This window comes from Hemibagrus wyckioides, linkage group LG18, assembly GCF_019097595.1.
Source record: "Hemibagrus wyckioides isolate EC202008001 linkage group LG18, SWU_Hwy_1.0, whole genome shotgun sequence".
Taxonomy (NCBI): domain Eukaryota; kingdom Metazoa; phylum Chordata; class Actinopteri; order Siluriformes; family Bagridae; genus Hemibagrus; species Hemibagrus wyckioides.
In genome coordinates, this window is record NC_080727.1 from 13,339,760 (window position 1) to 13,411,848 (window position 72,089).

At 40.2% G+C, this 72,089-nt stretch overlaps 1 protein-coding gene across 1 annotated transcript; it reads left to right on the top strand.

Annotated features, from left to right (window-relative positions):
• Window positions 1-13,852: 13,852 nt before the first annotated feature.
• Window positions 13,853-50,276, top strand: nnt (nicotinamide nucleotide transhydrogenase). The gene is made up of 22 exons (XM_058415669.1): window positions 13,853-13,993; window positions 15,285-15,466; window positions 19,859-20,088; window positions 21,051-21,268; window positions 22,650-22,737; window positions 22,817-22,905; window positions 23,992-24,179; window positions 26,641-26,774; window positions 26,974-27,165; window positions 27,532-27,685; window positions 28,890-29,051; window positions 31,215-31,325; window positions 34,065-34,210; window positions 34,880-35,075; window positions 35,514-35,747; window positions 36,801-36,961; window positions 38,266-38,445; window positions 40,254-40,413; window positions 43,327-43,408; window positions 46,647-46,765; window positions 46,875-46,990; window positions 49,814-50,276. Exons 2-22 carry the CDS (start codon window positions 15,328-15,330, stop codon window positions 49,952-49,954), a joined length of 3,240 nt encoding a protein of 1,079 aa, XP_058271652.1. The 5' UTR covers window positions 13,853-13,993; window positions 15,285-15,327; the 3' UTR covers window positions 49,955-50,276.
• The last annotated feature ends 21,813 nt before the right edge of the window (window positions 50,277-72,089 follow it).

Sequence of the window (72,089 nt, forward strand, 5' to 3'; positions counted from 1 at the left end):
GGTGCAGTGTGTTACAGTGTGATAATGTATAATGGTGCAGTGTGTTACAGTGTGATAATGTATAACAGTGCAGTGTGTGTTAGTGTGATAATGTATAACAGTGCAGTGTGTGTTACAGTGTGATAATGTATAACAGTGCAGTGTGTTACAGTGTGATCATGTATAACAGTGCAGTGTGTTACAGTGTGATAATGTATAACGGTGCAGTGTGTGTTACAGTGTGATAATGTATAATGGTGCAGTGTGTTACAGTGTGATAATGTATAACAGTGCAGTGTGTGTTAGTGTGATAATGTATAACAGTGCAGTGTGTGTTACAGTGTGATAATGTATAACAGTGCAGTGTGTGTTACAGTGTGATAATGTATAACAGTGCAGTGTGTGTTACAGTGTGATAATGTATAACAGTGCAGTGTGTGTTACAGTGTGATAATGTATAACAGTGCAGTGTGTTACAGTGTGATCATGTATAACAGTGCAGTGTGTTACAGTGTGATAATGTATAACGGTGCAGTGTGTTACAGTGTGATAATGTATAACAGTGCAGTGTGTGTTACAGTGTGATAATGTATAACAGTGCAGTGTGTGTTACAGTGTGATAATGTATAACAGTGCAGTGTGTGTTAGTGTGATAATGTATAACAGTGCAGTGTGTGTTACAGTGTGATAATGTATAATGGTGCAGTGTGTGTTAGTGTGATAATGTATAACAGTGCAGTGTGTTACAGTGTGATAATGTATAACAGTGCAGTGTGTGTGTTACAGTGTGATAATGTATAACAGTGCAGTGTGTGTTACAGTGTGATAATGTATAACAGTGCAGTGTGTGTTACAGTGTGATAATGTATAACAGTGCAGTGTGTGTTAGTGTGATAATGTATAACAGTGCAGTGTGTGTTACAGTGTGATAATGTATAACAGTGCAGTGTGTGTTACAGTGTGATAATGTATAACAGTGCAGTGTGTGTTACAGTGTGATAATGTATAACAATGCAGTGTGTGTTACAGTGTGATAATGTATAACAGTGCAGTGTGTGTTACAGTGTGATAATGTATAACAGTGCAGTGTGTGTTAGTGTGATAATGTATAACAGTGCAGTGTGTGTTACAGTGTGATAATGTATAACAGTGCAGTGTGTGTTACAGTGTGATAATGTATAACAGTGCAGTGTGTGTTACAGTGTGATAATGTATAACAATGCAGTGTGTGTTAGTGTGATAATGTATAACAGTGCAGTGTGTGTTAGTGTGATAATGTATAACAGTGCAGTGTGTGTGTTACAGTGTGATAATGTATAACAGTGCAGTGTGTGTTAGTGTGATAATGTATAACAGTGCAGTGTGTGTTAGTGTGATAATGTATAACAGTGCAGTGTGTGTTAGTGTGATAATGTATAACAGTGCAGTGTGTGTTAGTGTGATAATGTATAACAGTGCAGTGTGTGTTAGTGTGATAATGTATAACAGTGCAGTGTGTGTTACAGTGTGATAATGTATAACAGTGCAGTGTGTGTTAGTGTGATAATGTATAACAGTGCAGTGTGTGTGTTACAGTGTGATAATGTATAACAGTGCAGTGTGTGTTAGTGTGATAATGTATAACAGTGCAGTGTGTGTTAGTGTGATAATGTATAACAGTGCAGTGTGTGTTACAGTGTGATAATGTATAACAGTGCAGTGTGTGTTAGTGTGATAATGTATAACAGTGCAGTGTGTGTTACAGTGTGATAATGTATAACAGTGCAGTGTGTGTTACAGTGTGATAATGTATAACAGTGCAGTGTGTGTTACAGTGTGATAATGTATAACAGTGCAGTGTGTGTTACAGTGTGATAATGTATAACAGTGCAGTGTGTGTTACAGTGTGATAATGTATAACAGTGCAGTGTGTGTTACAGTGTGATAATGTATAACAGTGCAGTGTGTGTTAGTGTGATAATGTATAACAGTGCAGTGTGTGTGTTACAGTGTGATAATGTATAACAGTGCAGTGTGTGTTAGTGTGATAATGTATAACAGTGCAGTGTGTTACAGTGTGATCATGTATAACAGTGCAGTGTGTGTGTTACAGTGTGATAATGTATAACAGTGCAGTGTGTGTTACAGTGTGATAATGTATAACAGTGCAGTGTGTTACAGTGTGATAATGTATAATGGTGCAGTGTGTTACAGTGTGATAATGTATAACAGTGCAGTGTGTGTGTTACAGTGTGATCATGTATAACAGTGCAGTGTGTGTTAGTGTGATAATGGATAACAGTGCAGTGTGTGTTACAGTGTGATAATGTATAACAGTGCAGTGTGTTACAGTGTGATAATGTATAACAGTGCAGTGTGTGTTACAGTGTGATCATGTATAACAGTGCAGTGTGTGTTACAGTGTGATAATGTATAACAGTGCAGTGTGTGTTACAGTGTGATAATGTATAACAGTGCAGTGTGTGTGTTACAGTGTGATAATGTATAACAGTGCAGTGTGTGTTACAGTGTGATAATGTATAACAGTGCAGTGTGTGTTACAGTGTGATAATGTATAACAGTGCAGTGTGTGTGTTACAGTGTGATAATGTATAACAGTGCAGTGTGTGTTACAGTGTGATAATGTATAACAGTGCAGTGTGTGTTACAGTGTGATAATGTATAACAGTGCAGTGTGTGTTACAGTGTGATAATGTATAACAGTGCAGTGTGTGTTACAGTGTGATAATGTATAACAGTGCAGTGTGTGTTACAGTGTGATAATGTATAACAGTGCAGTGTGTGTTACAGTGTGATAATGTATAACAGTGCAGTGTGTGTTACAGTGTGATAATGTATAACAGTGCAGTGTGTGTTACAGTGTGATAATGTATATCAGTGCAGTGTGTGTTACAGTGTGATAATGTATAACAGTGCAGTGTGTGAGTTACAGTGTGATAATGTATAACAGTGCAGTGTGTGTGTTACAGTGTGATAATGTATAACAGTGCAGTGTGTGTTACAGTGTGATAATGTATAACAGTGCAGTGTGTGTTACAGTGTGATAATGTATAACAGTGCAGTGTGTGTTACAGTGTGATAATGTATAACAGTGCAGTGTGTGTTACAGTGTGATAATGTATAACAGTGCAGTGTGTGTTACAGTGTGATCATGTATAACAGTGCAGTGTGTGTGTTACAGTGTGATAATGTATAACAGTGCAGTGTGTGTGTTACAGTGTGATAATGTATAACAGTGCAGTGTGTGTTAGTGTGATAATGTATAACAGTGCAGTGTGTGTTACAGTGTGATAATGTATAACAGTGCAGTGTGTGTTACAGTGTGATAATGTATAACAGTGCAGTGTGTGTTACAGTGTGATAATGTATAACAGTGCAGTGTGTTACAGTGTGATAATGTATAACAGTGCAGTGTGTTACAGTGTGATAATGTATAACAGTGCAGTGTGTGTTACAGTGTGATAATGTATAACAGTGCAGTGTGTGTTACAGTGTGATAATGTATAACAGTGCAGTGTGTGTTAGTGTGATAATGTATAACAGTGCAGTGTGTGTTACAGTGTGATAATGTATAACAGTGCAGTGTGTTAGTGTGATAATGTATAACAGTGCAGTGTGTGTTACAGTGTGATAATGTATAACAGTGCAGTGTGTTACAGTGTGATAATGTATAACAGTGCAGTGTGTGTTACAGTGTGATAATGTATAACAGTGCAGTGTGTGTTACAGTGTGATAATGTATAACAGTGCAGTGTGTGAGTTACAGTGTGATAATGTATAACAGTGCAGTGTGTGTTACAGTGTGATAATGTATAACAGTGCAGTGTGTGTGTTACAGTGTGATAATGTATAACAGTGCAGTGTGTGTTACAGTGTGATAATGTATAACAGTGCAGTGTGTGTTACAGTGTGATAATGTATAACAGTGCAGTGTGTGTTACAGTGTGATAATGTATAACAGTGCAGTGTGTGTTACAGTGTGATAATGTATAACAGTGCAGTGTGTGTTACAGTGTGATCATGTATAACAGTGCAGTGTGTGTTACAGTGTGATAATGTATAACAGTGCAGTGTGTGTTACAGTGTGATAATGTATAACAGTGCAGTGTGTGTTACAGTGTGATATTGTATAACAGTGCAGTGTGTGTTACAGTGTGATAATGTATAACAGTGCAGTGTGTGTTACAGTGTGATAATGTATAACAGTGCAGTGTGTTACAGTGTGATCATGTATAATGGTGCAGTGTGTTACAGTGTGATAATGTATAATGGTGCAGTGTGTTACAGTGTGATAATGTATAACAGTGCAGTGTGTGTTACAGTGTGATAATGTATAACAGTGCAGTGTGTGTTACAGTGTGATAATGTATAACAGTGCAGTGTGTGTTACAGTGTGATAATGTATAACAGTGCAGTGTGTTACAGTGTGATAATGTATAATGGTGCAGTGTGTTACAGTGTGATAATGTATAATGGTGCAGTGTGTTACAGTGTGATAATGTATAACAGTGCAGTGTGTGTTAGTGTGATAATGTATAACAGTGCAGTGTGTGTTAGTGTGATAATGTATAACAGTGCAGTGTGTGTTACAGTGTGATCATGTATAACAGTGCAGTGTGTGAGTTACAGTGTGATCATGTATAACAGTGCAGTGTGTGAGTTACAGTGTGATCATGTATAACAGTGCAGTGTGTGAGATACAGTGTGATCATGTATAACAGTGCAGTGTGTGAGTTACAGTGTGATCATGTATAACAGTGCAGTGTGTGTGTTACAGTGTGATAATGTATAACAGTGCAGTGTGTGTTACAGTGTGATAATGTATAACAGTGCAGTGTGTGAGTTACAGTGTGATAATGTATAACAGTGCAGTGTGTGTTACAGTGTGATAATGTATAGCAGTGCAGTGTGTGTTACAGTGTGATAATGTATAACAGTGCAGTGTGTTACAGTGTGATCATGTATAACAGTGCAGTGTGTGTTACAGTGTGATAATGTATAACAGTGCAGTGTGTGTTACAGTGTGATAATGTATAACAGTGCAGTGTGTGTTACAGTGTGATATTGTATAACAGTGCAGTGTGTGTTACAGTGTGATAATGTATAACAGTGCAGTGTGTGTTACAGTGTGATAATGTATAACAGTGCAGTGTGTTACAGTGTGATCATGTATAATGGTGCAGTGTGTTACAGTGTGATAATGTATAATGGTGCAGTGTGTTACAGTGTGATAATGTATAACAGTGCAGTGTGTGTTACAGTGTGATAATGTATAACAGTGCAGTGTGTGTTACAGTGTGATAATGTATAACAGTGCAGTGTGTGTTACAGTGTGATAATGTATAACAGTGCAGTGTGTTACAGTGTGATAATGTATAACAGTGCAGTGTGTGTTACAGTGTGATAATGTATAACAGTGCAGTGTGTGTTACAGTGTGATAATGTATAACAGTGCAGTGTGTGTTACAGTGTGATAATGTATAACAGTGCAGTGTGTGTTACAGTGTGATAATGTATAACAGTGCAGTGTGTGTTACAGTGTGATAATGTATAACAGTGCAGTGTGTGTTACAGTGTGATAATGTATAACAGTGCAGTGTGTGTTACAGTGTGATAATGTATAACAGTGCAGTGTGTGAGTTACAGTGTGATCATGTATAACAGTGCAGTGTGTGTTACAGTGTGATAATGTATAACAGTGCAGTGTGTGTGTTACAGTGTGATAATGTATAACAGTGCAGTGTGTGTTACAGTGTGATAATGTATATCAGTGCAGTGTGTGTTACAGTGTGATAATGTATAACAGTGCAGTGTGTGTTACAGTGTGATAATGTATAACAGTGCAGTGTGTGTTACAGTGTGATAATGTATAATGGTGCAGTGTGTTACAGTGTGATAATGTATAACAGTGCAGTGTGTGTTACAGTGTGATAATGTATAACAGTGCAGTGTGTGTTACAGTGTGATAATGTATAACAGTGCAGTGTGTGTGTTACAGTGTGATAATGTATAACAGTGCAGTGTGTGTTACAGTGTGATAATGTATAACAGTGCAGTGTGTGTTACAGTGTGATCATGTATAACAGTGCAGTGTGTGAGTTACAGTGTGATAATGTATAACAGTGCAGTGTGTGTTACAGTGTGATAATGTATAACAGTGCAGTGTGTGTTACAGTGTGATAATGTATAACAGTGCAGTGTGTGAGTTACAGTGTGATCATGTATAACAGTGCAGTGTGTGTTACAGTGTGATAATGTATAACAGTGCAGTGTGTGAGTTACAGTGTGATCATGTATAACAGTGCAGTGTGTGTTACAGTGTGATAATGTATAACAGTGCAGTGTGTGTTACAGTGTGATAATGTATAACAGTGCAGTGTGTGTTACAGTGTGATAATGTATAACAGTGCAGTGTGTGTTACAGTGTGATAATGTATAACAGTGCAGTGTGTGTTACAGTGTGATAATGTATAACAGTGCAGTGTGTGTTACAGTGTGATAATGTATAACAGTGCAGTGTGTGTTACAGTGTGATAATGTATATCAGTGCAGTGTGTGTTACAGTGTGATAATGTATAACAGTGCAGTGTGTGTTACAGTGTGATAATGTATAACAGTGCAGTGTGTGTTACAGTGTGATAATGTATAACAGTGCAGTGTGTGTTACAGTGTGATAATGTATAACAGTGCAGTGTGTGTTACAGTGTGATAATGTATAACAGTGCAGTGTGTGTTACAGTGTGATAATGTATAACAGTGCAGTGTGTGTTACAGTGTGATAATGTATAACAGTGCAGTGTGTGTTACAGTGTGATAATGTATAACAGTGCAGTGTGTGTTACAGTGTGATAATGTATAACAGTGCAGTGTGTGTTACAGTGTGATAATGTATAACAGTGCAGTGTGTGTTACAGTGTGATAATGTATAACAGTGCAGTGTGTGTTACAGTGTGATAATGTATAACAGTGCAGTGTGTGTTACAGTGTGATAATGTATAACAGTGCAGTGTGTGTTACAGTGTGATCATGTATAACAGTGCAGTGTGTGTTACAGTGTGATAATGTATAACAGTGCAGTGTGTGAGTTACAGTGTGATCATGTATAACAGTGCAGTGTGTGTTACAGTGTGATAATGTATAACAGTGCAGTGTGTGTTACAGTGTGATAATGTATAACAGTGCAGTGTGTGTTACAGTGTGATAATGTATAACAGTGCAGTGTGTGTTACAGTGTGATAATGTATAACAGTGCAGTGTGTGTTACAGTGTGATAATGTATAACAGTGCAGTGTGTGTTACAGTGTGATAATGTATAACAGTGCAGTGTGTGTTACAGTGTGATAATGTATAACAGTGCAGTGTGTGTTACAGTGTGATAATGTATAACAGTGCAGTGTGTGTTACAGTGTGATAATGTATAACAGTGCAGTGTGTGTTACAGTGTGATAATGTATAACAGTGCAGTGTGTGTTACAGTGTGATAATGTATAACAGTGCAGTGTGTGTTACAGTGTGATAATGTATAACAGTGCAGTGTGTGAGTTACAGTGTGATAATGTATAACAGTGCAGTGCAGTGTGTTACAGTGTGATAATGTATAACAGTGCAGTGTGTGTTACAGTGTGATAATGTATAACAGTGCAGTGTGTGTTACAGTGTGATAATGTATAACAGTGCAGTGTGTGTTACAGTGTGATAATGTATAACAGTGCAGTGTGTGTGTTACAGTGTGATAATGTATAACAGTGCAGTGCAGTGTGTTACAGTGTGATAATGTATAACGGTGCAGTGTGTGTTACAGTGTGATAATGTATAACAGTGCAGTGTGTGTTACAGTGTGATAATGTACATCAGTGCAGCTTGTGTGTTACAGTGTGATAATGTATATCAGTGCAGTGTGTGTTAAAGTGTGATAATGTATAACAGTGCAGTGTGTGTTACAGTGTGATAATGTATAACAGTGCAGTGTGTGAGTTACAGTGTGATAATGTATAACAGTGCAGTGTGTGTTAATGTGTGATAATGTATAACAGTGCAGTGTGTGTTAAAGTGTGATAATGTATAACAGTGCAGTGTGTGTTAAAGTGTGATAATGTATAACAGTGCAGTGTGTGAGTTACAGTGTGATCATGTGTAACAGTGCAGTGTGTGTTACAGTGTGATAATGTATAACAGTGCAGTGTGTGTTACAGTGTGATAATGTATATCAGTACAGTGTGTGTTACAGTGTGATAGTGTATAACGGTGCAGTGTGTGTTACAGTGTGATAATGTATATCAGTACAGTGTGTGTTACAGTGTGATAATGTATAACAGTGCAGTGTGTGTTACAGTGTGATAATGTATAACGGTGCAGTGTGTGTTACAGTGTGATAATGTATAACAGTGCAGTGTGTGTTAAAGTGTGATAATGTATAACAGTGCAGTGTGTGTTAAAGTGTGATAATGTATAACAGTGCAGTGTGTGTTAAAGTGTGATAATGTATAACAGTGCAGTGTGTGTTACAGTGTGATAATGTATAACAGTGCAGTGTGTGTTAAAGTGTGATAATGTATAACGGTGCAGTGTGTGTTACAGTGTGATAATGTATATCAGTACAGTGTGTGTTAAAGTGTGATAATGTTTAACAGTGCAGTGTGTGTGTTACAGTGTGATAATGTATAACAGTGTAGTGTGTGTTAGAGTGTGATAATGTATAACAGTGCAGTGTGTGTTACAGTGTGATCATGTATAACAGTGCAGTGTGTGTTACAGTGTGATAATGTATAACAGTGCAGTGTGTGTTACAGTGTGATCATGTATAACAGTGCAGTGTGTGTTACAGTGTGATAATGTATAACAGTGCAGTGTGTGTTACAGTGTGATAATGTATAACAGTGCAGTGTGTTACAGTGTGATAATGTATAACAGTGTGTGTGTGTTACAGTGTGATAATGTATAACAGTGCAGTGTGTGTTACAGTGTGATAATGTATAACAGTGCAGTGTGTGTTAAAGTGTGATAATGTATAACAGTGTGTGTGTGTTACAGTGTGATAATGTATAACAGTGCAGTGTGTGTTACAGTGTGATCATGTATAACAGTGCAGTGTGTGTTACAGTGTGATAATGTATAACAGTGCAGTGTGTGTTACAGTGTGATAATGTATAACAGTGCAGTGTGTGTTACAGTGTGATAATGTATAACAGTGCAGTGTGTTACAGTGTGATAATGTATAACAGTGCAGTGTGTGTTACAGTGTGATAATGTATAACAGTGCAGTGTGTGTTACAGTGTGATAATGTATAACGGTGCAGTGTGTGCTACAGTGTGATAATCTATATCAGTGCAGTGTGTGTTACAGTGTGATAATGTATAACAGTGCAGTGTGTGTTAAAGTGTGATAATGTATAACAGTGCAGTGTGTGTTACAGTGTGATAATGTATATCAGTGCAGTGCAGTGTGTTACAGTGTGATAATGTATAACAGTGCAGTGTGTGTTACAGTGTGATAATGTATAACAGTGCAGTGTGTGTGTTACAGTGTGATAATGTATAACAGTGCAGTGTGTGTTACATTGTGATAATATATAACAGTGTAGTGTGTGTTACAGTGTGATAATGTATAACAGTGCAGTGTGTGTTACAGTGTGATAATATATAACAGTGTAGTGTGTGTTACAGTGTGATAATGTATAACAGTGCAGTGTGTGTGTTACAGTGTGATCATGTATAACAGTGCAGTGTGTGTTACAGTGTGATAATGTATAACAGTGCAGTGTGTGTGTTACAGTGTGATAATGTATAACAGTGCAGTGTGTGTTACATTGTGATAATATATAACAGTGTAGTGTGTGTTACAGTGTGATAATGTATAACAGTGCAGTGTGTGTTACAGTGTGATAATATATAACAGTGTAGTGTGTGTTACAGTGTGATAATGTATAACAGTGCAGTGTGTGTTACAGTGTGATCATGTATAACAGTGCAGTGTGTGTTACAGTGTGATAATGTATAACAGTGCAGTGTGTGTGTTACAGTGTGATAATGTATAACAGTGCAGTGTGTGTTACATTGTGATAATATATAACAGTGTAGTGTGTGTTACAGTGTGATAATGTATAACAGTGCAGTGTGTGTTACAGTGTGATAATATATAACAGTGTAGTGTGTGTTACAGTGTGATAATGTATAACAGTGCAGTGTGTGTGTTACAGTGTGATCATGTATAACAGTGCAGTGTGTTACAGTGTGATCATGTATAACAGTGCAGTGTGTGTGTTACAGTGTGATCATGTATAACAGTGCAGTGTGTGTTACAGTGTGATAATGTATAACAGTGCAGTGTGTGTTACAGTGTGATAATGTATAACAGTGCAGTGTGTGTTACAGTGTGATAATGTATAACAGTGTAGTGTGTGTTACAGTGTGATAATGTATAACAGTGCAGTGTGTGTTACAGTGTGATAATGTATAACAGTGTAGTGTGTGTTACAGTGTGATAATGTATAACAGTGCAGTGTGTGTTACAGTGTGATAATGTATAACAGTGCAGTGTGTGTTACAGTGTGATCATGTATAACAGTGCAGTGTGTGTTACAGTGTGATAATGTATAACAGTGTAGTGTGTGTTACAGTGTGATAATGTATAACGGTTGAACTGTTTGGGTGGCATTTATTTCCTTTTAAAATGTAATTTTTCGGTTGGAAAAATCCCAGATAAACTGGCAAACTTTCATAAGCAGGCTCTGCTGGCTTGGCAATACATCTATAAACATAACTTTTCACTGCAGCAATATTTTATATGGAATAATAAAGATATCTTGTACAAAAAAAAGTCAGTCTTTAATCAGACATGGTACGACAATGGAATTCTTACTGTTAGTCAGCTGCTTAATGAACAGGGTCTACTTTTAACATATTTTGAATTTCTCAATAAATTTATTGATTCCTGTGAGACCAAAAGAATACTCTATTATTTTTGATGCAGTTCCTGGTAAAGTTTTATCATTATTACGAAATCCTGGATTTTCTCCTGTAAACGTTGATCTTCAAATCAGTTTTTGTAGTGATACAATATTTAATGGGGAAATTAATATAGTAATAGATAAATGTAATAACAAATATCCATCCATCCATCCATTGTCTATACCCGCTTTATTCCTAATTAGGGTCACGGGGGTCTGCTGGAGTCTATCCCAGCGCACATAGGGCGTAAGGCAGGGGTACACCCTGGACAGGTCACCAGTCCATCGCAGGGCCACTTATAGACAAATAACCACACACACTCACACTCACTCCTATGGGCAATTTAGAATAACCAATCATACCTAATGTACATGTTTTTGGACTGTGGGAGGAAACTGGAGTACCCGGAGTAAACCCATGCAGACACGGGGAGAACATGCAAACTCCACACAGAATAATAACTAATATATTAAAAATATTTTAAAAACAAACTATTTGCCTTGCTCTACAATGTTCTTGTCTTCACACATTTTCTCACTTTATATTCTTTGAATGTTTATTTGTTTATTTTGTACTTGTTGCGAGTTGTTTATGCTTGTACAAATATGTATGTAATTTTTGCATAATAAAATAAAAAATAAAAAAAAGTTGGAGCTGAGTTTAAGGAAGTAAATGTTTGAATATAGAAACCCCTGGTCAATCAGCTCCCCCTACTGGTCATTTGTGTCTTATCTCTCAACCGGCAATTTTTTTTAATATATAAATGTTGAATATTGAAGGGACAGTTTTTGGGGATGACCCCTTCCTGTTCCAATATGACTGCACACCAGTGCACAAAGCAAGGTCCATAAAGACATGGATGAGCGAGTTTGGTGTGGTGGAACTTGACTGGCCTGCACAGAGTCCAGAACACCTTTGGGATGAATTAGAGCAGAGACTGCGAGCCAGGCCAAAACTGGGACATCTGGCTTTACATGCACATGAATTTAATATGGAGTTGGCCCACACTTTGCAGCTATAACAGCTTCAATTATTCTGTAAAGGCTTTCCACAAGGTTTAGGTGTTTATGGGAATTTTTGACCATTCCTCTAGAAGTGCACTTGTGCGGTCAGACACTTATGTTGAACGAGAAGGCCTGGCTTGCATTCTCTGCTCTAATTCATCCTAAAGGTGTTCTGTCGGGTTGAGGTGAAGACTGTAAAGATTAAATTGTCGACCCATATAAGATAAAAACCTATGTTACCCAGTAAGCCACAGCAATGACTGTAAGTAGGTAGTCCAGATACAATGAAGTTCTCTGCAAACATTAGGGTGAAAGATGCACAAATGAGGTTATTAAAAAGAAAATGTCCAGTAGCAGTAAGCAGCAAGAGAAATATGTGCAAGGGTCCTGAAAGGATTCCTAGTTATAATCACAGCGTCAGCGAGAAAATTCTGAAGCCGGTCACACAAATTAAAGGCATAAGCTTTACACTTATTTATGGAAGATTTAAATATTAGCTAGTTCTCAGCCTTTAGAAAGGTAAGGTGTGTGCATGTGCCACTCACTACATTTAGAGAAACCCACCATGTAAAAACTGGGTGTGAGGTGATAATAAGCACCATGTACACAAATCCCCACTCGTTCACACATAGGGTCAATTTAGCAGAGCTAATCCACTGGCTCCACTGTTTTAGGAGGTGGAAGGAGATGGACATGAGATGGACATGAAAAACTTTCTCAGGATTGAACCTGGAGCTCTCATTTTCATTAAGTGCTTTGTCCTGGGTAGGGTTGCAGTGGATCCAGAGTTTATCCTGAAAAAAATACTGAGGGATTTGTGAGAATACATGCTGGATGGGATGCCAGTTTATCTTAAGGTTCCATCAACACACAGATTTACACCTTGGGGCAATTTTCAGCCATTAACCCTCCTTGCCAATGTGTTATGGGAGGAACCAGGGCCACTGGAGCTGTGTGGTGGGAATGATACCAGTAAAGGTTCTGATTGTGTGTGTGTTTTTATTTTAAGAAAACATGTTTGACTGGGGTTCAAATCCTGCCCTGTGTGTGTATTTTTAATGTTCTCCCTATGCTTCAAGAGTTTCCTGTGGGTACTCGTTTCCATCCCAAGTCCAAAGACATGAATTGTAGGTTGACTGACACCTCTAAATTGCCTGTATCATATTGAAGTAGTGTGTGTTTGTGATTGTGCACTGTGGTGAGCTGGCATGTTGACCAAGATGTCCCCTTCCTTGTGCACCGAGTCCATGGGGACACATGGAAAAGTGTATTGGAACATGTTTGCTTGGGGTTTCGATTTCTGACTGGGGTTCAAATCCCGCCCTGTATGTGGATTTTTAATGTTCTCCCTATGCTTCAGGGGAAAAATGTATTGGAACATGTTCGCCTTGCGTGCTGGGGGTTCGATTCCTGCCCTGTGTGTGGATTTTTTTAATGTTCTCCCTATGCTTCACGTGTTTCCTGTAGGTACTCCGTCCCAAATCCATGACATGAATTGAATTGGTTTACTGACACCTCGAGATTGCCTGTAACATTTAGAAGTAGTGTGTCCTGTGATGGGTTGGCACTCTGTCCCCTTCTTTGTGCAGATGGGATCATCAATGTGTAAGATCAAATTTATGGATGTATTATAATCATTTAAAGGTTTATAGAGTATGTGTGTGGGGGTTGCCCACTTTAGCAACCTCAATTCATTGTCATATCGCGGTATGAACGATTATCGGTACATGCCTAGGGTTTATTTTTCCTTGACTGCAACCAAACTTATTAGAAGACAAGGCAGCTGCGGCTCACATGACAGAACCCATAAACCCTTAGCTTCAGTCTAAACGAAGCTCATTTTGTAAAACAAAACACCACATAGACAGCCACGACCACGAATGAATGAAAATAAGCGAGTGAATCCCGCTCTTTTTAAAACTTATCACCGTGTAAAGGTGGTGTTTATCTCTGATAAGGCTAACGACTAGCCAATAAAAAGCGAGAAGGGAAGCTGGGGCTTATTTTGCCTCCAACTTCCGCCTAGCATCTTTGGCTTCACCTCTCTGTGTGCAGCAGTAAAGGTTAGTCCCTTCATACCGGCGTCCTTTAACCAAACACTGCTGCTTTTCTTTTCCAGCTGGCCTTTAATAGCAATCAGGATTTTTAATCGATCTGAATGGAAGTACTTTTATGATCGATTTGTAGTCGAGCAAAGCAAATTGATCTTTGAATCGAGTTAGCAGGTTAGCAAGCTAGTGTGCAGCTCAGTTGGCGCTTGTTATGTATGAGTGTGTGTCCGTGTGTATTTATGGCGCCCGCCTCTGTACTGCACTGCACAATCAAAACACACCTAAACATTATATTAAAGTAATCAGGACATACAGATTAACAGGATTTCTAAAAGAATGGCTACAGATCCCAGCAAGATTTATTTTCAGGCGATTCCAATGTGTTATGTGATTTGGTCAAGGTCAAAAAAAAAAAAAAAGCTGTCATCTGTCCTGATGATATAAACAGAGAGAATAACTTCTACTTTCATTTCTCTAAGTTTTTTTAATAATTGCATGTGATCTAAAGTCATATTTGTAAGCTTCTTGGTCCATATCGAGCACTTATTCATTTTAGATTCATTTGGTCAACCATCAAGTTGACCTGTGTTCATTATTATTATTATTAATTTATTAATTAATTAATTAATTAATTTTTTTGATCTTGTCCTTCACGTGCAAAGTTACAAAATCACGTTTTTATATTGCAATTTATATTGTTATATCTTGAGTGTGTAACGTTTTAACACTTTCCAGATGGATTTGTAAACCGATCCCCGGCTAAATGTATTTGTCTTTTTATTTTTTATTTTATTAGGGTCGTTTAAATAAGCCTGTGATCCTTTCAACACCATGGGAATCTTAAGGAAGATGAAGACATTTTTTTGTTTTCACATTCTGTGTCCTTTTGCTTAAAAAAAAAATAATAATAATAATAATATTTAAAAAAAAAAGGCTCCTGGAATTTTTTTCCCCCTGAGAATTCAGATCCGAGAACCTTGAACCTGAGTGCTGAGTCTATAAACCTGTCTCTTATCTCTGTACACTATTACTATCCGCTGATATCATGAGATATCAGAGTGTACATGTGTGCCCTTGTTCACTTTTGTGAGCTATTTTTTTTTTTTTTTTGGGCTGTTGCTTTATCCAGCCCTTTAACTTCCTCTATGGCTTGTGCAAGGGGATACGGGTATGCAGACACGTGTTCGAGTACATTTTATGAATGTGTGACCTCGTGGTAGATCTGCTGAGCTGGGGTTGGTGGGAGTGTGCAAGGCATGCTGGGATAGGTCAGTGTGGCTGAGTTCACTCTGTGTGTGTGCAGGAGGAGGGTCGAACCGGCTGCCCAGCTCCTCCTTGTGTCTCCGATGGCGAGTGTTCTGCGTGTGGTTGCCAGCAGCTGCTCCAGCCCTCTCTTCACTGGACTGGCCTCGGTCCGAACTGCAAAAGTGCCATGTGTGCGCTTCTTCAGGACCCACCAGGCTCTGGCGCGCTCTGCTAGCCTAGGTAAAAAAAAAACAAAAACAAAACTATGCTCTTCACCAAGTAGTACAGCTTCTCTAATCTGTGTAATATGAGCTGACTTCAATTGTGTGTAGTAAGTGGAGGGAATGACTTCTGCTTAAGGAGGTTAAAACTCTAAACTCTAGTCTAAATCCTTATGACTTTGGCACTGTCCTCTGTGTGTGTTTGTGTGTGTTGTCTTCTACTTTAAGTTGCCACTAACCATAAAACCTTGTGAAGGTCACCATGTCCCGTGTCACTCCGTCCCCGCCTGTGTCCTTGTTCTGCCGCTTTTACCTGCTTGCAGTGACGTTGTTCCTGGCTCCGAATGAATGAGCAGTCCTGCGCACATGGACTGCTTCTGTGTGTGTCTGAGACGTTCTATTAATGGCTGGCGTTCTTTCAGCAGGGCAGGAATGGTAATGACAGCTGAGGACGGTTATTTCTGGCACCATGTCAGTCGGGTTTGAAGCCAGGGTCATCTCCGAGCTCATACGCGAGGCTAGTGTGTGCTAAGACTAAGACATGTGCGATAGCGACAGTGTGCTTTGCTCTTGGTTTCTGATCATTGTTTAAAGACAATAGACGAAGCTTTCATAGAAATGACCCCTGCTGCCAAAACAAACATAAAAAGCCTCGCTCTGTCAGTTAGGACACGAAACAAGCTGTTATGCATACGTTAGATATACATTGAATTGAAGTGACTAGAGATCGTTCATTTTAAAATGAAAGCTGGTTACGTCTGGCGACGTGAGCGACTGCAACCATCAGTGATGCAACAAAGTCGAACTTTTATGCAAATATGGAGCGACCCATTGCAGTGACTATCGGTGGGAGTGATGACCGTAGAGCACATGTGATCCATGACAAAGAGCACACACTGCTTTTCCTTCATCTCATAAGATATGATGCTGATACAGTAATACCTCGCAGATCCGTGTCTCACGATTCACGGCTTCACTGATCCGCGAAATTTTCTTTGGAACTTAACTGTGTTTGAATGTTTTATTTTAGTGGTGAGAAAACTAAAACCATTACCATGCCAACCAGTAGTACAAACACCTACTGGTGACTGGACACTTGCAGAGATAATCACTGTGTGAACTTCAGGCGTAACGCACATCAGAGAGATTAATAACTGTTGTATAATTCAAGCCTCCGTTAACCTTACAGTACATTTGCATTATATTTGCATTTCTCTCCTCTGTGAAGTGGTTTTAGGGGTTTGGTGTTGCTCCATGCCATTATCACACTGGAACAGAGGGTGGGATTAAAATTTAGAAGGCGGCGCTGTGTGTTAGAAATTATTTGGATTTCGATAGAGTCAGTATCTAATATTGATGTTTCTGCTAAATGGTATAATTAAGCATAATAATAATAATAATAATAATAATAATGGGGTGGTGGTAACTCATGTGGTTGAGGCTCTTGGTCATTGATCAAGGTTCAAGCCCCAGCACTGCCACCTTAATTGGGCCCTTGAGCAAGGCCCCCAAACCACCCTGCTCCAGGGGTGCTGCATTCTGGCTGACCCTGTGCACTGATCACAACCCCCAAGGATGGGATATGTGAAGAAAGAATTTCACAGTGCAGTAATATATGTATATATACAGTGAAATTCTATAACGGCTACTTAACTTAATTCATCTGTCTTCTGAAATGGAAAGATAATTGTTGTTTATTTCCCTGGAACGAATCTCTACGACATGCTGGAACTAGTAGATCAGACAATGACTAATTAGACAAATTCTGTCATAGAGGTAAGTAATGAGCTGTGCATATGCACTTGCTAGTCTCCAGACCTGTTTTCTCTGAGGTAAGAAGCTCACTGATTCATTTTGTTTACTAGAGAAAATGATGTTACATTAAGTTGCTGATTCTTTTTTATCCTCTAACACTGTCCAAAACTTTATGTAAAAAAAGGAAAGTGTATTATTAATGTTTTTTATAGTTTACATTTCACATTTACAGAAAGTGAGTCATTGCTTTATGGAAGTATATAATAATATATTATAAGTCGTGTTATTCAGAGGTTTCAGTGTAGTTAAACTTTCAGCTGAAAAGAAAGAGCTCATGCACCAAAATATGGTTCTGACAACAATAGAAGTTTACACTGTTTTTTTTTTTTTTATAGTAAAGATCTTTGGCTGCTATCGTGGTGTTTCTTGCACACCAGAAGTAGCTAGCTGTTTGTCACGTCTCATATCAGACAGAAGACAGCTTTCGAAACCATATGATGTGGGAGAAAATAGGGGTCAGAGCAGAAGGTTGTCGGTTCATATTCGGGTCACATGCTTAATCATCTGTGCTAAAATGTGGTTACATGAGTTGACACCAGTTACAGCAGCAATATGCAAACAATCACTCACGAGTCTCTCTCTCGCTCGCTCTCTCTCTCTCACACTCATTTATCACACATCACCCAGCTCCTCTGTCGTGAACCCTTGAGCCTCACGGTCGTCCTTTTAAATAAAACAACTAACAGTTAAAAATACTTGTAATTGTTAACAGACGAATGCTTAATTTACAGGTAAATGAAACTCAAAAGCCGAGTGTACAGCACTTTCACCATCCAGATTTCCCATGGCCTTGATCCGATGTGTATTTATCTTCTGATAGTCTCTTACTTGTTAAAGTGTTTTTAATAAAAGCCAATAACAGTGTGTTATGTGGTGTTTAACTACTGGTACGGTTCCTTAAAGCCACTGTCACTCAACCAGTACAACCACTCAGCCAATGCCACCTCCGCCCAGTGGAGTGAACTAGAGATTTTTAATTTTTTGGCACGCAAAAAAGCCGCCTTCTGGAATCAGACAGAAAATGACGCCTTGTTTGTCATCAGACAAGTGATTGGCTTAAACTGCTATAGGCCTCAACAGGAAGTTTCAAAGAGAGTTGGGGCTCCGTGTTTAAAACATGACTCAGAGTTTTGGTTTTGTGTTTATAACTTCTCTAGCTCTGAGTCATGTCTCACTGGTGAGTTTTAAGCAAAGGAGATTTGCAGCCATGCCCTAGTCGCATGTCTACCCCAGGGGTCCCTAGGCACAAGGTAAGAGTACCATGCACAGGCTGGCATTAAAGCACACACACACCTGTTTACACAATTTAGAGATGCCAGTCAGTCTATAGCGCATGTCTTTAGACTGGGGAAGAAATCAGAACACCCGATCAATTGTTGGTGCAGCGTTCATCTGAATGTAATAGTTTATTTAACCTCATTCTTTAAAATATCTAATCTATAAAAGCCTCTAATCTACAGTAGGAGGACACATGAAAATGCTAATCAGTGGTTCTGACAGTGTGGTCTGTGAAGCTCCAGGGCTAGAGCATAGAGTCTGTATTTTATTTGTTCTTTTTTTGGTAGTGGAAACCTCAACCCACTTTTCCAAACGTTATTATACTTCTTTTTAAAACACATTTAACTGGAATTGAATGAGTTTTTAGCCCAAACCATGCTAATGCAAAAGCAAATGGGTTTGTACCTGCTGTATTCTTCCAGTGGAAATTTCCAGAATGTAAAAAAAACCCTTCAGTATATAGCAGAAATATTATTACCCCTTTATATAATAAGCCTGTAATGTACGAGGATATTCGTAAAATAAACGTGTACAAAGGGGATGTGTAGAATTTTTTTGTTGTAAAAGGAGCTCCTGTTCTAAAACTTCTATAGGAAATGGGGTCAGAGCCGCTGAATGCATTTGTTGGCTTTTGAGGAGTATTTATACGCTGCTGGAGGAAATTTCAGGAATTCCATGCAACAGTAAGAGTCACAAGATTTTTGCGCAGTAGCTATAGGCTTTGTTTGAGTGAGTAAAAAGTGCATTTATTTAGGGTGACTCTTCTAAACTTAGCTACATCTTTAAACACTGTCAGATTTTCCACGTGTGTCAAGCTTGTGTATGTGTATAATTTATTATATATATATAACTGAATTTTTATAAAATTTGTTTTTATTTATTTTTTTTTTACAGTACGTGGATTTTTATACTTGTTCAGTAGTAAAAAAAAAAATAAATAAAAAATGGTGACTGATTTAACATACTTTATCTGTATAAATGTCATTGCACATTTTATTTAGCTCTATTTAGCAATAAAGTCCTGAGCTTGATGCTGCTCTTGATGATGTAGTGTATAAACAGCAAGCGTGTTTTGTAGCAAGCATAAGGGCAGCTGACCCAAGTGCACAGAGTGAGCACAAGGTAAATTGCAAAGGGAAAGGAAGCTGAAAGTGCTCTCTCTCACACAGCAGTTCCTGTGCACACTTCTTTCCTGCTCTACATGCTTAAATACCCTTGCATGCACAGTTCACAGCACCTTCTGCTCCTTTCCCAAAGTGGTATCGAGAACCACAGGTTTGAAGCCCAGTAACAAACGGAGGCTTCTTCCTTTCTGCAGGTATTCCTTACAAACAGCTGACGGTCGGCGTTCCTAAGGAGATCTTTGAGAATGAGCTCCGGGTGGCACTCTCACCCGCAGGGGTGGATGCTCTCGTCAAGCAGGGCTTCAACGTGGTGGTGGAGTCGGGTGCCGGAGAGTCCGCCAAGTTCCCCGATGAGCTGTACGCCAAAGCTGGAGCGACTGTCAAGGGAGTCAAAGATGTGCTGTCCTCTGACATTGTGGTTAAGGTGAGTGGTTTAATTATAGATGTGAGGTAGAATACATAATCTTGTTCTCAGGGTATCTCTGGTTTGTTATGATTAAAGTGCTCTGTATTTCCTTTACTCAGTGGACCTTGTTATAAAACTTTTAGATGCAGTGCACAGTGTTAAATGATCCGCAGAAGAGTTTATTACATTAGTCAGAGAGAACAGTGTGTCCCATCAAATATCCAGCCATGTTTATCAAAAACAAGACAGAGATGTAATAAAATGTTCAAACCGCAGCTGAACCCACTGTTTAGCCCCGAGAGTCCTAAAGCGCTGGACTAATATTAATAATGAGTACGTTTGATTGACAGCCGTTGGTTTGAGATTCAGGCTGCTTACTAGAACTGCACAAGCACAGAATGAAGTAGATGTCCAGCCTCTCCGCTGTCACCCAAATGAAGATGGGTTCCCTTTTGAGTCTGGTTCTTCCCAAGGTTTCTTCCTCATACCATCTAAGGGAGCTTTTCCTTGCCTCAGTCACCTCGGGCTTGCTCACTTGGGATAATATCTAGGACTGTTTGTCTGTTTATATGTTTGTTGTTTTCTTATGTTGTTTCTCATGTAAAGCTGCTTTGAGACAATGCTCTTTGTTAAAAGTGCTATACAAATAAAATTTAATTAAATTGAGTTGAATTTTTACCAAGCTCTCACATGCTCCATGGAGGTGCTTTACATGAGGTGCTTGTACGATATAATTAGCCCCGCCCACAAATAGAAAAATTGTCACTTTCACATCTCACAAGTAATTTTTCAGGTTTTATGGTGCTGATTGACTTCCTTGAGCGTTAATTTACTATATTGAACGTTTCTGTCTGTTTTGAAATCTGATGCTTACTCTACAGGCTGGATTTGCAAGGTAGCATTAGTTTGTCATTTAATTTAAACACTTATGTTTAGTTAACCCCCTGTTTTTTCTTCCCTCCAACTCCTTCCCGCCACAGGTTCGTGCCCCCATGCTGAACCCAGCTCTGGGTGTACACGAGACAGACCTGATGAAGGAAGGCGCCACTCTGGTGAGCTTTATCTACCCGGCTCAGAACCCGGAGCTGATGGATCGTTTGGCTAAGTGCAAAGCCACAGTGCTGGCCATGGACCAGGTGCCCCGTGTCACCATCGCTCAAGGCTACGATGCCCTCAGCTCTATGGCCAACATCGCTGGGTGAGTTGCTCACAGCTGTCTCTGGGCCTCTTTTGCCACATGGAAAGTTGTGAATAATGGAACGAGCTTCTGAGACATTACTTCATGCCTCGCCTCACTCTAAAGGGCCGGTACACTGATCTGTACCAATTATTGTCCGCCCTAGTGCGAACACAAAGCTTTAATCTGTCCTGACGTTTTGAAGGTTGGTTTTCAAGTCCACTTTTCTTTTAGCTGACACAAATTGTTCTCCCTTAAATCAAATGGTTGCTTTACCTCCACAACTCTGCAGTTTTGGAGTGACTATAGATCGGGGTAAATGTTGAATCTGGGAGCTTGATCAGTAGAACCTGCACACTAGACAAGCTTGCATGCCTGGACAAGTGATGGTGATGAGCAAAATCTTTCTTGCCGTGCACCTGTGCATTTTCAAGTAAGGATAAAGGTGTAGAGATATCCCGTGACTTTTTTAGGTTGTTTCTCGGGCTTTGTAAAAGGAATAAAACAGTTAAAAAAGTTAATGACCATCGTGGCATGATGAAGTGGAGTTGATTATTTTCCTGTAACAGCATCTCTGAGTCTTTTCAAATCTTATGAATTTTTAATTTACTAAAGAATGACCCATTTGTAGTGTCGTGGAATGTTGGTTTAAGCAGTTAGTTCTTTACATTATGGCAGATGTAAACAGTTGTCGCCTTCCCATCTTGGTTATGAAGATGGCGTCTATAAACTTCTCTGTCCTGAAGACTTTCTCATACCTCAAAATATATCTGTGACTGTTACAGAGACTCCCTGAAGACGCTTTAAATATAAGTGTTTGAAAAAGTTGAACCTTATCAAAAAATTTCACACTTTTTAGAAAAAAAGTGTTTATGTACACTGATCAGGCATAACATTATGACCACCTGCCTATTATTGTGTTGGTCCCCCTTTTGCTGCCAAAACAGCTCTGATCTCTCGAGGCCCCCCCTCGCAACTCACAGTACTTAAAGGATTCTTTTGATAGATACTGACCACTGCAGACCGGGAACACCCCACAAGAGCTGCAGTTTTGGAGATGCTCTGATCCAGTGGTCTAGCCATCACAATTTGGCCCTTAGTCAAACTCGCTCAAATCCTTACGCTTGCCCATTTTTCCTGCTTCTAACACATCAACTTTGAGGACAAAATGTTCACTTGCTGCCTAATATATCCCACCCACTAACAGGTACCATGGTGAGGAGATCATCAGTCTTATTCACTTCACCTGTCAGTGGTCATAATGTTATGGCTGATTGGTGTATACATACATTTAACTGCTATTATAGAAATAAAAACATCTCAGAATCAGTAATAAGAATCCAGACTTCATTTTCTTACATCTTTCTTACATGTGTTCAATGTGATCTGTTTTTTTCGGCAGATATAAAGCCGTGGTCCTGGCAGCAAACAACTTTGGCCGCTTCTTCACCGGTCAGATCACCGCTGCAGGAAAAGTCCCCCCCGCTAAGGTAAGACAGTCCTGTGCATCTGATATTTGTGTGCATTCTTGTTTAGTGGTATTTCATGTCCTGTTGTTTTGTCTGTAAGGTGCTCATCATTGGAGGGGGTGTGGCCGGATTGGCTGCTGCAGGAACTGCTCGGGCCATGGGTGCCATCGTCAGGGGCTTTGACACAAGGTACTAAACCTGTGCAGCTGCTGATGTTAGTCTGTCACATTCGATCAGTCTGAGCATTAAAGGATGACAGCCAAGGCTTAATTAGCTGCATTCTTAAGTAGTCCTTACAGGCTTATCTTTTGTCCAGGTTAAAAAAAAAAGCTACTCCTTGAGGGACTGTCTATATGCATTATATTGCCAAAAGTTTTAGGACGTCTGCCTTTACATGCATATGAATGTAATGTGAGGTTGTCCCACCCTTTGCAGCTATAACAGCTTCAACTCTTCTGGGAAGGCTTTCCACAAGGGTTAGGAGTGTGTTTATGGGGATTTTTGACCATTCCTCTAGAAGCACATTTGTGAGGTCAGGCACTGATGTTGGAGGAGAAGGCCTGACTCACAGTCTCCACTCTAATTCATCCCAAAGGTGTTCTATCAGGTTGAGGCCAGGACCTTGCTTTGTGCACTGGTGTGCAGTCATGTTGGAACAGGAAGGGGTCATCCCCAAACTGTTCCCACTAAGTTGGGAGCATGAAATTGTCTAAAATGTCTTGGTATGCTGAAGCATTAAGAGTTCCTTTCACTGGAAGTAAGGGGCCGAGCCCAACTCCTGAAAAAGAACACCTGAATTCGATGATTTGGAGGGGTGTCCCAAAACTTTTGGCAATATAGTGTATCTCCTGATTAAAGATTATAATTTGCTCTCATGTCAGTCCTTTTACAGAAGCCATTTAAAGATTTAATGAGAGCCCTGTTGAACTTAGCCTTCATTCACATCAAATGAGAGTCACAAACAAATTCCTCATGCCTGCTAAACTGTACTTTATATTTGAAATCCAGTGCATCAAATGTAAACCCCTGGAATTTAAATTCTGCTGCCCTTCCTGTGCTTTGCCACTAGATGGCGGTGCTGTCCTGCCTGTGTAAGAGCTTGTGCTGTTGCTTCTCTCCTGTTCACCCGAGTGTTTAGAAAGAGTGAAGTTTTGAATGAAAAATGTAAAAATCTCCTGCTTCAATCTTGGTTAACAAATTGCTTGACAAATTGTACCCAGTGGTTAATGAAGGTTCTTGTGATATTTGACCTTTTCCACACACACACACCTGAAGAGCTGCAGCCTTGGAGCAGTTCAAGTCATTAGGAGCCGAGCCGCTGGAGGTGGACGTGAAGGAGTCTGGAGAAGGCCAGGGCGGATATGCTAAAGAGATGTCCAAGGAGTTCATCGAGGCTGAGATGAAGCTGTTTGCCAAACAGTGTTTGGATATTGATATCCTCATCAGCACTGCTCTTATCCCGGGTAAGCGCACACACACACACCTGTCTCATAAAGCCACAGGTCACACTGTTCATCACACCATTAAGATCTTTTGGCACGTTGCACGTCTTTGCCACATATGCCTGTTGAACATCACTAAAATCACACCGTCAATAAGGAAATGCATACTTTTCCCTTATTAGGAGGTGATATACTGCATCTATTCTATTTCAGCGTATATTGCCCATGTATGGGATTATCACATATAGATATTTTTGTTCCACCTCATTGTCACAGCTTTTTATTTTAGAATGTTTTTGCAGATCATGGCCCTCAACAGGTTTTAACTATCACTGAAGATGAATGGATGATTTTTTAAAAATTTTATTTATTTATTTTGTGCGTTTTCCGGCTCGGATACTTCTGTACCGGGTCAGTACGTTCATTAGGATCACTAATTCATTCTTATTTATATTTTTTGGGTGCTGTATTTTCTTATTCCTGTGAATAGTGAATAGCTGATGTCACCAGGAGCATTATTACTTGGTACACTACAGCCGTGTTTACCAGGAGAAACAAATTCATACATAAGAAGAGCAAAAGCATCCTTTCATTACTCCCCATCACCGTTATCCAGCTGTGTCACAATAGTGGAGACGACAAGTCCTGTGCTCAGAGTCTTACGATACATTACAGCAGGAGATGTAGTAGGTTGTAGTAGATGTAGAAGGTTGTGAGTTCGAATCCCAGGTCCACCAAGCTGCCACTGCTGGGCCCCTGAGTGATGATCAATCACGCAGTTGTATAAAATGAGAGAAAAATGTAAGTCGCTCTGGATAAATGCCAGATAATGATAAACTGTATGACGCAGTGGCACACAGTCATATCACTGTCCTTAGGTAGAGGTGAAGTTTCGGCTATATTTCTCACTGCATCACTAGCAGCAGGCAGCTGAACAGCATTGTTGGTAACGCCATATTGAGAATAAACAGAGGAGAGCAAAAAACCTACTCAGTTTGATGTTGTGCAGTAAGTATTCCTTGTAGAGATTGATATGCAGTGCTGGATTTTTCCCTTACATGAGAAATGTATTTAAATGTAACCAGATGTAACTGTGATATGGAGTGCTAATTCCCTTTCTTGATGTAGTCCATTATAATAGTAAATAGAGTGTAAAGGCATTGTTGACTAGATAGCGCCGCTAAAGTGCAAAGAATTTAATGGTCGAGTCCCAGATTCATGTAGACCAGGAACCTGAACCAGAGGTGAGGATTTAGAGCCTGTGAATCTCACACGTGCTTTTTTTTAACATGGTTTGTGTCGGTCATGGTCCGAGTCTGTTCAGCTAAACCTTTAGACTAAAGTGGGCTAAAGAGCTGTGTATGTTGTGGATTCTTTATTTTATTTTTTCTTTACAACCAAGAAAACAAATGTGCTCTAATTTCTTCATAGTGACTTGTTTTTAATTGTTTCTACATAACCGCACAAAGTTTAGGAATCTCTGATTAACATGTGTACTCTGGAACCTTCTTCTGTTTGCTTAAAAGACGTAATACAAATCGGATCAGCATACGCAGTAACGCAGTAATAACCGGATCAATATATCCTTAAGTACCTGGAAAAGCCGCGTTTATCAATCATTCAAGATCACTGGTTCATTTTAAAACCCACACAGATGCACAGGTGAAATTCGAGAGCTTTTTTTTTTTTTTTTGTACTATTTGTTTCGAAGCCAAAAAACTCCGTATACTTTTTGTTTCATTTCGAAATGAAACCAAGAATGAGCGAGTGCCACATGCCCAGACTCATCCTGAGTGTTCATCATGGCTGTAATCAGTGTAAAATGGTGTGCTGTAAACCCCCCTGTCTCTTTAAACCACATGGCTGCAAGGAAGATCATTCATCTGGAGCACAAATGAATTCCCAACATCTTGAACCTGTTGTGAACTTGCCCTAATATTAAAATTAAAGATGCTTGTTTAATGTTTTTGATTAGGCTCTTTAAAGAATTGGACGATTTTTGTAGCTTTCTTCCTGATTGTCTCAGGCCTTGTTCTGTCAGGAGAAGGCTTATTTCACAAAATGAGCCAAATACACACAGATTTTCGCTCTTTATACAATACAGTCTTAAGGAACAAAACAAATCCTGTATATCTGACCGGGGAAAAGATGCTAAATGTAATCACCATAAATGATCTGCATTTGGATTTTCACTCCAAATGAATGTCCTCGTTATAGCTTACTACATTTAACATGGCAATATAACAACGTTAGTTTATTCTTTCCTCTTGTACCCTTTCCTCTAACAGCCGTAGTGACCATAAATACAATAACAACTATGCTTTAGGATTATGACTGGCCTGAAACTAGCATTAGAGTCTTAAAATGTCTTTGGAGTTACTTTTCATACTTATAACCACCCTGTAAATATGAGTGTCATCATTTCGTACAGTACGTAATCCATGCTGATTTGTAACGTTTTGTGTGTGCACGCCATGTTCAGGTCGTAAGGCTCCGGTGCTTATCACAAAGGAGATGGTGGAGACCATGAGGGACGGTTCAGTAGTGGTGGATCTGGCTGCCGAGGCAGGTGGCAATATCGAAACCACGGTCCCTGGACAGCTGACGGTTCACAAAGTAAGTCTTCTTAACTGCTAAATAGCTGTCATATTCTGGTTTGTGAAGAGCTTGAATTGTACAGCACCATCTACACGGTTTGGATGATTGACTACTGATATTCAACGATCAAGTCAGAGCATGTAAATGAGATTTAAAGAAAACGTATGGTAGTGCTTTGGAAATTGTTTTGAAAATGGGGTTTGTTTGCATATTGCAGGGCGTGACCCATATTGGCTTCACAGATCTTCCAAGTCGCCTTCCAACTCAGTCCAGTACCTTGTACTCCAACAACCTCACCAAACTCATCCGTGCCATCAGCCCAGACAAGGAGAACTTCCAATTCGAGGTGAAGGACTCCTTTGACTACGGAACAATGGACCACGTCATCCGGGGTACAGTCGTCATGCAGGTACACACAAACTGCCAGTCATTTAGAGTGCTTTCACACTTGCAGTGTTTAGTCTGTTTGAACAGAACCCTGGTGTGTTCTTCACCTCCGTGCGGTTCACACTCCTCACGCTATGATCCGAGCGAGTCTGAGCGAGGTGGTCCCGGCCTGGTTCCAACTGAGCTCAAACAGCGAGTGAGCGATTCAGCTCTGTGTCAAACCAAAACAAGATACCAACCCAAAGAATCAATTTTCCTTATTCTGATAGAAAAGTGCTCATGACTGTGCAGATGTGTTTGTTTGGTTCGTAAAACGTAGCTCCGGTTCAGTCAAGGTAAGTCGGCTGCAGTTCCTCTTTAAACTCTGTCTGTCTTTGTCTGTCTGCAGGATGGAAAAGTACTTTTCCCTGCACCGCAGCCCAACAACATCCCCGTGGCAGCGCCTCCCAAACCCAAAAGCGTGCAGGAGCTGGAGAAGGAGAAGGCTGCAGCCGTCTCGCCCTTTACAACCACGCTCACCACCGCCGGCGCCTACACTGGAGGTAAAGCACAAGAGCACATCAGCCTCTCCCTCCATCCCTCGTTCCTTCTCCTCTTTCATTTAGCCAGCTGCCGGGGTGGTCTTGGAGTTTTGGATTTTTTTATTTTAAGAATAACTTTAGACTTTTCTCCAACAAAAAATATGATGATCTGAATTATTTTTCATTTTCTTTCTTTGTCCCCTCCTCGTTTTATTTATTTATTTATTTATTTATTTATTTATTTTGCCTTTGTTTGCTTTTTTTTTGCTTTGTTCCAGTCGCTTCTTCGTGCTGCTCGGTAATCTCAGAAGAGGTTAACTTATTTTCTTTCTTATTGGTACTCGGGATGCGATAACCTTTAAAATCCAAGCAAATGGATTCTATTGGTTGCAGGCAGGCAGGCGAGCAGCGCTTGTGTGAGGAGAGGTAGTATTTGGCCTCGGATAAAAGTGCACACTTCCTCACTCAGACGACCCAGGACAGCCTGCTGATAAACAAATACGCAAATTCATCTTCCTGCTCTTTCATGGTTTGAGTAATCAGCTTGCTATCGGGACAGACCTCGGTTCAGGAATTAGAATTTGACATTTAATTAACCAGCTCCTTTGTCTTTCTCAGTCTCAAACACACACACACACACACACACACACGGTCCTGCTTAACCCCTCTGTTCCCTCCTAAATGCCAGGAAACTGGGGATAATAAAAGAGCATAGGTATGTGAAAGCCCCACAAAGCCACCCTCCCTGAGTGCCGTGGGGAGCTCGTTCACACGTCCTGCTTCCGCCTGCTGAGGATCATCAGGATCCCACGATGTGGGTGGTGCTCGAGTTTTTTGTTTGGAGCGTCATAATTATGGCTTCAAAAATTTGTATATAATTAGATTAACTACAGTTAGATATTTGGGTGAAGTTTATTACCATTTGACTTGCGACGTCCCAGCCATGCTTGAACCAATCACAAACTTTATGCAAGTGATTGGAGGATGAGATTGTAATGAATGAACAAGAAATTGACTAGTTTTAACTAGCCAGCTAGTGATTAGTGACTGCAGGAGGAGTGGCTTGCCATTTGTTTTGAATCTTTATACGTACAGAGATGCTCCTTGAGCAATTTTAGTTTGTTTGTTTTTTTTAAAAAATCCTGGTATTTCAGTCTTCTAGGATGATCAAAATTGTGTAATAGTAATATTAATGCAAGTTTTGTGTGCGTGTTTGGATTTTCAGGTCTCGCTACATTGATGGGACTCGGCCTCTGCGCGCCCAACGCTGCCTTCACTCAAATTGTGACTACCTTTGGACTGGCAGGAATTGTGGGATATCATACTGTATGGGGGGTCACGCCTGCCCTCCATTCTCCTCTCATGTCTGTGACAAACGCCATCTCCGGTAAGAGTCATCCTACACACACACACACACACACACACACACACACACCCCAGAATAGTTAAAGAAGCTGTTAGTTAGCTGTTAGAGATGCCCCTGGAAATCAGAATTATTGTTTCAGAGCTTTTCCTCTCTTCTATCTACAGACACCATTATAATAGTGTAGTTAGACATTAATGCATCGATTCTCACTTAACTCTTTTAGTGAAAAACTTTTCTTTTTTTTTTTTTGAATGACTCATCCTGTACTAGTCTTGTGTTTTGTCTAATTATATGATCTCTAGTTGTTCTCTCTACTTGTTAGCCAAAAAGCACCACTGAGCCACGTTTGAGGCTGGAAAAGGCAGCAAGTCATACAAAGGAAGTCAGGAAGTCATACAAACATCGCCTGGTTGAGAGGAAATAGTTTGTTCGTTTGGAAGAGCGTGGAACATCTGCGAGTTGATGGTTTTTAGAGAAGTGTTTTACCACTGTGGGGCTTCTTGCCTGAAACGTCATGACCTTGGAGTGAAAGGAGAATATAATTCTGTCTTTATACACCGTCGACGCGTCCTCGGTCACCATCGGCGCCCCTGACCGTCAACCTCAGCTCAAAGCAGGACAATAAGTAAAGACATGTTCGAGTCTGTTTGGTCTGAGGATAACTATATACTGAAAACTTTTAGCTGAATCATGACTTTAAGTGGAATGAGCATAAGCCCGATTACACGGTGGAGGATGTCTCCCGCAGCCAGGACGCTTCGTTAAGCATTTGCCTCATTTCTCTTGGCTAGCTGAGGGACTCGGAAACGTTTCATTCTTTTAACGAGTCCTTGGTGGCCCACATTAAAGAGCCTGTGAGCTGTAAACTGCTGAATGAGACCACGCGGGCATCCACTGAAGCAATTAGCTCTCTCACCCCACTGCACAGCTCCTGTGAAATCGCTTATTACCTTTCCACAACACGTCCCCAACCCCCCCAACCCCCCCCCCCCCCCCCCGACCCTTGTCTACAGAGGCGTTCTCCTTGACACATTGTGACCTCTCTAGTTATTCTTCTATACATACCTGGAAAATGGCACGATCCCAAAGCGATAGTCGTTTGAGTCTGCGTGAACGAGACGTTAGGACACCTGTGTGGAATTTCTGGCGTGTGAAAAGTGTAAAGGCGACATGCCGTGGGATGAATGGCAGTGTTCCATTTGACCAGAATAAAGTTCTTTCCAGACTCTTTAATCTACCTGAGACCGGTGAAATCAGGATGACCCAGTGTCTCGGGTCCTCCAGATGACCTTCTGGAACGTCTCGCGAACGTGTCGGGACGAGTCTCTGAGCTGTGTGAAGCTACACTATCATGAAGCATTCAACGGCTTGACCATTTCTTGGCTGCTCTTAGAGTCACCATGTTGTCGTAACTAATGATGCCTGGTAGATGTTTGTGAGGGGAAACTTCATCCAGGCGTTGAGTGCTTCATGTGAGCTTCAGTTTCAAATCTATTTTTTAATGTTCGACAAGCCTTCTCCCCCCCCCCCGGCATGTGTCCTTGAATACGTTTTCCTTTCATCAAAGGTTTTATTACAGATGTCCAGAGGCGTGTGTGTGTGTGTGTGTGTGTGTATGAGTATGAAGGTGGATGCGTGCCTGTGTAGGTTTACAGTTCGTCTGCAGCGTTTCCTGCAGCATGGAGGTAGCGTGCGTACGGGTTCCGTGCGCCGGCCTGCGATCAATTGTTCCTTTGGAATTACAAAGTGAGAGGAAATGCTCAACAACCATTGCACACTTCATTGACTCAAGAGACCCCCTGACCACCTAAAGGCCACTTTAGGGTTTTTGGTCAGTCAGCAGTCCCTCCAACCACAGAAGCATTCGAAAACGATTAGAGAGGTGATGCTTATCAAGAGTCCAGCCCCAGGAGGCATGTCAACTCGATCACTTGGGTTGTTTAAGGTTGTTAACTTGTTTTGAACGTGGTTCATTTTTAAGTCACAGACCCTAATGTTGTAAAAAAAAAAAAAAAAAAAAAAAAAAAAAGGGGAATATGCAGATTCACTTATGAAATGTAGCAAATCGGATGCACGTTTTATTTGACCCCTCAAGGGGTCGTAATTTTCCCTCGCTGCTGTCCTGTTTCCTTCCTCTACAATCTCTTTGATCCGGTGTGTATTTGTGTGTGTTCGTTCGTGTAGGTCTGACTGCTGTCGGTGGGCTCTCTCTGATGGGTGGAGGATTCCTCCCGTCCAGCACCGCAGAAAGCCTGGCCGTACTCGCCGCCTTCATCTCCTCCGTCAACATCGCTGGTAAGAGCAAAACTCCCCTCACGCTACTGACCGTGTGCTTAGAAAACGCATACTGTTTACGGATGGCGTTTTATTTATCCCAGTTTATTTGTAAAGCTCCAAATTTATTGACACCTGGCCAACCGCACAGATTTTGAGCCTTGAAAACAACGGGAAAACATTTAGCGGGAGGGGTTTCCGTGCTGCATGATTGAGGAGGAAGGAAGACCCTGATGCAGGAACCAAGATGTGTCAACAACATGGCCATGAATCATACACAGTATGCAAACAGTGTCTCTAACTATTATAGTGTAAATTGACCATTTAAAACACAAGAGTCAGGGGTGGATTAAGGAAATATTTATTACACAGTCTCTGCATATCTGTCTCGGTATCTTTATCTTCATATATATATATATATATATATATATATATATATATATATATATATATATATATATATATATATATATATATATATATATATATATATATATATATATATATATATATATATATATAAAATATATACACCTTTTGCAGCAATTACAGCCTGGGCATTCTTGCTGTCAATTTTTCAAGATAATCTGATGAGATTTCACCCCATGCTTCCTGGAGCATCTCCCAAAAGATGGATTGGCTGATGGAGTCTTATAGTGGCTGTGTGTGTATGTATATGTATGTATATGTGTGTGTGTGTGTGTGTGTATATGTATATATATATATATATGAGAGAGAGAGAGAGAGGGGGGTAGATAGATGTTGATTGGAGGATCGGGGTTCAAGCCCAAGCACTACCAAGCTTTACTGTTGGGCAATTGAGCAAGGCCCTTAACCCTCTCTGCTCCAGTGGTGCTATATCATAGCTGCCCCTATACTCTGGTCCCAACTTCCTCAACAGGGATACATGAAGAAAAGAATTCCACTGTGCTGTAGTGTATATGTGGTGATAATAAAGGCTTTTTGCCCATCTTTAAAATCAAATACCTGATTATGGCTTGATCATCATGCTAACAAATCCATTTCATTTTAATACAGACTTATTGTTTTGAACATCATTATTATTATTATTATTATTATTATTATTATTATTATTATTAGGTGCTTGTTGTAGGGGCTGTGGCTACACAAGATGCACTTGATTATTTATACTCGATGTCAGATGTTCATGTGACCTGAGTTTTACTCTTCGTGTTTAGTTTTAATTTGCTTTCAGTGGCAGATGTTCGAACAGAGTGACCTCGTCCTCTTGTCTTTATACCAAATAAGGAAGAAAATAAAATCTTTCCAGACGCGTGTCTGATATAATTGAAACTGACAGCAGATTCGGACAGCATTAGAATCTCCGAGACGCTCAAGGATTAAGTGTAATAACGGCATTACCCTACCTCCCCATGTCAAACTAATCCAGGATGATTCACATTATCGTGATATGGTGACCGATGAGCGAGTGACCACAGTCAGCAAAAAAAATGCATTTTAATTGGTATTTGGAAAAAAAAAAAGTGGTGCTTTTTGAAGTGTTTTGAAGAGCTTCTAATGACCTTTTTCTGACCAATCAAAATCCAGAATTCAGCAGGGTCATTTGATAGAGAAAGGCAAGCTATTAGTACAGATCTGCTGTGGAATTTGACTGGAAGTTTAGCTGTGTGCTTCAGAAAAGCAGCAGGTCTGATTGGTTACTGCTGTGTGCCGGCCTGCCCCCTGAGCTCTGACCTCTGACTGACCTGAACCTGGCGTTCATTAGACGAACTACCACTTCCACTGCCTGCAGTTGTGAGGGTGGGGGTGAAGGATTTAGGCCCAAGCTCACACCTGATGCAGGAAATGTGAGAGGCTATGTTTGTGCTTCAAAGAGTCCCGGCCTTGTCGTAAATCACTCCCAAAATCCTTTTTAAAATCGGCGAGTAGCCAGAATATGCCAAATACTTAATCCAATATGGCTTTCCACCCCGGTCCCTGCGCATTCGTCTGGTTATGACAGAGACACGGGTCTTGATTTAAAGGGAATTTTACCGTCCATTTCCCCGTGCGCTTTGTCAGACCCTGCCATAACGGCTTATTACTCCGTCTGATGTCTGTCCTGTTTATGTTCCAGCTCGCATAAAGTGTCTGAATTTCCATATTTATTTTGTCTAAATGCAGGTGTTTAATTTCAGTTTAAAGGTGGATTCTTTTTTTTTCCTCCCAGCTTTCATACTTTACACAGCGTTTCATTCCACAGTCAAAGCCACAAGCCATAAACCATCAGAGCAAGAAATGCAAACATTTTTTCGCTCCCCCTTTTTTTCCCTCCTCTCCTAAATTTTTATTGTTACAAGTGCTCGCAAAGGGAAAAAATAACAATGCCCTCTCCAATTCACTTTCAGTAAAAAGGCTTGGAATTTATAGCAGTACCTGCTTCATTAATGACCGCCACGATCACAGACTCTTGTGATGTGGGTGTATATGTTAACAAGGCTTTCATTTGAATAGCAAAAGCCTTCCTGAGTAAATTCGTTCACAAATTTAAAAAAAAAGAACCAAAAAACCATTTTGTTTGAGCTGGCGAAACCCGTCAAATCCTTTTAATGCAAAATTCCCTCCGTTAAGGATTTCATAATCAAAGTGTGAGGTGTAGCATGGATCATGCTTCATTTATGTGATTTTTACACCAGCGTAATGAGTGGAATAATGTAATGTAATGTATGCTGAAATCCAGTGTCTGACTATTTGTGTGTGTCTCTCTGCGTGTGTGTCCGTCTGTGTACTTCCTCGCAGGTGGTTTCCTGGTCACTCAGCGGATGTTGGATATGTTCAAGCGGCCCACAGACCCCCCGGAGTATAACTACCTGTACCTGCTCCCGGCTGGCGCCTTCGTGGGAGGCTATGGAGCGGCTCTGCACAGCGGCTACAACATAGAGCAGGTCAGACTAGCTGCATGGCAGACCTTAAACCTGACATTAAATATGGCGGGATGTCCACGATTTGAAGCGTTTGAAGCTTTGAAGTCCTCTGTGGCCAAAACTATGTAGGGTTTATATTATAGTATATTATATTATATGGAAGTGCATCTGTCAATTTTATTTATGTATTTTTTTTTTTTACCCTCAAAGTTTCTTTCTTTCTTTCTTTAATATACTGTTTATTAATATATTTTATTATTTATTAACTTGTTCGTTCATTCATTAATTTGTTAAATTGTACTAGAATACTGATCTCTTTCACTCGGTCACTTTTGGTTAGTGCTTTATCCTGTTGAGAGTCACTGTGAACCCAGAGCCTATTCCAGGAACACTAGTGCATGAGACAGGAATATTCTGTAAAGGAAAATAATATACGGAGTTACCAGTCCCTAGCTGGGCACTGAAAACACACACACACACACAAAGCAATCGCACACAATCTACCTACTGGTATGTATCATAACATTTGGGTTACTTTGGGTTCAGAAACACATCGGGCTGAGTACATTTCTTATTAATTCCTGTTAATTTAATAATTAGCAAGCTATAAAAATACATGTTGACATCCATCCAGTTGCTTTTAACTGAGCATTCATCTCTGATATTTGTTTCTGTTTGCTCTTTGCTCAGATGATGTACCTGGGCTCTGGTTTGTGCTGTGTTGGTGCTTTGGGAGGTCTGTCCACTCAATCCACAGCACGTCTGGGTAACGCCCTGGGTATGATCGGAGTGGCAGGTGGCATCGCTGCAACTCTGGGAGTCCTGAAACCCTCCCCAGAGCTCCTGGGCCAGATGAGCGCTGCCATGGCTGTGGGTGGCACTGCCGGTGAGCGAAATCTTGTGTGTGCACGTATTAGTGTGTGTATTTGGTGCAATGCTGTAAAAACAGACATACATGGATCACACGTTTCTTTGAAGTCTCCAAACACCCAAATAAGTGTGTGTCAGTGTGTAAACGGGTGAGTCAGTGAGCTGCCTGTAAGCTCAGGTAATGGTCATCAGGTCATGAGTCACACGCGGCAGAGCGGCGGTGTCTTTGTAGCCCGTCACATCTAATCTAAATTGCTAATTATTCCTGGAAACCTGCTGGAATGGAGTTGAAGCCGTCCCGCGCAGTGCCTGCACGGTTCCAGATGCTAATTTAAACCTCCAGGTCTTTGCCAGCCTTGCGCACACACACACACACACACTTCGAACCTGTCGTGACTGTTTTTCCCAGCAGAGCTAAATACATTTTTTTTTCTTTTCTTTTTTCCCCTCACAGGTTTAGCTATCGCCAAGAAGATCCAGATTTCAGATCTGCCTCAGTTGGTGGCTGCTTTCCACAGTCTGGTCGGTTTGGCTGCCGTGCTCACCTGCGTGGCCGAGTACATGGTGGAGTACCCGCACTTCGCCACAGACCCTGCTGCCAACCTCACTAAGATTGTTGCATATATGGGCACCTACATTGGTGGTGTCACCTTCAGTGGTTCCCTAGTTGCCTATGGCAAACTGCAAGGTGAATAATTGTTTTTTTTTTTTCCCTAAATGGTTTCTAAATTCTATTTGGAAATTTTGAAATGCAAATTTTGTGCTCTCTGTTGCTTGCGAGGGAATTGAACTGAGGGAACAGTCCCTTGTCAGAGCTGAGTCGACTTTGTAATGGCCAAGTGGGGGCGGAGCCTATTTCGGAACCGGAAATAAGTCAAGAAGAAGCCTAAGATTAAGAAACTAGCCACTGCGCATTACTAGACAAACTAAGCACCACAAAGTCAGAAACATTTTCCAGTCCATCAAACCTCGTCATTCCATACTTGGGTCCCCAAAATTTCCTGTCATGCGCAATCCCCCCAGCAGTGCTGATCGAAGGCCCTGTAGTCATCGGTGCAATGTTTGTTGACCGGCTGCCCCATCAGTGCCACACATGCCCTGTGTTTAAAGCTTGGCCAGGCGGAACCTCTCAGAATTCGGCACTAATTTAGCCCCTCCACCCCCCAGTCATTTTCCACTTGTCCCCCCACCTCCCCCAAAGCTGGAACACATTATCTCCAGGAGCTTTCCCACTCCTCCACTGGCGTGCTGGAACCTGGAGGTCTCTGCTGATGCAGAAGATTACAACTCCCATTTTTATGCTCGTGTGCATTTTTCAGTTCGGTCAGGGCTTTTTTCTTTTTTTCTGCGGTTATTCAAAGAGTACGCTGAATAAAATTCCAGTCCATCTGCAACACAAACCCGACAAGTCCCGAAGTAAACAAACACGATAAGGGCGATTATGGACTGTATGATCCACCATAGCTAGGTTGTTTCTAATCCACCGCTTGATCAGTTAAGTACCTCAGATAGCCTCATATGGTTTGGCTTGTTTTCCGACACTGGTCAATTCTGGAACTGGGAATGTACAGAAATGTGTGTATTGGGGCAGGGTTGAACCCTTATGGCATCATTTTGTTGTTTGACCCAAACTCCTTTCCCATAGATGCAGTGGAATATCCACAAAGCTGGTTTAGTTTAAAGCTCTTATGTTAAACCTTGTGTTATCTCTAAAGCGTCATCTCGTTTCCTTGCCCCGCAGGTCTCCTGAACTCCGCCCCCCTCATGCTCCCAGGCCGTCACGCTTTGAACGCCTGCCTCATGGCTGCCAGCGTGGGAGGCATTGTGCCCTACATGCTGGACCCCAGCTACACCATGGGCCTCACCTGCCTCGGCTCAGTTTCCGCCCTTTCGGCCATCATGGTGAGCGAGCCAGTGCTTTTAGGCTGATAACTGCAGAAGATAATTTATTGAGTTAAAGAGATTCAGATGGCTTAAATCACCTAAACATCATAAACATGTCACACAGGGGTGTGTTGCTTTTTCTTTTCTTTTCTTTCTTTCTTTTTTTTCTTTTTCAAATCAGAGCATAATATCTACATATAAACATGTGTACCAGAGGGGAAGATAGGAACAAATCATATCACTTGGTGTTTGACCAAATCCACAGAACTTTTTTTAAATTGTTGTTTATTCAGAATAAAGAAAAAGTGTGTAGATGTGAGAACAAGTACTTCATGAAGATCAACCTTCATTGAACAGCTGATGCATACTGGGCTCTGTCTCACGTGCCATTTGGATCCCAGTAATATTTACCTTTGGCCTCTGTCTAGACTTTTTGTTGCTTTTTGCATGCAGTGTTACCCGAGTCTCACCATGAAACCACGACTGTTTCAGGGTAAAGCGTTAATAATGAGATTTCATGGGAGCGCTCAGAGAAGTTAAAGAATCTGTTAAAAGTTTGGCTCTGTACCATTTGGAAATATGAAAAAGTGCTGGTATATAGAACAGCCATTGACAGACGTAAGGCGGAAAAGCTTGAGATTTGGTTTTGATAAAGGATATTTTGTACACTAATATGATAAAGATGTCTAGGTAAGGTACCCTGCAGAGTAATACTAGGTATTTTGATGAAGTGCTACCTGGTTTAAAAAAAAAATCCACATTGTAGACCATTCATTTTTCTTATTTATAGCTTCATTCTGCTGTGGTATAAAAGATTTCATCGGTACAGACTAGCCGAATTCTTGAGTCTGGTCAGAAGCTCTGAAAGTAGTATTTTCGCAAATCACAGGTTTATATTAATGCTCTTGTTCTAATACATTACTGTTTCTCTAGTAACAGCTTACTTGGCCAACACTCCCAGGAAACGGTCTTTTAAAAGGTTGTTAAAGGTAAAGCTGTGATTTTAAACTTTCCAGACACTGTGAAGCCTTCAGTACAGAGGAGATTTCTTGGTAAAATGAAATGCTGTGTTTTTTTTTCTTGTGGACATTCCACAACATTAAATGTAACAAACAGATATATAATAAATAATACAATAATAAGTGTTGGAAAATGTATGTGGAATTTGCTCTGTGGGTATGCTCTTAAAGGAAAATTATAAACCTCAGGTAATTAATAATAACTCGCTCTATCACAACCCCCTTATCCACTAGGTTTGTAGCTTTTGTTTTTGTTACAGTATTTAGTTTTTTTTGTGTGTGTGTGTGTGTGTGTGTGTATAGGGGGTGACTTTAACTGCAGCCATCGGCGGAGCAGACATGCCCGTGGTCATCACAGTGCTGAACAGTTACTCAGGCTGGGCTCTGTGTGCTGAGGGCTTCCTCCTCAACAACAACCTGCTCACCATCGTCGGCGCGCTGATCGGCTCATCTGGAGCCATCCTGTCCTACATCATGTGTGTGGTAAGAGCCCAAATCCCCTCAATATTACACACTCCCTGGGTCTTAGTCAACCATGAAAACCAAAAGTGCTGCCATGCATCTTAAGACATGTTCACAGTAAACATGAGTGTGTTTGCGCAAGTTCCTTAAAATGGTGGGAAATGGAGCGAGTCTGTTTTTAATGGTGGGCCAAAGGGGTCCAATACTTAATTCTCGGAAATCTTAGTTTTATGATTAGTTCTAAAGCCAGTAGAGAAAAGGTTAAATAAGAAGGGAGTCACAACACTACTGAAAATAGAGGCTAGATCTAGGACAACTCTGTTACTGTTGTTTGATCAATCAGTAATTTGCAGTTTCTAGCTCCGCCCACACGTGTGCCTTCTTTCATACAAATATTAAATAAATAAATAAAATATATTAATAAATTACAGACATTACATTACATGTATTTTAGAAATGTATAACTACTACTACTTGCTACTATTGCTATTATTATTATTATTATTATTATTATTATTATTATTGCTACCATTACTGGCATGTAGTCCCATTACGTTATGTTTGGTGCAAATAGATATTCAAGAGAACAACCTGGTAGAACTGGCAGCTCTTCTTACACCTCATACTGACCTCATGTATCAGGGCTTACCTCAGCCTTGTCCTTCAGGGCATAGCGACTGATACTACTCTGTTTTCCTTTTCTTTTAACCATGCGCCTGGTTATCTTTTGTGTCTGTGTGTGTGTGTGTGTGCTTGTCACAAGCGTCTGTTGTCTGATATTGATTCCTGTGTATTGCAGAGCACAGATCTAATACTTACTAACTCTGGCCAGATGATATTGATGCTACATTTTTATGTTTTCCAAGCCTGTGTGCTCAACTTGAATTACTTCTCAATGTTAGGAAATGTACGAGACGGAATCAAAAGGGATTTCTTCACAGTAAACCTCTGAAGCTTATTTTATAATATAAAATGCTTGGCTATATGAATTAGCACGTGTCATGGATATGTAATATTTTTTTTTTCTCCATATACATCATGGAATCTATGTCAGAGTTTTCTTATTCAGCTAATGTTCATATCTGGGCAGCCAGGCTGGTTGGTTGTTTTTTCATGTAATAAATTACAATAATTTATTACATTTATAATGTATTTAATAAAAATATAAATAATACAGAATTCATACTGTTATCACAGAACCATCATGTTTACTGACATAGTCCAAGGTTTTACCAGTTTTAAGGATTGATTGATTTATATTTTAAAATGCTTTGCTAGGTGTTGACATGCCATGCCTTTGGTTTTTGTTCAGACATGTTTTGCTTCCTGTGTGAAGTACTAATACAAATTAGTAACAAGAAGGACGATACTACTTCAACACTGTTGGCATGGAGTTGTACTTGTTTCTGCCTGTTGGGATTTTATTGTTGGCAACACTGCTGCCTTTGTAATTGGTGTCCTGTGTTATGTGAACCAGCCAAAATGATGTGTTCACTGCAGGGCAGATGTGTAAGTGTCAATATCTGATATCAGTCTGGCTTAAAAATGGGGGGGGGGAAACTTTATGTATTATTAAAAAAGAAATTATATATTATATGTAATACTATGTTTATATATAAATTTATTTATATATTATTTATTTCAATTTATTACATTTTTTCAATTTGTTTATTTTTATATAAATAAATAAATATATTTTTATTTATTTATTTTCCAGTTTTTCATCGAGAGGTGCTCTTAGATTTCTAAAACATGTGGTGCTAGGTCCATCTTTGACACTGTTAAACCTGTCACATGTATTTTTTCTGCTTCTGTGTTTTCCTGCATAGGCCATGAACCGCTCACTGGCCAACGTCATCCTCGGTGGCTATGGAACCTCCTCCACCGGCACTGGGAAACCCATGGAGATCACCGGCACCCATACCGAGGTCAACGTGGAGCAGACTGTGGAGATGATCAAGGAGGCCCAGAACATCATCATCGTCCCAGGTGACTGTTGGGGGGCAACTGTTCCCAGTAGTGAGGTCTTTACATGTTCATTTACAGACGGGTTTTTGTTTTTGTTTTTATGGAGGCTCAGTTTTCATACATCACTTTTCCTGTAATAGAATGCCCCATTTACTAAATTTGGTTCTAGATTTATTAATTTGGTTCCTCAGATTGAACAGGGTTTGCGTTGAGTCATTTGAACATCCCTTCATTTGTACGGTCACTGTCAGAGTTCCAGAGAGAACCATCCCGAACTGGAACCGTGGATCTTTAGGTTCAAATTTGTTTTGTGACAGTGATATCTGTCCGTAAGCCATGCAACATCTCGATACACCGAGGCAGACACCAGCCCTTTTACTGCAGTATCATGTTTTGACTGTAAACCAGTGCATCGTCTGCCTGTTTGTTTTAAACCCCTAAACTCCCTGGGGGTCTCACTGTATTTTCAGTGTATCTGCACTAAATGGCTGGTCCCCCCCAAAAAAGGTGTCCAAAGCTGTCTGTGCTATTTGCTGCTTTATTTTTCTCGGCAGAATGTTTTATAGTTGGGTTTTCATGGTATGACAGCAGATGATGATGATGATGATGATGATGATGATGATGCAGGCTGGTACATGGCTGCTCGGCCAAGCACAACAGACTCTGCACTGTTTTTCATCTTTTCCTTTCTTGTCCTTTCCTGTCCTCAGTCTGTCCTGACCCTGTCCCAGCCTATACTATTGTCTTGCTCTCAGTTCATTGGTTACTCCTGTGTCTTTACTACAGTCCTTCCTTTCTTTCCTTCTTTTTTTTCTTTCTTGTTTTTTTTCTCTCAGCCTCTTTCTTTCTTTCTTTCTTTCTTTCTCTCTTTCTTTCTTTCTTTCTTTCTTTCTTTCTTTCTTTCTTTCTTTCTTTCTTTCTTTCTTTCTTTCTTTCTTTCTTTCTTTCTTCCCTCAGCCTCTTTCTTTCTTTCTTTCTTTCTTTCTTCCCTCAGCCTCTTTCTTTCTTTCTTTCTTTCTTCCCTCAGCCTCTTTCTTTCTTTCTTTCTTTCTTTCTTTCTTTCTTCCCTCAGCCTCTTTCTTTCTTTCTTTCTTTCTTTCTTCCCTCAGCCTCTTTCTTTCTTTCTTTCTTTCTTTCTTTCTTCCCTCAGCCTCTTTCTTTCTTTCTTTCTTTCTTTCTTTCTTTCTTTCTTCCCTTCTTTCTTTCTTTCTTTCTTTCTTTCTTTCTTTCTTCCCTCAGCCTCTTTCTTTCTTTCTTTCTTTCTTTCTTTCTTTCTTTCTTTCTTCCCTCAGCCTCTTTCTTTCTTTCTTTCTTTCTTTCTTTCTTTCTTTCTTTCTTTCTTTCATTGCCTTCTTTTCTTCTTCTTCTTTTTCTTCTTCTTCTTCTGTTGCTGTCTTTCTTTCTTTCTTTGCCTCCTTTCTAATGTTTTTGTATAGTCTTTATGTCCTGCTTCTCTCTCTCTCTCTCTCTCTCTCTCTCTCTCTCTCTCTGGTCTGGTTTTGTGAAAGTGCCACATCCATGTTTGGATTTTCACATTTCTTATAATTGGAACAGTCGCAGTCACTTTGGCTGATTGACACCTGCAAAAACATTTAGGCCTTTTTTAAGGTTTAACACCGGATTTTTCTGGCCATGATTGTTTTCCTTAGGAGAAATGTCTGTTTTTCAAAAAAGAAAGTTATGAAAAAGTTAGAAAATCATTAGGATCACAGGGGGATTGTTGACATGCAGCACGCTGTTTTAAAGCCGAGGCTTTGGCCGCTGTTGTGACTGCTCCGTCAGATCCTATCCAACATCACTGAGCCTTTAAATGATTCATTCCCTTTCCTTTTTGTGGACAGCAGGTTGCGGTGTGTTTTGTCAAACTTTTAATTATTTCCACATTATTTCGTTGACCCTGCAACTTTTTAACCTCTTGCTCTTTCTGCGCTTTGCTGTACATCTCCTCACGGGCACAAATAAACACGGGGTTTAAAATGGTGGCCCTCGGGTGCTCTTACGGATGAATATAGACAGCGTGAATAAAGACTAAAACAATTTCACAACATTTCCGTTTCCCTTTGATGCGAGATTAAACGTCTTTTGGTGGTTGCTTCTGGTCTAAATATGGAAAGGAACGTCAGCCATGTTGGCTTTGGGACCCGTAAGAGGAAAAAAAAAATTCGCTTTAGAGCTAAGGTCGTTTTAGTGCAGCGTGGATCCCGCTGTGAGAATGGGAAGGTATGATTGCTTGGAGTTGTAAAAATTTCAGGACGGGAACAGAATTTATAAGCATAAGAATCTGAAAGTACGGAACATTTGGAGGTGAGCTGAAAGTTCTGGCACACTTTTAAAATCACGACCTGGTCACTGTCAGGCCTGGACATATCTAGGGCTTCAGTTATTCCCCCCCCTTTTTTTTTATCCAGTTTCTTTTTTTTTTTTATTTCAGTACTTTATTTATGCTTGTGCTTTAGTTGGTTTATTTGTTTGTTTATTTTATTTATTACCTTTTATGAAAAGTTTCCAGCGCAGGAAAAAAAAAAAAAAAGGTCTGGGAACGTTAGGTGCTTTTCCACGTTAATGTTTATATTCCCGGAAAAGTTTTCATTCCTGCTCCATATTCCTGACTTATGTGGTTTATGGTCTCTTTTGTTGGGGGTGGTGGTGTCTGATTGACCAAGTGCAAGTTTCACAGAATGAACCCCTCTCTCTTACCCGGGGGTCACACCGTCAGTGACGTGACGAAGCAAAGTGCCTCTCATTAATCATTTACATCCAGAATTTGAAAATTTAAATCTTCTTCTTCTTCTTCTTCTTCTTCTAGGAAACAGGCAGTAAACTAATTGTGTGATCATTGCTGTTTTAAACCCAGGCTTACTTTTAGAGGTCTCTCTCTCACTCACACACACACACACACACACAATAATTAATGAGGAATTGTCTTTTTTGCAGGTTATGGTCTGTGTGCAGCTAAAGCGCAGTATCCCATTGCTGATCTTGTCAAGTCTCTGAATGAACAGGGCAAGACAGTCAGGTACACACACACGCACTACAGCATTAATTCATGTTTATTATAAAGTTAAGATCACACACACACACACCAGAAATGTTGTTATAAGATGTCTGAAGAAGCATGATTGCCCTGTTATGTTGGTAGAGACACATGGCCTTCATCTCTGCTTTGTCAGTCGGAGCTTCGTTAGCTAATTCTGGGCAGTTAGTTCTCTCCTCCAAGTGTGTCTGTACTCACCCATACAGGCTGATCGGAGAGCAGAAGGCATTTCTGACCATTTGTTTTCAATTTGTACGTTGGTTTGGTTTGAGTCGCCTTCCGTTGATTAGCTTTTTCCCAGTCTCTCGCTCTCTCTCTCTCTCTCTCTCTCCCTCCTTCTAATGATCGAATCATCAATGCTGACCTAATCTGCTGTAATTAAAGCCTCCAGTTCCTTAGGTGTTTGTCTGGGTTCCTTTGTGATGTCCTGGATGAGACGTTGATGCAATCCTTGAGGAATTTCGTTCTGTATTCACCAATCTGATTCGAGAATTCAACCTTTCAACAAGTCATGGCACTCTTCTCTGATTTCCATTAACAATAATCGATCTTTCGTGTCTTGTATCAAAAGCAAAGCCAGTTTACAGGCCGATTGTTATTTGATGGCCAGCTTTCACATTCTCACAAGGATGCCAATCAAATTCGGGATCTAAAAGTGGAACTTTGTGAAACTTCCCGTAATTAATTAATGAAGCTCATTTCCCTGTGATGTCATCATGAGGGAATATAGTAAACAAGAACTTGACCAACCACCCACATAAGCAATATTGTGTATTGTAAATATTTGAATCTTCTGCCCTTTTTGTTTGTGGCTTTTTTTTTCTGTCCTGTTAGATAGTGGTTATCGTTACTGCTCTTGCCACACTCTTAACATGCAGAGAGGCTAATTACTGCCTCCTTCATGCCAGAGCTTTCCTTAAAAGGCTCTTATAGCGCACACACACACACACTCTAATCAGTTCCAGGATGTTGGTGTTACTTGCCAACCTGTTCTGCTCAGACTGGGGGGGGGTGAAGTGTTGGTCAGACAGTGTTGTTTAGAATCGATCAGCGTTTTGCTGTTTTGGGAAGCCGTGGCTGTGTCATGCTGAGCATTCGGGGTAGGGGGGTTTGGGTTACGTATTTCACGGGACTCGCGTTGAGCTGCGGTGAAGTTCGACTCCCCTCCTAAATGCAATTTGTAGCATGGTTTAAATGACTGTCGAACCCGTTACACTCGTGTGTGTGTGTGTTGGTGCCCCCCCCCCAGGTTCAGGCACAGCCGTTTCGCTCGGGCATGGAGGAGTGGAGTGGAGGAGAGCGAGAGGGAGAGAGGGAAAGAGGCGGGCAGGCAGGCCGGAAGCTTGTGTAATTTTCCTGCTTGCGTTTGATCTGGGAGCCCAACAGCTGCTTCCTATTAGTGCATTTGCAGTTGATTACAGGGGGAGATGGGTGGCCGAAGAGTGGACAGATTAGGTTCGAGTCGTCGTCCCCTCCTTTACTTCCCCACCTCCTTGCACTTTTTTGGGACAATTGGCTCGGGGTGTCGTCCTGTTGAAGGCCCTGGGCAAAGCGGCGACTCGCTGGTGTGTCCTGTTTGCCTACAGATCACAGGTTTCCTTATCGCGAGTCTTCACCAAGCCATAAGCAGTCACGCCAAAAATGAAGCAGAACGTCTTTTGGTGTTTTCACAATGACAGGTGTGTGTGCAGGCGTGTGTGTGCGCATGTGTTTGCGTGCTTGAAGTAATCATGAACACAGAGCTAGGCCTGGATGCTGCACTGTCCACGTCCGCCCCCGTCTCTCCCCTCCAGCTGCAGCTTACCACAGATGCTGATTGACAAATCCCACGTCTGAGACTTTTGATGTTTGTCCTCTCACACAGCTGATCACAGCCTTTTCTCCCTTTGTACAAACACAGACTTGGTTTACTCAAAGCTGACAGATGGCAATGCGATGACACTTGTGCAGGCGGTCCTTTAACTTTATACTGCGAATGAAGAAAAATGGGATAAAAATATCAGGGTTTTTTCATATTTTTGTGGCACACCGATAAATTCAAATTCACCAGGAGGAGGCTGGAAAGGAAACTGTATCTCATCTTGGAAAAAACATTTATACATTTTGGCAGCACAAGCAATTTAAATTTAGATTATATTTTGTAGATTTGATAATCCATTTATTTTAAGTTGAGCTTATTGTATAATACACACCTTCAAAATTCAGATTTTAAAAAATAGAAACTGTTAAACAGAATAGTGAAAACTGTCTTAAAACTTAAGACAAACTTAAAACACAAATACAAAAACATCCTGTGAAGAAACGTCTCATTTATGTCCGATTTGTTTGCGTTAGAAGTCAAACTTGACTCGAGTCGGGGCAAGACAGCTTGACTCGAGTCGGGGAAAAACAGCTTCCATAAGAACTAAATAAAAAAAGGATGTATTAATCGTTTTCAGAGTCGAAGAGGCAGTCATAAACTTATTTCAGTCTCTAGGGATATCATTCAGAACTAAATGAAATGGACATACACAGCAAAAAGAGTATATCAAAACATGAAGACACCCAGAGGGAAGAGATGCATGCAGGTAGATTAAACGGTCAAGTTTGTATGATATTTAGACATTTTGAGTTACTTGTTAATGAAAAAACATTGGCTGAACATTTTGGAGTAAGGTCTTCAAACTTTTCCCTGCATAAACACATGGTTCATGCAACAAGCTGAGACTTTTGCTCGTAAACCCAGAGCTGGTTTGTTTGTCCGGGTGAGAAAAGGCCAGTCTTGCTGTGAGATGCTGGTCAGAGGCAGCAGGTGACCCACATCCTAATGAGTTAATGACAGTCATTTTTCCAGCAGAACCACTTTTCCAGTAAGTGTTCTGAGTGGAGATAAACGCGAGCACGCCACTTCCTGTGTGCACGCTCCAGTCTCGTTGGCCTTCATCTGGGTTTTTTACTGCGAGGTCGGGTCATTAAGGTGCCTGGCAGCCTCGGGGGCCTGATCCTCTTCCTCTAGCCATTTCCCCTCAGTGTGTCTTTACTACTGCCTCCGTTAGAATGATAGACCCGGCTCCAACTTATTTCCTCTCCTCTCTTAACCTCGTCAATGACGTGCGTGACCCACGGCTGTAGTACTTCAGGCCAGGTCAAAGACTTCTCTGTAGTTTCCTGTAATACGCAAGCCTGTGATCAGCTGTCCTTTGGAGTCAGCGGGTGTGTAAAATTTTGTTTTACTGGACAGGTTCGGCATCCACCCCGTCGCTGGGCGCATGCCCGGGCAGCTGAACGTGCTGTTGGCTGAAGCCGGCGTGCCGTACGACGTTGTACTCGAGATGGACGAGATCAACCATGATTTCCCTGGTATAATATTTATTTATTTATTTTTTATTTATTTATTTTTTTTAAACCATGTTCATTTTAAGCAGTTATATTACATTTTGTCCTGATGTGTTATTCTGGTCATCCTCAGACACTGACCTGGTGCTGGTCATCGGAGCCAACGACACGGTGAACTCGGCTGCACAGGAAGACCCCAACTCCATCATCGCTGGAATGCCAGTGCTGGAAGTGTGGAAGTCCAAACAGGTGAGCCTTCTCTACTGCTTCATTCCAACAGTAATCCAGCGTAAAATCCTGACGTCCCGTTTAATTAAACACTTACATCGACATTAGCGTGTGTTGGAAGTGAAGAATAAACTTCCTTACTTACTATTTTCTTGAGATTTCATTTGTCTTGTCAGCAATTTTGATTCTTTTTAAAAGAATCATTTAGATGACTGTCCAGCTCTTGTATTAATTATATGTATTAATTTTTAATTAATTTAATTAGCAGCAGTAAAGTAGAGAGTAGTTAAAGGTTATAACAGCTTTAAGCCAAGGCTAATGGGATTAGAATATTTCAAGCTCTGTTTAGAGCATTTAAGGCTGCCTTCTATAAACTGCATAATATATATTATAATAATATATAATATATAAAATATATGTATAATTGATGGAAAATCAGGATGAATAATCTCACTCGATTCTCGTGAGCATTATGCAGACACGGGTGATAACTATGTAACTGGTTATTAAAGTTTATGTTCAGGTAACGTGGAAGTGCTCTGAAGCCCTTGAGCTGTTGCTTTTAGATTAGAATTAAAATACTCAGCCTTGTAGGAATAATTACATTTCCAAGCTAGAACTTTATCCAAGAGCATTTTCACACATATTCCAAATACTCGAGTTTGTACCCAGGACTGATTCTGGGTTTGTTTGGAGGAGAAGTGCCTGATTATCACAGGTATGTTTCACATAGATTTCCCTCAGAACCTTGGATCAATAGCACAGGACCATGTTTATGCATGCAGATCAGCTTTAGATTAGGCTTTATTTTTTTAATTTGACTTTGTATCCAACACCCAAGAGGTGAAGAACAGAGCTTATTGCAATCATGGCATGTCGCTGACCAGAAGCTGCTGTTCCCGTCCTATGAATCTCTGCATTGATTTATCAGTAAAGCTTTCCGTCTCATTCGCTGACCATAACCATTCTATCCTGCCATCATGTGACTTTTGTAACCTCATGCAGAGTGTAAAGTGACAAGTTGAAGCAATCACGTTACTTGGCATGTGGCGCACAACGTGGTTAGCTTCCACACCACAGTTCAGTGGAAGAAAGCCACAGACCACTGTTTTCAAGAATGGCAGGGATCAGTTGTCTGGATTGCTCTCTAGCTCAGAAACAGTGTTTACGCTGCAACAAACGTGTGAAAAATGACCTGAATATGGGTTGATGTGCCTCATGTCCTTAACCGCAGGTTACAGAAATCAGTATGTATGGGTTCTATGGATTTCTTCCCAGTTCTTGTTTATTTAGCACTGCTTCCAGGCAGGAACGTGCTGCCTAACTGAAGTTTGTCATAAAGGATTTTTTTTGTGTTGCCTCTTCCAGAGGCAATTAAACTAACTTTGTAGTGACATTTCTAATGACATGATCTCGTTGGATGATCGAGATCATCCTATTGGCTGGTAGGCTGTGAATATGCTGCCAGAGAACTGATTGCTCCCAGATTACGAGGAGTCTTCGTACATTAGTGAGCCCAGCTGCAGCCTGAATAAAGAGGCAGAGGAGTTGCGTGTTGTTCCTGAGAGATGATGTAGCAGAAGCTAAAGGGGGATGACAGTCAGGTGGAACTCCGCTCTGCCCTTTCCCGGACCCAATCCTTCATCGCCCTGCCGCCGGTGATCATCCGCAGGACGGACGGTGATGTTAAAAAGGTTGCAGCATCCCGTTTCGCCGTCACCAGATGAGGTCGTTTTCGTTCCAAGTATCCTTCAGCATCTTGAGCACCACCGGCACAAACAGACCAGCAGCGCAGTGAGGACTCTCCTCTCCTGGTTTTACTTATTCAATTAGCAAAAAAAGGCTCGCTGCTTCCCAACCAGATGCTCCCAATCACAGCACAGCTCTCGCTCGCTTTCCCAGGAAGTGCTCGGTTCGGCTTGTGCGCCCGAGACACTAATGACGCTTAATTTTGTAAATGGCAGATACTTAAATAACCATTAGATGCTGGAAGCATGATCTGCTTTCTCTTTCGCTCACTAATGTACAAATACAAGGCTAAAGTCTAACACATTGTACGTACAGGTGCAGTACAGGGGTTTAGTAAAGTGGTGTTATGGTGTTCGCTGCCTTCTGTGAATTTACAATGAAACAAAAAGGAATGGAATGGAATGCAATTTTCATGGGGCAAAGCTGCTTTGGTGTTTGAATTTTGTGCCTTTAGTTTTGCATTGGTATGTAGATAAGTAATGGACATTGCCCGTTGTCTGCATCCTTTCCAGTTTTCTGCTGCAGTCTGATCTTTAAACTTAACACTGATGTAAAAACCGTGAGTCTGCATGTCCATGCTAGTCACCTCACAGAACGCTGGTAAGTTATGGAAGCATTATTCGTGGTTTCTAGACCACAGTGAGTCCCTCTGTGTCCTAAAAACAGTGTCGCGCTGTTACCCTGCTCACCCTGGACCTTTCCTGATTTAGCTTTGCGTCAGATTTACAGAGATAAAAAGTTTATCTTGCTTTACATACAGGCCCAAATTCTTATATTACAAAACCTTTTATTAAATAGTAGAGGTAGTCTGTATTGACAAACTTCTGTAAGGAATCCAGAGAGCGAAATGATACGGAATTGCAAAAAAAAATTGAAACCACATTGTCAGGTCTGTGTGAAGTCACGCGTGGTTTGAGACCGACTTCCATGCAACAGCCTCGACACAAAACACATTTCAGCTGACAGACTATGTTTAGAATACAAGAAACGTTACGCAAGCCGAGTTTATTTGCCAAACATTTTTCTTTTAATACAGGAGTTTTATTCCCTAACGTTTTGGTAAAATTGACTGGATCTGTGTGTTCCACTGTCCAGGTCATCGTGATGAAGAGGTCTCTGGGTGTGGGCTACGCAGCCGTGGACAACCCCATCTTCTACAAAACCAACACCTCCATGCTTTTAGGAGACGCCAAGAAGACGTGCGACGCATTGGCTGCTAAAGTGCGTGAAGGTTAAACGGCTAAGCTCGGGAGCACCGGGCGTCCGTGAGGGAAGAAAAATCGCCGCGCCCTTTGGGAAGGGAACAGGGTGTACAAATTGACCATTATACCCCAAGTAGAAACGATAAAGCTCCACTTCTTACCACACTCCAATGTATTTCTTTTCTTTTTTTATCCCCCCCCATCTGTGAAGATTTAGTTTGTTTTTTGTTTAGTATTTGATGTGTCTTCTGCCTAATTAAATTATACTAGAAGGTTAAAAAAAAAGCATTAATAATTCGTCAGTAGGAGCTAAGCACAAATTGTCAGGGATTTTTTTTTTTTTTTTTTTTTTTTTTTTTTAATTAAACAATCATCTGTTTATCGATCATTTTAAGCCATAGGTTTTTAAGAGGGAACCGTAAATAATAAGGTTTAAGTGACCAGGATGTTGAAGGGCACCTTTTTTTTCCCCTTTTCTTTCCCCCATGCAATGCAAATGTTTTTTTCTTACCTCGTTAAGGAGTCACGGATTTAAAGGATCAATAGTAGGAAATTAGAAAAAGAGCGAGCCCGATCGATTTCATTTAGCAAGACTTATCCTTCCGGTTAATTCCGTAAACAAACGTGTTCAGGTCTAATCTCATGCTGGTTCTTGTATCGCGTCTCGGTTTCCGGCTTTTGCTTAGCATTTTGTGACTGTTAATAATACAAAGCATTACGATCGAGACCACAACACACCCTACCTCTCGACAGTATTAAACCCGACCAAACAATCCCACCTGTGACGAAGACGACTCCCGATCGCAGCAGCATTAACACACCCGACTTTGTTCCTCGAGTTTAGGCAGGAGATCTGCTTAAGGTGTGTCTACACCATTTCAGTTGGACTTTCTTCTTCTTTTCAATCCAACAGCTGAATTACAATACAGGAAGAACTAGCAATAAAACAATCACAATATAGGAAGTGAATTGGATAGATAAATAAATAAAATAAAATAAAAAAACCTAGGTGGTTTCTATGTGATGATATGCAGATGATGTTCTCACTCCACTTTTTGCTGTGTTTATGTAGAAATACTGAAGCTCTTAAATATTCCTTTACTACAAAATGAAGTGAAGGTGAAGAGAAAAACATTTGGTCACAGTTTGTACATGAAATGCGTTTATGATGTACTGTGAAGTGCTTTTCTCTCTCTCTCTCTCGCTCTCACACTCTGCAAGTCATCATGAAACATCACTCCTAATAAACATCTAGATTTCAAAAAAAAAAAAAAAAAGGCTCTGTTCCTGTCTCAAGCTTGCATGTTTTTACCTTAAGGATGGTACAAAGGGATTCAGCGTAATGTAAGCAAAGCTCGCCACACGAAACTGTATCGTTTGTATCGCCGCACTTTATCTTTCACACATGCGCTGATAAGGGGTATCTGCACAAGTGCCAGTGATTGCTCATTGTCGCTCTCGGGGTGATCCCGTGCAGGAGAGTGAGGTTATTTTCTCACCCATATGATGCTTGAAGGGATTGCATGTGTCCATCATGAGGGTTGCTTCACTTTGCCGAACAAGTGACACTCAGACACGATGATATCTATCTACACCACCCCCCCAGGCTTAAAGGAACAGCATGGCGAAATACCACATTTGTGTCATTTACCCTGTAGAGCTTCATCCAGCTTTCTTTAAAAGGTCTGTGAGGTGGGGCTTAAAGAGTAGAATATTAAACCACATCAACAAGCTGGGTGCAGGTGCAAGATTTGATTAAAAAAAAAAAAGGAGGAGGATCCATGGTGTTTATTTTCTTGCCCATATGATTGTGTGAAGTGGGGGGGCTATCCTCATCAGGATTGCATGCGTTTGTCATGAGGGCTCTTTCACTTCAGCAACAAGTGGCACTCAGACACGATGGTATCTCGCACAGCACCTTTCTCTTGAGGATTGTTACAAGTGCTCTGGGTAGCTACAAACAGACCTGTTTCAAATCACAGATGGACTTTGAGCTGATTTGGATCTCATCTCATAACCCGAAGCCCAACATTCGATGTCGGCTTTGTAGTTATTTGTTGTTCTGTGTAGATTAGCATGGTTTGAAACTCTAATGGTTTCAGATCTAAATTCTTGTCTGAGCTGAAAAGTGCTCTAAATATGAGTAAGAGATTAAGATGTCTCTTTTCTGTTTTGACAACACGCAGTCAACACCACGCTTGTTACAGGGGCACGGTTAGCAGCACGCCATTGTTCATTCTGCTTATAAGAACATGACGAGTAGTGGGATTTTATTTTAAGACGTTTTGGAAATGTTTGCACAAAAAAATGAATAACGCTAATACATTGTTCCTTTAATATGAATATTTTTATACTGCATTGTCATACCTCTAGTCGACACTCACAATGCCATACAGTATATACACTCCTTGCTACATGACTTGATGTAAAAAAGGTGCATGCAGTATCTGATTTTATTACATCAGATGGCGTGAAGACCTCAGACCTGACTGAGCTTCTGCTGAGTCAAGTGAGCGTTGGAAGCACGCAAGAGAATTTCCTCCTAATCATAAGTGTTGGGAAATGATAGCGCAAGATAATCAGACCACATCATGCATCATGTGTCCAAGTTGAAAAAGATGTACTGATGGTGAGAAGGAGGTAAGATCACATGAGGCATTAGTAACATTGTGTTATTTTACACCAGGGTGTAATGTTGAATTCTAAAATCTGATTGATCAGAACGGGTGATCTGATCTTATCCAGAAAAAGCCGGTGTGGGATTTCATTCCAACGTTCCAGCAGAAGCCACACCTGAGTCTATTGAAAGCCAAGATGAACTGATTAAGCAGGTGGACTCGGGTGTGGCTCCTGCTTGATTGGGAAGGAAACCTGCACCCCCACCGGCCCTGTTGTGGAGGAGATTGGACACTCCTGCATCAGAGCATGGTGATTCATGTTCTATAACAGCAGCTCTGACATTAGTGCAGCTGCAGATCACAGATTTCATTAACAGGGACTCACATTGCAGACGGATTTAAGAAAGAAAGAAAATGTTTGATAACGGAGTTCAAGTTTTTTGTCAGATGATCAACATTTTAGTCTTCAGTGTCAGTGCTTTGTACTGGATTTCAGAAACAAAGAGTTTACCATTAAGTTATTTATTATCTTAATGACCATATAATGACTATAACTCCAGTAAAAACCAGAATTAACTTGTTTCATGGTCATTCTACAACGCTCAATGCTACTAGCCATAGATAAATAGTATAATGTTGGTATTTAAATAAGAAATTGTAATCTTGAGCAAACTGTTGAAGTATAAGAGAAATAAACCACATTGGAAAGTGCACTAAAGAAATTTCTGCATGGTAACAATTCCTAAAAAATAAATAAGCATACACAATACCTCATTGTGGACTGGATGAATGTTTTATACCTTACTGTTACCCAGAAAACACAATAAAGAAAACAGCTTTCAATAAACCAAGTGATCATCTGTGATCCGGTTTAGTTGTAGATCCATCAAACGAGAAGGAGATCCATTTTCCAAGATCATATGGAAAGGAGCCACACCAGTGAGAGGTTTTCAAACTCAAAAAGAAATCCAGTGTGTAGAGTTCCCTCATCCCAAACAGAATAAATACACAGTTTGTGCTGAGGATGTGACTTCTTTCCTTCTGTCCTCAAATACAGAAAGCTTGTTCAAATATAGAGTTCGATCACTAGACTCACCTGTTCCACCTGCTCTGCAAAGCTTCAATGTAAAGCAATATTAAATATACTATATAGCTCTCCTTTTAAACATAGACAGCAATTAGGCCAAACGTCCCATTTCATGATCTTAATGCTTGCTGGATCGTAGTAGCTCTTAAAAGCATTAGGCCTCTTCACTGGAGAGATAAATTTCCGATGAGCCTCTGCATTGCTCTTATCGTGCCCTCCCTATTAGGCTTGACATTTAAGGAACATAAACATGTACGAGTGTCCTTTTAAGATATTTTTATTGACCAGCTGTCCCTCTCGTATGTTTGCTTGTAGATGTGAATGTTGTGGGGGTGTGGGGAGAGCCGAGAGGCTGTGTGGTTCTTAATGCTAGCAGATAGGGAGGTTCATTTGAGCTTGTGCATGCTGAGTTGATGAGCAAATACGGGTAATGGTAAACAGCACTGGCCGTTTGGCAGCACTTGTGGTGTGGTCTGGATTGTGTATAAAATTTTGAGGCGGTTATTCAAGAGATGATCAGGTAGTGGACCATCATTTACATCAGGGGTTCCCTTCCTTTTTTGGCAAAAGAGCCCAAACAAACATTAGGAATTTTCTGTGACCCCAAGCTTTGATCAAGCTCTAACAGATTTATAATTCAGGTCTACGGTAACCTTTTAATATTTTATTACATGTCTAACACAAGTGGCTGAGAAACAAAGAATGTTCCTTGCACTGACCCGCTTGATCTAGTGTAAGTGCCTGCTTTTTTGACAGCTTTCCTCACACAGGAGGTGTGTTGGAAAAGGTGCATCTCATTCAGCTGTCCCATCGTGATTTAAACGATATGTAAGGATCAAACCTTGTAGGAAATTAATAGTTGTTTGTTCATGCAGAAGCAGCAGCAACACAGGCAGCATTGCTCGCATACTTGCCTGCATAATTTATGTACATCTGGAGGATTAAAGTGATATAAACTAGACGGCATGTCTATGTCAGAGCCAGAAGAAATAATTCCTGTTCATCTGTTTTCTACTCTGAACTGTAAAATGTTTAGTGATGCAACTCTGTCTCATGCATCTCAAATCAAAAATATTTACTAATCTCAAGGATTTAGGTCCATTTTTCTTGCCAAACTCTGTATAGTATACTCTTCATGTAATTGTGGCTTGCTTTCATAGTTAGAGTGATATTTATAATAATAGTAACAATAATAATAATAATAATTATTATTATTTGTATACAATGTTCATAAAACAAATGAGGAGACTGTGACTCTTGTGTTCTCATGAGAGAAATCAAGTGACCACAACCCCTTGTTCCAGAACCGCTGATTTATACGCTTATTTCTTCATGCCATAAATAAATCAGGAGCTAAAACTCGTCAGCTACACATTTTAGTGCCGGTCTTGTGGTTATGGTTGTTCCCACTAGCTTCCCTTTTTACTTTCTGTGGAAATGGCTCAGCCATAACAAGGTAAGTGAAATGAGGCTTTGGGGAGAAGTGCTGCTGGTGGGTGAGTCGTAGAGGGTGGTCCTTGTTTTTTCTGCGCCGTGGTGTAGGCAGTGTTTCTGCAGGCGAGTCTGTAACGTAAGCCTCATCAGCGCTGCCACAGTCTGCGTTTCCGAGCCAACATCTTATGTCACGTCTCATTGTGCTTGTTTCTCTTGAAGCCTTAACTGTTGGAACCACAATGGTGTACCTTTAAACAAGCTCTAATTTGATTCAAAATGAAGACATGAAACTAGACCTTCACCTCCTTGATCCCGTCTCACCAGCCAAATGTCCGATCTGTTGGCGTCCAGGTCGGCGCACATTCCGTATCCGTAAACAGCCCTAAACCCTTCACGTTCGGGTTAAACGTCAAAAGCAATAAGCCCATCCGAATTGCAGGGCCGTTTCTTACAACTACACTGTGGATCTCTCAGTGTGCAATTATGTTGACCTCCAAGCAGAGTGAGCGTGGTCTCTATGACATGTTCCTCAACTGTGAAAGATTGTAAGAGGTAATCTTGCAGTGTGACGCCGCAGAGGTGTTGGAGATGAGCCTGGAAAAGCAGCCAGGCTTCCCTCCAGCAACCAAGGCCTCTCACAGCCCAGCTGGATCCATCACTCTGTTCCATACATCATGCACCAACTTTTTTTTGGACCTGTACAGTAGTGGAGAGGTGATCAAGGCTCCCCTGGGTCAAGGGTTTTACACAGGCTACGGCCAAACTCACAGCTGTTTGAACCCATTGCAGGAAAAGTTAAACAAACTCATATGAAACACGTCTCTCGGACTAATGGATCTTTTGCGGAGAGTTGGCGCTGCTAGTGACTCAGAACTGCAAACAACTGGGAAAAACAACAGCTCTTCATTTTGCTCCTTCAGCTTAATTCAGCACTTTATCAGATTACATTATTAATCAAGTACGAGTCATAATTCAGGATTGTCACCAAACGAAAAACCGACTTGCTAGGTGATTAGGTTTCAGCAACACTGCTGCACCTGATCCAGTCATACTAGTGTCATGTCCAGGTTACTGTGGTGATGAGAATGAACTACCACCCGAAGAATATCAGTTCAGTAGTGGTCCCTGTTCATTGACTGATGGAACAGAAAGGTGGGACATCAAGCAGCACAACAGCTGGACTACAGCCAGTAATAGTAAGCATACAAAGTGACCTGTACCGAATGAACCTAACACGGAGTTGGCAGGTATTTATGAAACTAGATGGAATATTTAGATAGAGAAAATGACTTGCATATACTTACATTTGTTCTCACTCTGCCATAAACAAGAAGTCTTAAAAGATCAGGGCAAACTGCAGCATGTCATTGATCATAGTTTAAAGTAAACACTGATTGTACAAAAAGGTTAACAGGCGATACCTGAACACAGGCTTGTTTGCATTAAGGAAAAGCGTCTGGACTTGGCTTGGAAAGCAGCTGGGAAGTGTTTTTGCGCCGTCACTCGGTGCTGTGGCCTGCCTCCCTCATCACGTTCCTTATCTTATTCCGTGACATGGCAGCCACTTTGGCCTGTCAAGAGAGGTGCCTCTTATCTGCAGATTTCAGTGAGAATCTAACCCCCACCTCGAGAAATACCTGAAAAGATACTTTGGAGTTGAGTTTGAAATCCCACAGGAATTATCAGACTGTGGGATCCTGAATCGGAGAGGGCCTAGTGCTGTTTTTGTTGTTTTCTAGTATTGTCCTCTTCAGGTATGTGTGTGCTTTGAAGAGCACATCAGCACAAACTGAAAACATAACTCGGAAAAGTCCCCTGTATTTTAAACTGGAGATTTACAACAACCTTGTCAAGTTCTTCTTCATTGTTTTCTGCACCATAACAGCAGAAGAAGGGAAGGTAAAGAGGAAAGAAATGTGGGGGTGGGTGTATTGCAGTGTGCCAGTAAGCTTCCTCATCCAGACAGAAGGAAAGGTGATGGAAGAACAAAGGGCCGAGAGTGCGGATCCTCTATGGAGTCGGGTATCAAGAGGATAACCAGTGCAGCGTCAAAGGGAGCCACTACTGCCCGACACAAAAGAACAACTGACACCAGAAAAGAGGGATGGAGTTTCAGAGGCTGGGCATGAAAAGGAAAACATCACCCTCTCCCTCCCTCTCTCTTACTTTTTTTTTCTTGTTTGAAAGGCAGCAAAAGAGCTCGGCCCCCTCATGCGGGTCAAGATGTCTCACCACTAAAGGAATTTTCACCACTTTAAAGTCTACCTCTGAAGATACAAAAAAGCGCTCCAAAACGGCCACCATAGTGAGTGATTAGATCCTTTTAATTGAGAAGGGTGTGTCACGCTGAAACGAGGGTCAGCGATGAATCAACAGGAGTGCATGGAAAATGAAAACACAAATCATGGCTCTTATCGTGCCAAAGTCTGATTTGTGGTCGTTGATGCCCAAAGGTAGGCTTGGTGCCCTCATTGCTTGCGGCTTTGTGCCTGGCAAGCTTATCGGTCACACTTTTTCCCTAGGTGGGGGACAGACAATAGCCTTTCGTGCCATGGGAAGAGAGTGTAGAGTTCTGGGTTCCTCCCTGAGCATGCAAGGCTACTGTTCGTGAGCGTAGGGCACAAAAGAGTGAGTTCTCCACCTCCTCCAAACAGGATTAACAATCACACATCATTCTCACACAAACTGCATGGACTTGTTTACGGATGCTAGTTCTATTGCCTGCTTGGTGCAAATAGGCCTAAAATTAGGTGCCCAGTCTAACAGTTTACAAACAATGATAAAGGGGATAAATGAAAATTGTTCCCTGGCAAGATTCGACACTCCTTTTCACAAGACTACGTTCATAGGCATATTGATACTGCATATTAACCAAATTTCTAAACAAGCCATACTTTTTCTTATTAAGAAAGGTTCACATGGAATTAGTTTGGAACTAGAGGTGTGCATCAGGAAGCAACAAAGTCTAGCAAGCAAGTGGCCAGGTATAAATTTCAGGGTGCAAAGAATGACTGTATTTCCATTTTCATGATGCATTAGTGTTGCTTTTACACTGTTAGTTCATCCAGCTTTTGAGTTGGATTAAAGAAAGCTATTTCAATTTCAAAAGAAAGATTTGGCCACGCCCACTTCAATCCAAATACAGTGATGGATAGTGTTAGTGTTTTCCACCAAAATCTTAGTCAAACATAATTTTTTTGGTAAGTGGGAGTAGTCCAAACGTGCCATTAAATGGTTTATTTAGTAGGAAACATTTACATCAATGTCATTTGGCTGTTGCCAGTGAAACTCTTGCCGAATATTAGTGCTGAGAAACGGTGATTCATTTTGGCCTGCAGACCGCTGATGGTCTCATTGAAAGCTCCAACGAAAGTTGAGATCGAGTTGCGTTTAGTGTATTTGTCTTGGCCGCTCACCTTCGCGAACAAATGTGTAGGAAAGTCCAGTCCCGTGTTTGACTTGTGTCTGTGCTTTATCATAATTTAGGAGGGACGTGCGTGGGCCAGACTGCCCGTCAAACTCAGACTCAAACATTTGTTCAGCTGACTTTTTGCTCCTCTGAACGCTTGATCATCACATCTCATTACGGTTTAATAAGGTCTCGTTTAGTGACCTTGTACCAAGCATGAGTTATTAATAGAGGAAAAATGGTGCTGAGGTTTGTGAGAGTGAAGAGAAGTCCTCGTTAGTCTGATTGCTTGGTGACTCATATGCTGGAATAATGATGTATGAGAGCAGGTCCTTCTTAGCCCACACAGGATCTATGATTCGAGGCCAAGAATGCAGGACCGCATCCTCGGCGTAATTAATTGCTGGTCATCGCCAAAGAGATTTCGCGTTCCCGCTGTGTCGGAGACGGCTGCAGATATTACTCGCCTGGTTTAATGGGTGCAAGGGGCGCTAGGGGGCAACTGTGGTGTCTGGGATCAGACTGCAATTTGTCACACAGCATACAGCAAATGTTTGCTCTGGAATTGCTCCCGGTGAAATCCATTTAAGCATCAAATTCCAGAATTAGGAGTTTGTTTTGGACTAGAAGATTGGTAGTGACCTGACCTGATAACGCTGTATATGTGTTCCAGTGTGCATTCTGTCATATCAGTCTTCAGCAGCCAAGAACATGAAGGATGTGTGCAATAAAAGTTTTGGTTAAATATGATGTTTATCCAAAAGCAACATTATTTCTTCTTCTTTTTTATTTTATTTTATCATATTTTCTTCAATATTCAACAAATACATGAATAACGGAACTCATCACATTCCTGAATTTCTAGTGTCCAAGAAATACATCAGTTTTGTATTATTTTCTTATCATTTTAAAGGTTTTGCCCCAACATGGTGTGTATGGTGTATTTAAAACAGCTGAGTACAATGTGTTCAACAGACTGCCTGATGAAATGCCACTTTTACTGTGGTGTAATAAACATTTAAAATTAATCAGGCCCACACTCCATTTTCTGAGTAAGTGCCATGAATCAGGATAGGCTCATGAAAACTCCAGTGTGTACAGACAGCAGCAAGCCAGGCCCGAAATATTCCCCCAGATCTTTAAGGTCACTTCCTGTTAAGATATGATGCTGACACTCGTAAGTGGTGGACTGAAACATTGTATTGCATCCATATCTTAACACAGTCAAGTTTGAATTCTTGGGTATTGTGACAGCCCTGTTGGTTCTATGGCAGATCCTTTTTCTGTGTATACCACTGAACAGTATATAGGACCTGAAGAGAAATCCCCTCAATTAAAACAAACACAGCTTAACTCAATCAAATACAAATGTTGTATAATTGCTTTCACGTTTTCTAAGAAAACAGATTGAACTGTCATGTTGATTTGATCAAGAACAATGCAATGTCTTCATCTTTGCAATCAAGCAGGTGGTTTCAGATGCGTGCCTGCTTATGACTTATAACTGATTTATATTTGATCTGTCCTTGTATGTTTGTGGTATACTACTGTAAACGTAACCAATAACACGTTGGCTGTTGTGTTGTTATAGTAAAATGATTAGTGATGAGCTTCAGTGATGAATCAGTGTTACTGTTACCACCACAAAGTGGTGTGACGGTGTGACTGATGTGTTTTATTCCACTTGAAGAAATATATCGTCATACTTAGTGGTTGGCATGTTTGCCTTATGCCTCTGGGGTTGGGGGTTTGATTACTGCCCTTTCCCTGTGTGTGGAGTTTGCATGCTCTTCCCATACTTGGGGGGTTTCCTCTGGGTTTTTTTAGATCTTGAGCTTCCAAACGGCTGAAATGAAAGTGAAAAGCATCTGAGTGTGCATGAAAAGGAAAAGACAGCACAGAGGGTCATGAATGGGCCATGGTTATGTTTTTTTGCTTACTTGTTTTGTCTTGCACTAGCTGTCTAATGACCTAATCTCTCTTTGAAATGTAACTCCTCTCATTAGGAGAGAAATATTATATATTTATCAGGGCAAATGGACAGTTTCTTTTAGATCATTATTAATGGTCTAATGTGATGAAATGATCATCAATAACATTAACATATTGAGGGGGAAAAACCTGCTTCAAAGATGAAGAAAGTGGATACGCCTGATCAGTCATGCATTGGCATTCACGCACCTGATAACACTGATGGATTTAATTTGTGTAATTTTAGCACAATCAGCTGAGGTTTGACCAGGAGTTTGGCTTCGTTTCAAAAGCTAATAGTCTGGACTGATTACCTTCTTTCATTCCAAAGCTCCACTTCTCCTTATGCTGATTGTCTTCCTTTCAGGTAAATAGGATCTCATTCCCACTCTTCAGTCCTTTTTAAGTCCACGTGCAGGCGGCTCAGACGTTCCAGGCGGCTCAGCTCTGATTCCGATTTGAAACCTTACCTTTTATTTCATCTTTACAGAAATTTTTGAGCAGATGATGAACTGTGCAGGTAAACAGTCTTCTGTGATTACACACAGGGGTATTGTGGATTCATTTCCTTCTATAAAGGAAAAAAAAAGTTGTATGTACGTACATCTGTGACATAAACACAACCACGAAAAATGTTATACTACCAATTAGGAGGCTGTGAGTGAAAACCCCAGGACCACCAAGCTGCCACTGCTGGGCTCTTGAGCAAGGCTCAACTACACAGCTGTGTTAAAAAAATCTGTAAAAATGTAAATCGTGTGTGAGTTCTGGCAATGCTAACAATTCTTAATATGGTGGAATCCATGCTAATTCAGTTTGCGCTCATTTCTAAGTGTAATGACTAGGAATGTGATTTATTATTATTTTTTTTTTTTGCAGACCGAGACAAAGTACAGGTATCAAAATGAGTGACCTACATAAGCAATATCACACATACAAGAGTGTTGTGCTGAATATCAGCATGGCTGTGATTCACTCACCGCCACCAGTGCCAAGGTAATCACAGCACTCTTACTGGTTTGATATTGTTTTTATACAACAGTTCTATAAACAGGAAAGTAATATTGAGTAACTGATATTTCAGACATGATATGACCAAATATTTTGTTAATTTTTGCTCTTTCAACATAATTAGTTCCCAAAGAAGCCATAGATGGATAGAGCGTTGTGTGTGGCCATGCAGAGCAGACTGACTGACAGCTTGTGGTAAGTAGAACAGCGCAGTACAAACTTTTGCTTTTATGTCGACAAGAACACTGATACACACTTTGAAATGTACCAGTGCTGTTATACTAAATATCAGCGCTCTTGGAACTGTGCTTGAATCGAATTAATGGAGCGGAATAAACTGTTGTATAATTTGGTTTTAAGCAATCAGGCATGTGACAGAACGTTTTATTTAGCTCTGTTTGCTTCCCTCGTTCACATAATGGCCATGATTAGCGCACACAAATAGCCTGTTAGACTCCTTCTTTAGAATAAGACTTTATTTCTCACATATACTGTACATTTCAGAGCACATGGCTGACCCTCTCCAACCTTCTGATCAGTAATCCAAAGCCTTAAGCCATGAGTTGATTTTAAATGAAGTGCTTTATCCAGCTCTATTAGTTACCTTGGACTGTGTAGGGTTGCAGTGGTGAAAAGAGTTTCTTTATGTAAAAGACATTTTCGTCTTTATTATGTCAGAATCACTCATTGTTAAGGATCGGCTGATTAGCAAGAACAACATATTGAGCAAGAGCTGTTATTTTTTTTTACTTGCCTAGCAATGTGGATACATTTCTCACATAGACAGTATTTAATAACAGTGATGAACTCCTCACACTGAGATTTTTTTTTTTTTGAAAAACCTTATTTAGGTTAAAAAAGAGATATAGTTACATTTCTGGCATTTGGCAGATGCCCTTATACAGAGCAACTTACAATTTATCTCATTTTATATAATTGAGCAATTGAGGGTTAAGGGCCTTGCTCAGAAGCCCAACAGTGGCAGATTGGTGGACCTGGGATTGGACCTCAACCTTTCGTTCAATAGTTCGACATCCTAACCACTCAGCTACCACATGGTCTTTCAACTCAGCTATTTGGACATCTGGAAGACCTAGGTTCCTGGACAGAGAAGAGTCTTGATGCATACTTTCCTTGTACCCTGAGATGGTGGACCAGTTGAACAGTGCTGGAGGGTCAGAGGGAGTGTGGTGAAGCATAGTGGTGATAAAAGCTTTGAGGTCAGCAAACATCAGTATTTTAAATCAAATGTGGGCAGCTACAAGACCCCAGTGGAGGGAGTGTCACAATGAGGTTGTAGACCTGCCTGGAAGTGTACTGCAGTAGTCCAGTCCAGGAGAAATGACAAGAAACTAAACAAGCAAATGAGTGGCCTGTGTGGAAATAAATGGATGAGAAAGGGAAGGAAAATTCAGCATGAATGTGTCAAATTAGCGGTTTGAGAATAAAAAAGGATGGTTGATCATCCATGGTTACCCCAAGCTTGCATGCAGTGATCGAAGGTGAGATCAGTGAACATTTACCATAACCCTTTTTACCAATACACTGATGAAATCAACTTATGGGACATTTTCAATCAGTATAAACTAATTAATGATTTTCTGGCTGCAAGTATGATATAAAATGAGTCAGGACACTGTTGGCATTCAGAAATGGGTTTGATAGCACCATTTACTTCAAAGATTTTTGGAAGTTTTCTATGAATATATTGCCCCAAATAGGATATGTAAAAAATTATAAAAAAAAAATTCTCAAAGCCCTGAGGGTCTGCTTTATAATAACCACCACATATAATATAATAATAAGTTTCAGTTGTCTGGCAAATGTTAAGTAGATTTTGATGTATCACTGTGGTGAAGGCCAGAGGAGCTTAGTTAGAGCTTGGTCAAGCATGTCATTTTAATTTGTTGATCATTTTAATAATTCCTGTTAATCACTTAAAAAAAAACAATGCACTGGCTTGCTTAAACTCTGTCGTAACTAACGTCCGTGTTCGTTTACTGCTTACTCAGCAGCCACTTGAATGCATCACGTTCTTCTTCCTGTGTAAATTGTGAGAAACTCACGAGTCGCACACTGACTCACCATCTCGACTCTTTGACGTCACAGAGTATTTTCCAGAAGCTCTGCGGAAGAGGTAAATTCTAGGTGAGAAGATTATTTGTATACAAGCTTGGCCTCTTAGTCAAGAGCATTTCACCACCGGGTTCCAGGAACCACTGATGGATATTTTGTCGAGTCTCAGTGGTCAGTTGTGTAATTCTGACCCAGACCCCCCCCTCCCCCTTTCAAGTACATTTTATTCCCAACATTTTATGAGGTGATGCTTCTTGCCTCTCCTAATTTGTTGCTTTGCTGCGTTTTCCCCCCAAAAAACGTGGAGCAACTTGCGTTTTTTGTTAAGACACTTCAAAGCCAAGATTCCAAAATAAACCAAATTCGAGTTCAAACCCCAGCAACCGGCCGCAAATAGTCAAGACGGTATCATCAAATAAACCTAACATTGGGATAATTGTTTATATGTCAGCAGGAGGGTCGGCTGGGTGGGGGTGTGCGTTCTTCCATGAGTCAGGTCATGAATGCGCAGCAAGGAAATGCGGCTGTGTTTAGAATTGCGGCCTCTTAGGATCCAGGGCTGTGACTGCCTGCTACTGCTCAAGGTCCCGAGCAGATAAAAAATGCATTTGAGATGCATTAGAGGTACATTAAGACATCGCTTGAGTGTTAGAAGGATTACCAGACAGCTGTCTTTGTTGACATTGACTGCTGGTTGCTGTAGCTGATGGATTAGATTTAGCTGCACACAGTACAATCAGAGTAAGACGTATTTCATTTGGTGTCCCTTTATAAGCCATGCTCTAAATACGATTTTATATTGAAGTCATTAGAATGGCAGCTACATTGATTGTTAAGCCAAACAATATACATTTTTTGTATTTATTGAGTTACATTAGTCTATTACATTTCAAATGTCCTGGCAATTATATGATGACAAAAGCACTACAGCGAGGATATTAGCTGAATGTACCCCATCTCCATCACCATCTCCATCACAGCCATGTCATTAAAAAAAGAAAAAGTGTAATACACTTTTAAAAACATGCGTTTAACTGATGGAAAGTGGAAAGGATGGCTCTGATGAGACCCGTTTGAGATTTTCACCTTTTGGGATTATTTTTGCGCCTAAACAGATCTCTCAATGACCCTTTTTTTATTCGTCTCCCATGTTGGAGAGTTGTGGAAAAAATGTCCTGCGTGTTAACATTTCTCAGATTCGTCCCATGCTCGCTGGTTCTCGGAGCTCAGAGCCTATTATAAATATTTAAGGGAAACTGTTGACACGAAGATAACAGTGACAAATTGAGCTGTGTGCGGGAAGAAAGATCCTAAAATCCATAAAAAGTCCACGATCGTGGCTCAGACCTGTCTCAGTTTATGTTTTTTATCCCTGGTGTTTGTTATAGGATGATATCCATCATTTTTATAATCCGATATCAAAAGTTTTTGGATGACATCAAGTTTGGGATCATAGGGTCCGTGTGTGTTGTGTGTGTGTGTGTGTAAAGATTTTGGCCATTTGGGAATTTTCATGCTGTTGCTCGATAGCACACTGCACATTAGGTCATCTGTGTTTATAGCACAGTGTTCTGTGAGGGAGAAGATCCCAGGTTCCTCAGATGTGTCGCTGAACAGAGCATTTGCTCATAAACACTTATGAGCTTGGATTAAAGGAACATTTACACAACTCTATTTTTTGCTTCTTTAGTTTGAAAGTAGAGTTCCAAGCTTAGTGTAGCTTAGTGTACAAGTAACTTGTGGTCAGAAACTGTTCAGTGATTTAAGTAGACCTGGAGAGATACATGGGATTACTGTGGATAGTACGCTCAACTCAAATGGTTATACAATTCCACTTGACTATATACAGTTTTAGAAAGGAAATTATTCATGATTACAAACTCCAGAGTCACCCAGATGAGTTTGGCTTTCCTTATGAGTCTGGTGCCTCGTAAGGTTTCTTCATCATATTGTCTCAGGGAAATTTTCCTCACTTCCATCACCTCAGGCTTGCTCATTATGAATAAATCAAAATTTTAAACTTTGCAGAATTTATATTCCTGTAAAGCTGCTTAGAGACAATATGCATTGTTAAAGCACTATACAAATAAAATTCAATTGAATAGTAGAAGACCAGTGGTCAGCTGATAACAAATTAGACTTCATTTTCAAACTAGAATGATTTCATCTCCTGGTTATGAAATTGCACTCTTTGATCATATAGTACACTTTTATAGAAGGAAAATGATATATTATATATTTTTATATATTATTATATAGATGAAGATGGGTTTCCTTTTCAGTCTTCTTCCTTGTCTCAGGGAGTTCTTCCTCACCACAGTCACCTCAGCATTGCTCATTAGGGATAAATTTAACACTGAGAATTTATATCCTGAGTTGATATATTTCTGGGCATGGCAGAAGATTCACGTTAATAGATGTTATGTGACAAAAAAAACATATAACAATGGTTCGCTGATATAATATGATGTCTCCAGTGTTAGTGCTTCTTAACAATCAGAGGAAACGCTATAACTTTATGTTTTCAGACACAAGATGGAGTTTATTTTTAATTCAGTTTATTTTTATAGCGAATTTAACAATTTCTCAAAGCAGCTTTACAGACGTATAGAAACGTAAGGAGAAAGCCTGAGGTGATGGTGGCAAGGAAAAAGACTCAGAAGGGAACTTCATCCTCATTTGGGTGACACTGGACAGTAAATAATGTAACTGTTGATAATGTCCTTTCTGCATTAGCAATCAAGAGCTCTTAAGGAACTAGTAGTTTTTTTTTTGTCTTATTAACTTCTGATAGAAGAAAAGAGATGGGCCATGGAATGACACTGTGAGCAATCACAAGAGCTAACTGGGCATCCCTCAACATTAAATATAACTATAAAATAATTTTTAATCTTTTGGATTAAATTTAAAAAAATCTTTTTTGCTAATTGGAATTAAAATCTCCTGGATATTCTGTTATAGTAAAATAATCAACTTCAGGTGAACAGTACCTCACTTCATCACACCACCTCTTCAAACAGTATTTCACTACAGCATCCTGACTCCATGTGTTTTATTCCTTACATAATTTCCAGGCATCTTGTATAATTCCAGGGATTCCAAGATCGCTGCCTCTATAAAGTGTTCTGTGAGGTTTAGCTCATGATTAAAACTGTCAGGGAGTCCCCTCTGTGTCCTAAACCACATCAGGACATCTGGGCGACATCACCTGAGAAATGAATGTGGTTTAATTTTTTTTTTTTTTACTTCATACATACATAGCCTCATAGCTTGAGTACCAAACTATCAAGGGCAATAAATCAGCATTTAAAACAGTCTATTTTACAGTCTTTTCATTAGTTTTTTAACTAAATTGAATGACTATGCAGGCCTGACAAACAGCTTTACTTTCAAATGAGCAGCTGTGTTATTAATGCAAAAAAAGAACCATTCCCTTAAGTGTTTTTGAATCTCCAGTGCTTTTCATCACATCTGTAGACACATTAAGTTTGGGGTTAGAGTTAGTTTAACACTTCGCTCGAAACCCCCCAGTGATTCTTGTGAAAGCACTCTCGGTTTGAGCGAGGTTCAGCAACGAGACAGGAGAAATTTATCTTTACCTCTTGAAGGTGGGCCAGATGTTGCAAAACGCACCTTTTTCTGTCAAGAACTCAGTTTTTCTAAACGGTGTCCGTAATCCAACATTACACAGGCCCAGAGGTGCCAGCGATTGGTGTATGTTTATCCTCATGATGGATAGCGCTGGTGTATTATAGGGGAAAGGCCTGAGTGAGATCATAGCTCCGTTCATGTACTGCTGGTCGAATGGGGAATGAGAATCATGGGGTACAGTACAGACAAACCTGACCATTAAGCGGCAGCAGGGTATATCACCTAATTAAATCTTGGTTTGTCTGTGTTAGCTATGGAGATGTTCAGATTTCTTACCAAAGCACACTGATATAATATTTCTTATTCTATCGTATAATTTAGGATTTAACATATATAAGATTTATACGATGTAAATGTAAGATCATTACAAAACATCAATATTTTCTCTAATCTGTTTTTCAATCTTCTAACTTTAATGCTCAATTATCTGCCAACAGAACAATTGAAACTAATACCAAAAAAGTAAAATAAAATAATAAATAATCCAAATAATAAATACATCTTTCCAATACTACTAATAAAGTTAGTTCCTCACTTATCATTTGGTACTTGCATCTATAAACAGTCCTTCCTTTTCTAGCCATCTTTTTTCCCCCACTCTTTCCACTCAAAACTGCAAAGAATAAGAATAGGAATTGTTTCTCTAAAAAATAAAAAGCACCAAACCCTGAAGACTCCTGCCATATGTGTTAAATAAATGGCTTCTTACATCAAATGTTTCTATGTCAATCACTACACATTAAAATAAATCCATTTATGTGGAGCATCTATTACTCATGAGATCCTATGGTTTACAGCTGCATTACTGTCAAAACTGCTTTTACAATTTTTTTTTTTTGGGAAGATTTATTAAAGCCTTTTCTCCAGTGAAAACTGAGCCTTCAATGGTGAGAAATATTCTACATATCTGTCTATATTTGAGATATTGATGTTGTAAATCAAACCCGTTTCCTGACTCCCATCTTCTCGATGTTAGAGTGCGCCGTTTGTTTGGGTTTTTTTTCCTTTTTTGCTCAGAAACAGCCTTTACTAACAAGTACCAGTCAACTTTCAAATGAATTCACGTGCAGTTAAATTCAAGTGAGCATATCATTAAAGGCAAGCATACTGAACAGATCCTGAAAAACCTTAAAAACGACTTCAGACGAAATTTAAATTGAATTTTTATTGGCATTCACTTTGCCGTAAAAACATCTGCCATAGTTCACAGCTTGCAAAAAATAAACAAAAATGTGGGATAAGTTCCCAAAATACGGCTTGGAAATAAATCCTGTTTGGACTCATCCTTGCCTCAGATCTCTTCTAGTTCTGCTTTTATGTTAACAGCTGGTACGTTCTGTTGAACATTCAGAGACGCTTACATTCCTGTCAGTAATTTCAAGTAAATCATTTCAGTTCATTTACACCAGCACTAAATTTTCTTTCCATATTTTTCGTCTTTATTTCTCTTCGACTGTCGACTTGCTATCAAATGGCAATCGTATGTGTATAACAGATTTAAATCTACATATATTTAATAGTTTAAATTGTTGGTGAATGCTAGCAAGATATGCTACAAATACTGTGAGTTAGCATTGCAGTCGTTCATTGGAGTATGGTAGATAATTCCTAGCTAGCTAATATCACTGGTCACTAAACAGTGAAGCATGCTACCTAAATAAATAGATAGCTAACATAAAATATACTGTTAAATATACCTAGCTGGTGAAGGGGCTGCTGTTTGAGAATATTACCTTAACATATAGCTTGTCAGTCATGGAACTGTCACTGGAATATATTAGCATAAATACTTAGCTAGGTAATGGCTACATAAAATAGGGAATGTGATTTAGCTAATCTGCTTCAAACGACAGGCATCGAGTAGCTAAACAGCAGGTGGTAGTAGTAGACTTTAAAATCACGTATTAAATCAAAAAATGTTCATGTAGCAAGAAAAGACTGCTAAACCGAATTCTGTCCACAGAAAACAGATATCTCGTTCAATACAACATACGGTTCTCAAGGATTCTTCTGTTTTAGAGTCAACAGCAGTGTGATGCAAGATATAAACAGTGTCCTAAACGGATCGCTTTGGTTCTCTGAACCTTCACTGGGTTGTTTGCAGAACACATGCTATTTCAATTAGGACTCAAATCAATAGTCTACCTCTGCTTTCAGGCTTTATAGGTGTGTTTACTTCTCATATTCCCTCTGAGGGGGGAAAAAAAATCTCACCTCATACTTTGAGTGATTTGTTGTTTATTATGACTGCAAGTGTAATGTCGAGTCATTCAGCTGACAGACGCAGGACTTCTGGGTAAATCGGATTAAACCCAGGAAGTTTTAGTGTGGACTGTAAAAACTTTGTGGCAGTTCCTTTACCTATCTATCTATCTATCTATCTATCTATCTATCTATCTATCTATCTATATATATATATATATATATATATATATATATATATATATATATATATATATATATATATATATATATATATATATATATATATATATATATGAATATAATGGGAAATTGCTGGAAATATTTAAATTAGAGAAAAGGAGGCGCCCCGGGGCGCCTGGGGTATAAGTAGAGGGGACTTTTTCGGGGTTTGGGAGACCAGCTGCTCTCTTCAGATATGCATGTTGTTGACTGCATGGCTGAATAAAGAAACCCGCTTCTTCTCATCTGTTGACTGAGATCTCTTTTATTTCGGCTAAGTTTTATAGATTGTGGAGGTCATTGGGAAAGCTAAGAGAAATAGATACAAACAAAAATTCCACCCTGTGATATGTCCACTCGGAGGGGGCTCTGAGTTCCGACACTACCAGTCAAAGTTTTGGACACACCTTTTAATTCAATGTTTTTTGTTTAGGGATTTATTTTCTACATTCTAGAACAATACTGGAGATTTGAAAACTATGAAATAACACACATGGACTTAAGTAATCCATATGTAATGACAACAAAAAACAGTTGTTATTTTAAGACACGAAGGTCAGGTGTTCTGGAATAGTTCTTGCAAGAACAGTATTGTCAAGTGCATTTGCAAAACCCATCAAGCACCATGATGAAACTGGCTCACATGAAGACCATCCCAGTAAAACAAGACCAAAATTTACCTCTGCTGCAGAGGAGAAGATCATTTGGAGTTGCCAGCCTCAGAAATCACCAATTAACAGCACCTCAGATTAGAGCCGTTATGAAGGCTTTACAGAGCATCAGTAGCAGACATATCTCAATATCAACTGTTCAAAGGAGAAATTTTGTGTATTTTGGCCGCCTTCAGCATTGTTTTACAATGTAGAAAGAAATAAACATCAGAAAAGACCATGGAATTAGAAGGTGTGTCCAAACTTTTGACTGGTAGTATATATATATATATAACTCACTCTAAAGTTTGCCAAGAGTTTGCTTATACCTGACATTCACACCCATATGTCCTTTTTATTAAACATTCCATTCCAGCTTTAGTCCACTCTGCTTTTTTAGCAAGATTTTGGAGCATGACTGTGGGGATTTGTGTTCATTCAGCCACAAGAGAGAGTGAGGAGGTCTGGGGTTTATTCAGTGTTCCAGTTCATTTTAAAGATGAAAAGGGCTCTGTGAGGGACACTTGAGTTCTTCTACTCCAAATCTTAGCAAATCATGTCTTCATGGATCTCGCCTTGTGCACAGGAGCATTGTCATGCTGGAAGAGGTTTGGGTCTGTTGGTTCCAATGAAAGAAAATGTTAATACTACAGTAAACAGAGACTTTGTGTATATTTGTGTACAGTGTATGCGTGTATGTAATATACATATATATTCATGTTTGTTTGTACAAAGAATTTGTATGGTTAAATTAAGTTACTTTTTTAAAAAATATATTTTGGGAAATTGACTAAATCTAATGAAAATGTGGGCAGGTACAAACAAAAGAGCCAGAATTCAGACACCATATTGACAGTGCTGCCATTTCTACATGTTTATTTTCAGTGCTTCTGGCAGTCTGGAAGAAGAGTTTATGTTTAAATAAACATAAAGGAAAGAACCAGATATTTAGATCATGGCCACTTTGGTTTTAAATACAGATTATGGATATTAAGAACACTAAACAGATACAGACACATATAGTGGAATTGCATTACAACTGAAATGTGTGTGTGTGTTTGTGTGTGTGTGTGGCGTAGGGTGGGGGGGTTTGTGTGTGTTCTTGCACTGCTTGGCCGATCTTGTCAAGGTATAGGCTGAGCGAGACATAAACCCGCAGCTGCCGACCAGATGATTGGGGCCACCTGTTTCCTTCATCATTTACATGCCGCACGAATGTACAAACAACAGCAAATTAAAGTCCAGCAGCCTTGATTCTCCCCGCCTGTGCGCTTCGGTCTGCTCCCCTAAGCGGGCATCAGGAATCAATGTCATGTGCTAACTTTGTTTGTGTCTCTGTGAGCGCTTGTAAAATGATGTGTGTATTGAAAGCCATATGCGCCATTTGCATATGCGTGTCAAATTGCGTCGACCGGTTCGGCGTGCGGTTAATCATTTTTGCATGTGTCATGTGGCAAAACTTAAAAGAGCGCACGTCAAATGCATGTGGTGTAGCAAGCGTAACTTTTTATAAAAACGAACGTGGTAGCAAAATGATGTTTTGATTCGGTTATATGTAGCATTTCGAGTTGTGTGTTGGTCAACGGCAAATATGTGGCTGCTGTTAAAGCAGCGGTGATTAAATCATACATTTTCTTAAGAGCTTCCAAACGAGGCGTTTTTAATAAGCCGGGTCGTGGGAGAGACGGGTTATGGCCCTGTTCTTGGTAGGAGGCACTGGCAAGAGAACGGCGGGGATAAATTAAGGCTAAGGGTTTTGGCAAATTTCTCCCTGCCTTATTGGAGAGAGAAATCAAAATAAATTTAGGATATAATCTAAGGCCCCTGGTTTCTTTTCC

Coding starts and splice junctions, on each gene's coding strand:
- nnt (XM_058415669.1), top strand. CDS start 15,328: ATGGCGAGTGTTCTGCGTGTGGTTGCCAGCAGCTGCTCCAGCCCTCTC. Junction 24,180..26,640: donor CAGCACTGCTCTTATCCCGG/GTAAGCGCACAC, acceptor CGCCATGTTCAG/GTCGTAAGGCTCCGGTGCTT. Junction 36,962..38,265: donor CCGCCCTTTCGGCCATCATG/GTGAGCGAGCCA, acceptor GTGTGTGTATAG/GGGGTGACTTTAACTGCAGC.